Here is a 72089-nt window from a genome sequence, read left to right on the forward strand (position 1 = left end):
TTGAAATTCTTGTTGCCATTTTTTAACAATGGTATGGCAGAAGGTATGTCTAATAGCTCTCTGTATTTTAATTTCTTTGAAAATTGTGTATATGGGAAGCATAATTGGGTGAGTTTCCCCTCTGGTGGTAAGAGGGTGAAACATATATTAGAGCTTATGCACAGTGATGTGTTTGGACCTGTGCCAGTTCCATCACTAGGAATGTCTGTGTACTATGTATCATTTATAGATGACTTCTCAAGGAATACATGGATATATTTCCTTAGGAAGAAATCTGAAGTCTTTGACAGGTTTAAAGAATTTAAGGCTCTGGTGGAAAAACAGATAGAGAATAAGATAAAGGTGTTGAGGATAGATAATGATGGAGATTTTTGCAAGAAGGAATTTGAAGAGTTCTGTAAGAAGTGTAGTATAGCCAGTAGAAGACTACTCCATACACACCTGAGAAAAATGGAGTTGCAGAAAGAATGAACAAGAAATTGATGGAAAGGGAAAGAAACATGTTTAGTGATGTCAGGTTAGGACATGAATTCTGGGCAGAGGCGGTGGAGACTGCATGTTACCTAGTCAACAGATCACCTTCATCAACGTTGGAGGATAAGACTCCACAAGTGGTATGGACTGGTAAGAAACCTTCTCTTTCACATTTGAGGGTATTTGGATGTGATACATATGTACATGTTCCAAAGGAGAAAATAAAAAAGTTGGATAGTAAATATGAAATGTGCATCTTTATTGGTTATAAGGATGGTTTAAAAGGTTATAAGCTTTGGAACCCAGAAACAAGGAAAGTTGTGTACACCTGAGATGTGGTGTTTAGAGAGGTGAAATATGTTATTAAACATGAATTCCTACCAAAGGAACCTAAGAGATAGAGTTTGAGCTAAAGGAGGAAGAATCAAACTCTATAGCAGAAGAGGAATCAGAATATGAAGAGCCACAAACTTTGGTTGTGAGAAGATCAGTTCAAGAAAGAGGGAAAACAGAAAGGTATAGTCCATCTACTTTATGTTCAATTTTTTCTTTATCTATTACTGATGTTGATCCCATAACTGTGAGGGAAGTAGTAGATTTAGAGGATGAAAAACTCTGGAAAGATGCCATGGTTGAGGAAATGGTATCTTTACACAAAAATGAGGCTTGGGATCTGGTGGAGTTGTCAGTTGGAAGGAAACCCATTGACAACAAATGGGTGTTCAAGAAGAAGATGAATTCAGAAGGAAAGGTGGAGAAATATAAAGCTCCTTTGGTAGAAAAAGGTTATTCCTTGGTGCTGGGAATTGATTTTGGTGATATTTTTTCTCCTGTTGCCAAGGTAGCTTCTATTATATTACTTTTATCTATTGCTGCTGCTTTTGATTTTGAGGTAGAATAGATGGATGTGAAGACAACATTTCTTCACGGGGATCTAGAAGAAGAGATCTACATGAAGCAACCTGAAGGCTTTGCGGTGAAGGTTAAGAAAGAACTAGTATGCAAGTTAAAAAAGTCTTTGTATGGGTTAAAACAGTCACCAAGGATGTGGTACCAGAAACTTGATACATTTATACAGGGACTTGGCTTCACCAGAAGCAAAGAAGATCACTTTGTGTATTTTAAATTAACTGGTGATCATGTTATTTATTTGGTCTTGTATATGGATGATATGTTGCTGGTTGGAAATGACAGAGAAATTATCCAAGATTTGAGGATCCAATTGTCCTCCAAATTCGACATGAAAGATCTTGATGCCGTAAACTATATTTTGGGCATGGAAATTAAATGAGATTGGGCAAAGAGGAAGCTCTGGTTAAACCAGAGGAAGTATGTCGAGGCAATACTGCAAAGGTTTATTATGCAAGATAGTAAACCGATGAAGGTTCCTATTCCTGTAGGTGTAAAGTTATTTATTGAATAGTGTCCCAAGACACAAGAAGAGGAAAAGGACATGTCCCATGCAATCAGTAGCCTCATGTATGCAATGATCTATATTAGTTCAGACATTGCACATGCAGTGGGAGTATTGAGAAGGTTTATGTCAAAACCAGGGAAGGAGCATTGGACAATAGTGAAGTGTGTTTTCAGGTATTTGCGTGGCACTAGTGATTGAGGTTTGTGCTACCAAGGAAGACTAGGATTGGATTTTGGACGTACGTGGTTTTGTTAACATAGACTGGGTTAGAGATCTGGATCAGAGAATATCTACACGTGGGTATGTGTTTAACCTATTTGGAGGTGTAGTCTATTGGATGAGTACGAGACAATTTGTAGTGGCACTTTCAACTACAGAGGTAGAATACATGGCATCCACTCATGCAAGCAAGGAAGTAGTTTGGTTACAAAGATTGTGTTCAAGTATGGGGTTAGTACAACAAACTATAAGGATAGACTGTGACAGCCAAAGTGCAATTTTCTTGGCAAAGAACCCTGTTTATCATTCAAAGACAAAGCACATCGATGTTCAGTATCACTTTGTGAGGGATATGGTTGAGGACAAAAAGGTGTTGCTAGTAAAGGTGGACACTTTGAAGAATACTCCAGATGCATTGACAAAGTCCATGAGCACTGAGAATTTATCTTGGTGTAGAGAAGCAATGGGCATTGCAGGGCTAGATCAATGACTAAGCTCTCTTGTGGCCCCTTGTGGAAAGAAAACAACAAGTGGGAGAATGTTGGGTTGTGTTATATTCTTTCCACGACTACCTCACGTGCTGGAGGGGGTGCAGTAGCCTCCACTATACGTTACACCAGGCGTTGTTGAGGGGTTACAGGGGGACGTTAGACCCCATGTACATTGCATGGGGCACTACTGGAGGTCACAGGGCAGACGGTTGCCCCCCTTGTCAAGGGGTATGTAGGGGGGTGATAGGCAACGCCCTGGGAATTTTTTTTTTGGACCCTATATTAGGTGGACGAACTTACCTATGGTTTTTTGCATGGATCTCACACATGGTTTTGGGCATGGAGGTTTTCTGTCCATGGTAATTTGCAGATCTGGTCACAGGAACTATGGTTATGTTCTAATCTAGGGTTAATGGATGCTTTGGCATGTATATATATATGTATTGTAACATTGAAAGGAACATAATGAAAAATCAATCTGGTAGTCTCGGTTTTGGGATCTAGGGGAAATATCTGTTTTATGTTTTATGATATCGCCATTGTTTATTTTCTGTTTTTAGAATTCGTATGCAGGCACTTTTTTGATAGGGTTAAAACCTACAGGTTAGACATGGTTTGGGGACAAACATGAATCTTTGATCCTAAATAAAGATTATATCCTTCCAAATCCAATAAGAATGCCTCAAAGAACCACACAAGGCTTCCTAATGGTATCCTTGTCCTATGATTGGAGATGTTAGTGCGACTAGGTGGTTTTGAACAATAGATATGTGTCCCAAGGCCTTAGAAATGATCTATTGAATAAGGTCATGCCTTTTTTCCTAAATAAATCTTTAAGGAATTCAAAGCCATGAATAATGCTTTGAAGCACCACACATGACCTTTAGAGGGTATCCTTAGCCTATAAGAGAGATGTTGGTGTGCTTAAAAGGTTTTGAGAATAAAATATTGGTCCTAAGGCCTTGATAAGGTCAATGGAAACCTAAGGCTTAGTCAAAGTATAAAGCTTCTATGGAACTAGGGCCAAAAATGATGCCTCAGAGTAGCACACCCAAGTTCTTATGGTTTTTGGTAACTTCTACCACTCAATGCTCATGAATAGTGCCTACATAACTTTTAAATTTTTTACAACAAGGCAATGCATACATGGGTTCTTCATAAATAGAAAAGTAAAACAATGAAAATCACATATTATACAAAGATTTACCTTGGAGTCTAAAACTAGGAAAACCAATGAATTGTTTAGAGCTACTCTTCTGACTTTTCTCATCAATCGACTTCATTATTTACAATATAATATCATGATCTTGTGACATCCAAAAATATCTAATTCAATAAATTTGATTAAACAACCTTAACTCCTTAATTGAAATTAGAAAATCATGAGTTTAACAATCATGCATGAAAAAACCACCAAAAACCAAAATTGTGTGCCTATAATCTCCAAAAATGGATGCAAAAAAACACCCAATTTTTTTTTAAGGGTTGTGGCCTCTTGCAACACCCATATTGCATGCAATGCATAATAAATGCATGTGGGGCTAGCCATGCAAATAATATAGCATATACCCAATAACCTCAAACAATAATTGATGACCTCTTAAGGGGATCTTTGGCCTTCAAGTGGGGATATGGGCATCACCAGGAGATTTTGAGCTATGATATAGGTCTTCAGTTCTTAGATATGATCAAGAGAGGAAACCTAGGCCTTAGGTCCTAAAGGAATTTTTTAGGCATATAAGGCCAACAATGACATGTTTAATGACCATGATAAACATTTCGAGGGTATCCTTGGTCTCTAGATGGGGATAATTGGCATTATGAATATTTAAACATTAAGTATGAGTCTTTAAACCCTAGATATGGTCAAGGAAATAAACCTAATACTTATGTCATAAATCAAGCTTCTAGGCTTCTAGGTCTAGGAATGACAACTTGAACCACCATAAATGATTGCTCGAGAGCATCCTTTACCCCTAGCTAGGTATATGGGTATTGATAGCATTTTCTAGCACTTAATATGGGTCTTGACACCTTGAACGTGATCAAGGCATAAAACATGAACCCTGGGACCTAAAGAATCTTTTAGCCATCTAGAACTAAGAAGAATGACTGGAAATACCACACATGGCCTCCTGAGGTATCCTTGGCCTATTATTGGGGATGTTACTACCTCGAAGTGGCTTTCAGTAGTAAGTATGCATCCCAATCCCCTATAAGCAATATATAGAACAAAGCCATGCATTAGGTCCTAATGAAACCTTTGACAAATTTACGACCATTGAAAATGCAGTGAATCACCACACATGACCATTGGAGGGTACTCTTAGCCTCTAAGCAAGGATGTTAGTGCCTTGACAAGGTTATGAACATTAGTTATGAGTATGAAATCCTTGATATGGCCAAGAGTGGGAACCCAATATTTAGCCAAATTATAAATCTTCTAGGCATCTAGGGCCAAACATAATGCCTCAAATCACCACACTTAAACTCTTTAAGCATCACCTAGGGTTCAAGTTTCATGAATGAAACCTCAAGCTACCATTGATGACCTCTCAAAGGGATCTTTAGCCTTCAAGTAGGGATATGGGTGGAATTAGGAAATTTCAAGCATTGGTTGTGGGCCTTGGGTCCTTGGATATGATTGAGAGATGAAACTCAAGCATTTAATCCTAAAGGATGCGTCAAGCCATATCGTGCCAACAACAACATGATGAACCATCACAAAGGGCATTTCCATGGTATCCTTGGTATTTGGATGGGGATAGTTAAAATTATGAGGTTTTAAACATTAAATATGAGGCTTTGGACCCTATATATGGTTAAGGAAATAAACACAAGAGTTAGGCCCTAAAGGAATCTTTTAGGCATATTGGACCAAGAGTGATAGGCTAAACCACCATAGATGGCCTCTTGAGGGCATCCTTTAGCTTTGAGGTGGTACATTAGTACCATCAACATTTTTTAGCATTGAGTATGCGTCTTGAGGCATTGGACATGGTTAGGGGAGGAAAAATGAACCTCAGTCCCTAAAGAAAGCTTCTATCCATCCAAGACAAATAAGGATGCCTTGTACAATTATGCATGGATTCTTTAGGGTATTCTAGAATATGACAGGAGATGTTGGTGGAACTAGGTGGTTTTGAATGGTAGGTACATGTGCACAAGTTCTAGAAATGATACCCATAGTTAATGCTTAGATGAGATAGTCAACTGTCATGTTTTCAAAATTATCTGAGTCTATGGACCCCAGATATGGTTACGGGATCAAACCAAGATTTAGACCCAAAAGGGATGTTCTAGGCTTCCAGGCATAAGAATGACACCTTGAACCACCACTAATGACCTCTCAAGTGAAACATTTTCGTCTAACTAGGTATATCAGTACTATTAGCACTTATGGGCACTAGCTATGAGTCTCGCAGTCCTAAATATTCTAACAATAATATGCACACACTTTAAAAGACATGTGTGCTCCTACTTAGCAACATGTGCAAATTCTAAAGTTTGCACATGCTCTTGTGTAGGGACATCATGTGTGTTCTAAAGTATGATCATCTCATCCTTAATAATTCACAAGTGATACTAAAATTTTGATTTGGAAAATGTGCATGGTTGTTAAGGGTGCACCAAGGCTATAGGATTAGGAATAGATGCACATTTCTAAGAACACAATGTGTGTTTCTAAGAACACATGCACATTACTATGTGTGCACATTTCTACACATCACATTGCCACTTTTTTGACCATTAGTTTCATTCAAGTATCTATAATGTATTGGCCAATTTTTCTTTTTGTCAAAATCATATTGATTAAAAAAAACCAAAGCTAATTTTCCACTTTCAATCTTTTTACTGTCTCCATAGGGTTCAATTCAACCTCACAACATCAATGTGTTTCTCAAGAGTATGTTGAGCGGTTTTTTGTTTGACAATAACTAACCTAAATTTTCACATCTAACTTGTACAAAGTCTCAAGTCAAACATCCCTCTTTTTGAATGAAAAACTTGAGGAAAGATTTACGCCTAAAAATTTGATTGCTACCTTGATAGATTTAAAATTAAAATGAATCTGAATTGGTTATATATGTAAATAATATTTGATTTGATTTGTATTTATTCATTTTACTTTTATTTATCAACATAGTGAATGTTATATCTAAGACTTTTGTGATCATTGATGATAAATGTCTTTCGGATTAATCACATCATTAGGATTTGGTTGACGTTTCGAACCAACCAATGTGGTTCATCATCAGGACAAGGTGAAAAAATAATACAATCTTCATCAATAAATAGTAAGGATGCATCATTGCCCAAGGTTATCTGTTGGAGATTAGTCAAACTAGTAAAGAAAATATTGAACTCCTAATTACTTCAATAGTATATAACCTCTATTTACATTACACTTTATAATATATAATATTTAGATCTAAACCTTATTAGTTTTTAATATTATTTATAAACTCCCTATTAAGATTTATAGCTTATTCTTACCCCCTTATTAATTTATGGGTATTCTTAACAATATATTATTCCTAAATGCTAATTTATAACTAAATTTATGATATTAATTAATTCATATCCCTTACAGATTATTTTGGAGCCTCTTTTTACCTTATTCATTATTATGTTTGGAACCAAATCTCATAACCTTATAACCTAACCATTATTTAATATTACATAACAGCTATTTTTAACTTATCCTATTTAAATTTATTATTATTTATTATCAACTTGCTTTATTAATTGCTTATTCTTAATCTTTTATTAATTTTCTCTAAATTTAGAATAATAAATAATTTATAAATTTGAAATATTAAATCTATACATATATTATAATTAAATTTAGAATATTAAATAATTTATAATTAGTTTTAAAATATTAAATAATTTATAAATTTAAAATATTAAATTTATTTTTAAATATAAAATATTAAATTTATTTTTAAATATAAAAAATATATATATTTTCTTTATTTGTTTGACTAATTTCTAATCGGTAGTTTTCAACGGCTAACCTTGAGCAATGATGTATCTTTATGCATCCTTTCTATTTATTGATAAAGATTGTATAATTTTTTCACCTGTCGGAATGAACCACATTGATTAATTATCTAGATCAACCAAATCCCAACATAATAAATTTTAACCCAAATATATTTTTTTAATAAATTTGTTAGTGGATCTACCTAGAGCCCATTGCTCATACCACCCTTATGAGCAACACCGACAGGATCGACTCGTTATTCACAGCAAAATGAGCAACACCGACAGGATCGACTCGTTATTCACAGCGAAATGTCTCCCTTGTATAACTTCTTGCTCCTTGCATATTACTATGAAGATGGGCTGTGAAAAGATATATTTAACCTTTTGACACACGTTCCTGAACGTGGAAGTGAAAGTAAAGAAATTGATTGGGAGAAAACTACGAAGAGATTTGTCTTCACGATGCCCTTGTATGCTAATATTTTCATAATATAGTAGGGAGTATAGATAATGAGCTAATTTTTGTCAACCCATTTTGATGGTTTGTAATCCGTGCGTATGTGGGCTGCCTCTCTTAAAAAAGGCGTGCTGTTTTAAAGCATGTGTTATACGTTGATCGAATAAATCTTGTCCAATCTTATGTTGGAGACGATGACCTTTATCTTTTAATAAAATATTATAAAACTCGATCACGAAGGAAAGTGGAGGTGTCCGTGTGCAGATGTACCCAATAGCATGCTCATATTCAAAGCACCCGTTAATGTTTCAGCTCCATTGCTTTGAAATATTTTTGACATTTTTTTATGTTTTTGGAATAGTTTGGTAACATTTTAATAGAAACAAAATAATTCTTTATATAGATTTGTCGTCGTCTTACATCAATCGTTCACATTTCTCTGATATAGATATTCGGTGGAGTTGTTAGGATGGATACGCAGTCATTTGTTTGAGGTCTGACTGATAGGTTTTGCTCTGGAAGAAATATCACCACATCGAGTGCTGCTTGTCATGCTGGGGCTCCAGAGCATCTGACAGGCAGCATATAATTGCTTGGAGATTCGCCTATCAGCCCATACTTTATTCTTTTAATTAATCCACATGTCCCTCGGTGTCGCGGGGAGTTCTTTTTAAACGAAAAGATTCACAATAATCATAATCGGGGAGTTGTTTATCTTGTTTTCAATGGTCATAATCGGCGAGGTGTTAATCTTGTTTTCAATGCTCATACCTTCCTTTTCTAGTTTCACTTTAGCTTTCTTAAGTTACGTTTTCTATAGGCTCATTCCAGCTATCTTTTATATTACAATAAAATTGCTTCCGGTTACGGCTATTCTAACTCTATTTTATTCTAATAAAGTTGATTCTAATTGTTTGCTCGCTGTATGACAAATAATCCCGACTATTCCACCACTTCTTAAGAGTTTCGAAGGGGGCAACATAACTTTCCCACGTGCATAGCAATAATGCAACCTAAAGTGCACGCGATCTATACTGATGGTTTTTTTAGGAAAGAAAGAGTGTAATATATTATGTATGGAGTATAATGATCAGAATACATTGGTAGATAGGAAGTTGCAAAAGAGCAGGATAACGGACAAAAAGTCCTGATAAAGAGGAGAGATCCCTGAAAAACATAACACTGATGATCGTTCATAAAGACAGTCAATCTCTGTAGAAGGGGCCTCATAAACGAAATTTTGCAAATACATACAGTTGAGAACTTAGATCCTCCTTGGGGGATACAGCAAAATACCAAGAAGGCGATTGATCTAAATAGAAATGGGAACAACAAGGTCAAAATAGACAAAAACCATACCTGACACCAGCAAGATGAATTAAGCTTCAGGAAAAGAGAATTCTGTGATAGGGATCACATGCTTGTCTGAAATTACCTTCATGTGCCAAATACCTGGAGCTGAAAGCAGACCATCCTTTGATAAACTGTCAGCCTGCTTGTTCTGTAACCTGTAAATGTGCTGAATGGAACATCCTATCATCCTGTCCCAAAGAAACACAATCTTGTTCATCCAGCCTACCAGTTGAGGATTGCTAATATGGATCTTTCCCAGGACAAAATCAACCATTAATTTGGAGTCCCCAAAAATTGAGACGGACTGAATATTAAAGAAGAGACAGAAAGAGAGAAGCCCAGCTAGAGCCATCGCCTCCGCTTTGCATCCAGATCCTTTTCCACCATTCCACGAAATAAGAAATTGAGAATATTCATCCATGATGATATGGGTTCCGTAGCCACAGGAGTTGTTTTGAGCCGCTCCATCAAAGAAGGCTCTCGGGTAACAGTTATGAAAATGATCATCAAGTTGGGGGGCAATCTTTTTTCCTTGGGAGGCTTCTCAGGTAAGGAATCAAAGAAAAAAGATATGCTTTGGATGATACCCAAGAAAGGGTCTTTACTTTCCTTAAAAAATTTGTTATTTCTCCATCTCCATATGCACCAAAGGGTGATGATAAAAAGCTGCCTCCAGGAATTCTTTTGCCCGCTCCACCAAACAAAAGCTTCTTGTATGGACGAGTGAGAAGCATGGGGGAGACCATATAAAATTTCCAAAGAATGCCAAATCTGCATCGATTTCTGACAGAGAAAGAACATATGACAGTTTGTTTCATCCTCAAAATTGCAAATTGAGTAGAAACCTGGGCCCTGCTAGCCCCTCTTTTTTAGATTTTCCCAAGATAAGTTTTTATCGTGGAAAACCAGCCATGAGAAAAAAAAGGATTTGGAGAGGCATCCAGTTTTCCAGAGGTTAGGAGGAAAAATAGAGATGGAAGTGGCAGTTTTTGAAGCAATCAGATTCAGGAAAATATCTTTTACCCGAACCTGGGATATCCCTTCATATCATTCCATGTTAAGACATCAATATCTGAGGAGCGATATATTCCACAATTTCTCAGGCAAGCTTTTAAAATCCTCCATTGACTTGCTACATTCTCAGTCATACCCATAATGCCATCTTCTTTCCAGATAGGGAAGGGACCGTGCCATTCTACAATGAGCTTGTCCCAAGTAAAATTTAACCTTTCTTGTGGAAAAAAGAAAGGAGAGATTGGGGCAAGCTAATTTCCTCCTGTCCGCTCAAGAAAGGATCAAGTCCTATGAGAATCTTGCTGCCATTTTTGAAACTCCAAATTAGATTGTTTAGAAATAACCCTTCTATCTTACGAAAGCTTTGCCAAATAGCTGAACCGTGAAAGGAACCGATCCTTCCCAACCTGTACCAAAAAGAGATGTCCTTTCTGCCCATATACTTATTTTTTATGGTATCACTCCATGGGCCCTCTCCAAAAATCCCTCTCCATAGGGATTTGAATAGAAGGGCCTTTCCAAAACTCCACAGGTCCAGCAGCCCCCATCCACCAAGATTTTTGGCAAAGAGATGGCAGATAACTTAGAAAAATGATATTGTCTTTTCTCAGGCTTGCCACCCCAGATAAAATTTGTTGAAATCTTGTTCATCTTCTGAATGATGCTTGCTGAGAGAAAGAAAAGATGCGCCCAATAAAACCGGGAGCTGAGTTAGAACAGATTGAGCCAGAATGACTCTTCCTGCCAAAGAAATGCATTTATACTCCTAGACTGAGATCTTTGTTGGGAATAATACTGAGAGGGGGGGGGGGTGAATTAGTATTATCAGATCAATAAAACTTTTTCATTTCCATATTTAGATATGTATACGCTACTTCATTCAAAGGAACCTGCGTGTATACGCAAGTGTGCCTAAAGCAACTAGCATATATCCAAAATACTTATGATTCAGTTAATCCATTAAATGTTGATCTTTAGTTAGTGCATCAGAACTTCATTAACCATATGAACAGTAAGCAGGTGCAGTAAAACAGAACAGATCATCGCACACAAGAAGCACACATGAACACCATGATATAAGGTGGAAACCCAACGTGGGTGAAAACCACCTGCTGCAAGTCATCTCTATCTTCTTTCAATAAGATAATTCATTTTACAATATTTTGTACTAGTGCAGTCAATATGAAAGTCACCAAGAACTGATAGTAGCAGCATCTGTCAATCACCATTCAGATCAGCAACCAAGATTTCCTTCTGTGCTCCTTCTGCCTCTGTTCCTCCTGAAACCAACAACAGCTGTGAACTAGAACCAAAAGCTTCTAAGATAATGCCAACAATGCATTATTAGAAGATTATTTGCTCCCCCTGAACCTGTGCCGGATGGTCTCTGTCAGACCCATATCAGACTCTTCTCATCCAGAGTCTGGCCCACTGATTTTATTCAAACCAACATATACGTGACTGTATCCATAGAAACATGCGTATATACGCAGATACTCCTTATGAAACTCGCGTACAGCCAATTCCAGATCAGCAACCTGTAAATGTCCTATGACAGGGTATGTCTGCAGATAGATATCAACTCATCATCATAAAATCATTCACATTATATCATATGTGTAAAACACCATACCCATCTTATCAACATGATCATCCATGTATTATAACTTGGGAATATCTGCATCAATCAACATATGTAAGTATTGACCTAGCAACATATAGGTAAGACCTCATCATCGTCATGTCTCCAACAATGCAACTCCACGTATCCAACACTATGTATCTAGAGCTCTTGATATCATCAACAACAACAATCCTCATCCATATGAGCACCAAGAATTATAGAAAAACCTGCATCATAACTGTATTATATGATCTTTATGCATATGATGACAGCAGCATATGAGTAACTCATCATCAAGTGAGGAAGATGTGTATTCAAGATTTGTACTTCTCCTTATCCTTATGAAGATCGCCATGTAAGCACCATATATGCATCATCAAAGAATCAACCATAAATCTGATCTGAACATCTACTATGTAACCCCAAGAATCATATGAGATTTTATCATGGACAACTCATAACCACGTCATAGCAAGATATAACATTTAGCCATATAAGCATCATCACCAAGGACTATTAACCATAATGCCAACAATGCATTATTAAAGGCATATGCTCCCCCTCAACCTGTGCCATCTGTTTACTATCATCATCATCAAGTTAGGATCAAAACACCTCTAAACATCTTACAAGAATAAAAAATATTTCCACACATCCTCAGCAGACTGTAACTATTAATCCAATAGAGCAAATAATGGATCGAATCATATCAAACCCTTTTTCTGAGCCTGTCCCTACTGCTTTTCTTCAGACTGACATTTATGCGACTTCCCTTTAAGAAACTTACGTATGAGATTCAGGACAATAAAGTTTTACACATTCAGCTCCCCCTGAGTCTGTTATGTCTATGCTGTGTTGTGTCTCAGTACATTGTGCTGTGCCACATTTTTCTGACTGTATTTCCTTCTTCTTCCATCTTTAAGTGTGATGATGTTTTCTCCTTTTGGTGTGATGTCCGTCCTTTGTTCCTGCATTCCTTTGCTATATGTCCAAGCTTGTTACATGCATAACATCTTACTTATTTCATATTCCTCCTGTAGCAATCAGCAGCTTTGTGACCAAACATATTGCAAGAAAAGCAATATCCATTAAAGTACCTGGAATGTGATGATCTTTCTGTGTGATGATCTTGAACCATACTTCTTCTGCATCTAGCTGCAACATGTCCAAGATTATGACATTCATAACATTCAATATTATTCATCTGAGTAAATGGCCGACTATTACTTCCATAGTTAGGAGAAAAATATTTTCTTTGAAGAATGTCTTTCCTTGATTGTTGATGGGGTTGACCTCTCATCTCTCTTATCTCCTTGTTGATCATTTTAGATTTCTCTTTAGAGTTCCTTACCTCACCTTGTGAACTAGATTCACCTTCAACAGATTCATGAAAAACAAGACCAGTCTTGATAGCAGGAGACCTTTGACTACTAAGAATATCATCCAAGGCTTTAGTGCTATTTTGAAATCGCAACAGTTTATCCTTTTCTTCTAATTTACATTTTAAGTTATTTACCTCAATCTGAAGTTGTTCTTCCTTTTCCAGACATTGCTTCTTCAATATTTCTTCAGACTTTCTTCCTTCTTCCATTTGTTGCCTTAGTTTGAGAATATCCTTTTCTTGTTCTTCATTCAGATCCTACTGCATTTGACGAATTCTAAAGGCACATTCCTGCTGAGATTTTAAGCTGATAACTTCGTTTACCTGTTTTTCAATAGCTTGGAGTAGATCTTTATTCTGCTTCTTTGATTCTTCAAGATCTTCCTTTAGCAAGTGGATCGTTGCTTCAAGACTTTCATAGTAACTGGATCTATCTCTGAGTTTCTTGATGGTTGTGCTTCTTTCACTGACTTCATCTCTTAGTGATGTTACATCATCCTGCAACTTTTGATATTTGTCCTTGAATAACTTCCTTACCTTGTTTCCTTCCTCTAGTTGGGCCTTTACTTTGGTAGATTCTTCTTTGAAGTCACATTCCCTTTTGTTCAATAGATCTTGTTGATCTATGATTTTATCTAAAAGCCTTTTAAATTCTGCCTCTATTTGATATCTTTCTTGTTCACCCATAAGAGCAAATTCAGTTGTTTCGCTATCACTTTCATCTTTTCCAAATGGATAGATAGCCGGAACATCAGAGGATAGCAAATTCATACCTGATAGTTCATCTTCATTCTGAAATGATTCTGAATCTAAAGAGCTTCTTACACCTAATCCCCAATCGATTCTCCCACTGTCATAGTTCTTCTGAGATGTCTTCTTCTTCTTAGGTGCTTTCTTCTTAAGCTTCTTTCCCATAGTTCCACGGATCTCCTTCAAGCGATCAAGCTTCTACCAAAAGGACTTGCTCTGATTCCAATTTTTGGGAATAATACTAAGAGGGGGGTGAATTAGTATTATCAGATCAATAAAACTTTTTCATTTCCATATTTAGATATGTATACGCTACTTCATTCAAAGCAACCCGCGTGTATACGTAATTGTGTCTAAAGCAACTAGCGTATATCCAAAATACTTATGATTCAATTAATCCATTAAATGTTGATCTTTAGTTAGTGCATCAGAACTTCATTAACCATATGAACAGTAAGCAGGTGCAGTAAAACAGAACAGATCATCACACACAAGAAGCACACATGAACACCATGATATAAGGTGGAAACCCAATGTGGGTGAAAACCACCTGCTGCAAGTCATCTCTATCTTCTTTCAATAAGATACTTCATTTTACAATATTTTGTACTGGTGCAGTCCTTTACCAGTACGCAGGCTTCTACCTGCAGAGGGCTACAACCCTCTCTCATTTTCCAGACTCTCCTGGATGGGAGCTACAACCCCCTTAGCTCTTGTACTAGCTGATCCATTTACTAGTACATAGGTGCCTGCCTATTGAATGCTCCAATCTTCACTCTTTCTCCAGCTGCTACCGGAAGGGAGCTACTAACCCCTTTGCTCTTGTACTAGCTGATGTACTAGTACGTAGGCGCTGGCCTACAATCTCTCACCCTCCAGGGACGACATTTCATACATTTTCAGACTGGATACTCCTGAAGCACAACACTATAATCTGAAGGCCACGTTTCATCAAATTTTCATACTGGACCCATAAATATCATTGAAGCACAAAACAATCAATACTAGCATCATCAATCTCTGAATCTCTGAAACACTAAAACCTTGTTAACAACACAGTCACCAAAACACAGAGCAGACAACAAAACTCTGCAACAACAATTAGAACCAATTGTACCATCAAAATTACGCATCAAAGTGCATACGCTACTTGGAAGTGTCAAACCTGCGTGTATACGCAACTTCATCAAGGTGAACCAACGTATATGTCATTAATTACTTCTTCATAACTTCGCTGCACCTCCTGACTTCAGACATAACCAGATCATTACATATACAAGGATAATATATGTGTTAGCACCCAGATCTAGTCCATCAGATCTCATAAATATGAGTCATTATGATCCTGATCCAATATAAGTTCTCATCCATCAATACTGAAGCTAAACACAATCAACCAAACAAGATATGCAGAATACTGACACCTTTAAACTGTCATCAGAACTCTTCAACAACCAGAACCACCTGTAACTTCAAATATCATAGCTCAAAAAGGTATACACTACTACCATGAACTCCACCTGCGTACATACGCGCTTACACCAAAGTCAACCCGCGTACAGATCTATAAATATTCAATCATGACTTACAGCAATGTCAAACTTAAGTTATACCCAGTTCAGATCATTACATGCGTCAGTATACAGATCTAGAATAAACATAATCAATCATATAGAGATAGTTCATTTCAAACCATTTGATCCCGATCTATCCTTAGATCTTGTTCGCCATCCACCGGTGAGATCCCTCCTTAGCTCAGATCAAGAAATGCATCATCAACCCATAACCTGCATACTGGATCTCATACTTCCTCAGCTATTCAAGACTTTAGGATACCATTGCCTAATGATCTTCTTCTCCTTTTATAGTCTCAAGCCTTGCTCAATACCATGGTCCAAAACCATAAAAAACCAATACCATTGACCCAATATTTGGGGTCAACACATCTGACGAGATACTATGGTCCAAAACCATAGGTTCAAATACCAAGGACTAACTACCACAGACCAAAAGTAAGTTCTCCAACATATACGCGCTTTTCCTTACATGAAAGTGCGTGTATACGCATACGCACCTTTGTAATGTCTAACCCAAGTGCATACGCGGCTTGGTCACGATGAACCTGCATGTATATATTTTCTCTTCATTTTTGTAGTCTGATCATCAAATCCTTGCTGCTGAACTGCTGCACTACGATCTGTCATTTGTGTGATTTGCCATTAAGGACAACACTTGTCTCATAATGCCAGCAATCTCCCCCTTTGGACTTGATGGCAAAGCTAACTTGTCACACTTAGAACTATCATTTGATTCCTTTGAGCTTGTCTTGCATCTCATGCATTCAATCACATCTGATATCTCTTCTGAAGATTCATCTAGTTATAACTAAGTGAGATGTTCTTCTATGAGTTGGTTGCCATCAAGTACAACACATGCATCATAATGCCAACAATCTCCCCCTTTGGACTTGATGGCATCAACACCAAATCACTCTCCCCCTTTGACATCAAGGGCAAAGGGCGGATCAAAATATTCACTTTCTGTGATAAACATCCCGCTGACCATACTCACCCTGAGTACCTGCTGAAATCTCCGAATGAGCTCCCCCTTTGTATATGCCAAGGTGTACCAATCTTACCATGCTCCCTCTGAGTACATGCTAAAGCTTTGCTCTTGTTGAATTGTGTTGTTCATGCTCCCCTTGACTGTAAGCAAGGTTCGCAAAAATATTTTCTACAAGAAGGAACATGACTCTATACATCATAAGTGACCAAAGACTCATACATCCATCTCCCAACCAAGTGAGGATATATCAAAAGTTTACACATGATAAAGCAAGAACATTACATCATCCATCCCAGGCATAGTGGGGAAACCAATATAAGCCATTACATGACCTTGACACCATAATAGAGATACCACAAAAGAGATACATGACATAGAGACGAAATATCTAGAACAAGACTTATGAATGTCACCAATAACTGATAGCAGCAACATCTGTCAATCACCATTCAGATTAGCAACCAAGATTTCCTTCTATGCTCCTTCTGCCTCTGTTCTAGCTGAAACCAACAACAGCTGTGAACTAGAGCCAAAAGCTTCTAAGATAATGCCAACAATGCATTATTATAAGATTATCTGCTCCCCCTGAACCTGTTCCGGATGGTCTCCGTCAGACCCATATCAGAATCTTCTCATCCAAAGTCTGGCCCACTGATTTTATTCAAACCAACATATACGCGACTGTATCCACAGAAACATGCATATATACGCGAATACTCCTTATGAAACTCGCGTACAGCCAATCCAGATCAGCAACCTGTAAATGTCCTATGACAGGGTATGTCTGCAGATAGATATCAACTCATCATCATAAAATCATTCACAATATATCATATGTGTAAAACACCATACCCATCTTGTCAACATGATCATCCATGTATTATTACTTGGGAATATCTGCATCAATCAACATATGTAAGTATGGACCTAGCAACATATAGGTAAGATCTCATCATCGTCATGTCTCCAACAATGCAACTCCACGTATTCAACACTATGTATCTAGAGCTCTTGATATCATCAATAACAACAATCCTCATCCATATGAGCACCAAGAATTATAGAAGAACCTGCATCATAACTGTATTATATGATCTTTATGCATATGATGACAAAAACATATGAGTAACTCATCATCAAGTGAGGAAGATGTGTATTCAAGATTTGTACTTCTCCTTATCCTTATGAAGATCGCCATGTAAGCACCATATATGCATCATCAAAGAATCAACCATAAATCTGATCTGAACATCTACTATGTAACCCCAAGAATCATATAAGAATTTATCATCGACAACTCATAACCACGTCATAGCAAGATATAACATTTAGCCATATAAGCATCATCACTAAGGACTATTAACCATAATGCCAACAATGCATTATTAAAGGCATATGCTCCCCCTCAACCTCTGCCATCTGTTTACTATCATCATGATCAAGTTAGGAACCAAACACCTCTAAACATCTTACAAGAATAAAAAATATTTCCACACATCCTCAGCAGACTGTAACTATTAATCCAATAGAGCAAATAATGGACTGAATCATATCAGACCCTTTTTCTGAGCCTGTCCCTACTGCTTTTCTTCAGACTGACATATACGCGACTTCCCTTTAAGAAACTTACGTATGAGATTCAGGACAATGAAGTTTTACACTTTTAGCTCCCCCTAAGTCTGTTATGTCTGTGTTGTGTTGTGTCTCAGTACATTGTGCTGTGCCACATTTATCTGACTGTATTTCCTTCTTCTTCCATATCTTCAAGTGTGATGATGTTTTCTCCTTTTGGTGTGATGTCCGTCCTTTGTTCCTGCATTCCTTTGCTATATGTCCAAGCTTGTTACATGCATAACATCTTACTTGTTTCATATTCCTCCTGTAGCAATCAGCAGCTTTGTGACCAAACATATTGCAAGAAAAGCAATATCCATTAAAGTACATGGAATGTGATGATCTTTCTGTGTGATGATCTTGAACTATTCTTCTTCTCCATCTAGCTGCAACATGTCCAAGATTATGACATTCATAACATTCAATATTATTCATCTGAGTAAATGGACGACTATTTCTTCCACAGTTAGGAGAAAAAGATTTTCTTTGAAGAATCTCTTTCCTTGATTGTTGATGGGGTTGACCTCTCATCTCTCTTATCTCCTTGTTGATCATTTTAGATTTCTCTTTAGAGTTCCTTGCCTCACCTTGTGAACTAGATTCACCTTCAACAGATTCATGAAAACCAAGACCAGTTTTGATAGCAGGAGACCTTTGACTACTAAGAATATCATCCAAGGCTTTAGTACTATCTTGAAATTGCAACAGTTTATCCTTTTCTTCTAATTTACCTTTTAAGTTATTTACCTCAATCTGAAGTTGTTCTTCCTTTTCCAGACATTGCTTCTTCAATATTTCTTCAGACTTTCTTCCTTCTTCCATTTGTTGCCTTAGTTTGAGAATCTCCTTTTCTTGTTCTTCATTCAGATCCTGCTGCATTTGACGAATTCTGAAGGCACATTCCAGCTGAGATTTTAAGCTGATAACTTCGTTTACCTTTTTTTCAATAGCTTGGAGTAGATCTTTATTCTGCTTCTTTGATTCTTCAAGATCTTCCTTTACCGAGTGGATCGTTGCTTCAAGACTTTCATAGTAACTGGATCTATCTCTGAGTTTCTTGATGGTTGTGCTTCTTTCATTGACTTCATCTCTTAGTGATGTTACATCATCCTGCAACTTTTGATATTTGTCCTTGAATAACTTCCTTACCTTATTTCCTTCCTCTAGTTGGGCTTTTAGTTTGGTAGATTCTTCTTTGAAGTCACATTCCCTTTTGTTCAATAGATCTTGTTGATCTCTGATTTTATCTGAAAGCCTTTTAAATTCTGCCTATATTTGATATCTTTCTTGTTTACCCATAAGAGCAAATTCAGTTGTTTCGCTATCACTTTCATCTTTTCCAAATGAATAGATAGCCGGAACATCAGAGGATAGCAAATTCATATCTGATAGTTCATCTTCATTCTGAAATGATTTTGAATCTGAAGAGCTTCTTACACCTAATCCCCAATCAATTCTTCCATTGTCATAGTTCTTCTGAGATGTCTTCTTCTTCTTAGGTGCTTTCTTCTTAAGCTTCTTTCCCATAGTTCCACGGATCTCCTTCAAGCGATCAAGCTTCTACCAAAAGGACTTGCTCTGATTGCAATTTTTGGGAATAATACTAAGAGGGGGGGTGAATCAGTATTATCAGATCAATAAAACTTTTTCATTTCCATATTTAGATATGTATACGCTACTTCATTCAAAGGAACCCGCGTGTATACGCAATTGTGTCTAAAGCAACTAGCGTATATCCGAGATACTTATGATTCAGTTAATCCATTAAATGTTGATCTTTAGTTAGTGCATTAGAACTTCATTAACCATATGAACAGTAAGCAGGTGCAGTAAAACAGAACAGATCATCACACACAAGAAGCACACATGAACACCATGATATAAGGTGGAAACCCAATGTGGGTGAAAACCACCTGCTGCAAGTCATCTCTATCTTCTTTCAATAAGATACTTCATTTTACAATATTTTTTACTGGTGCAGTCCTTTACCAGTACGCAGGCTTCTACCTGCAGAGGGCTACAACCCTCTCTCGTTTTCCAGACTCTCCTGGATGGGAGCTACAACCCCCTTAGCTCTTGTACTATCTGATCCATTTACTAGTACGTAGGTGCCTGCCTACTGAATGCTACAATCTTCACTCGTTCTCCAGCTGCTACCGGAAGGGAGCTACTAACCCCTTTGCTCTTGTACTAGCTGATGTACTAGTACGTAGGCGCTGGCCTACAATCTCCTTTCACCCTGCAAGGACCACATTTCATACATTTTCAGACTGGATACTCCTGAAGCACAACACTATAATCTGAAGGCCACGTTTCATCAAATTTTCATACTGGACCCATAATTATCATTGAAGCACAAAACAATCAATACTAGGATCATCAATCTCTGAATCTCTGAAACACTGAAACCCTATCAAAAACACAGTCACCAGAACACAGAGCAGACAACAGAACTCTGCAACAACAATTAGAACCAAATTTACCATCAAAATTATGCATGAGAGTGCATACGCTACTTGGAAGTGCCAAACCTGCGTGTATACACAACTTCATCAAGGTGAACCAGCGTATATGTCATTAATTACTTCTTCATAACTTCCTTGCACTTCCTGACTTCAGAAATAACTAGATCATTACATATACAAGGATAATATACGTGTTAGCACCCAGATCTAGTCCATTAGATCTCATAAATATGAGTCATTATGATCCTGATCCAATATTAGTTCTCATCCATCAATACTGAAGCTAAACCCAATCAACCAAACAAGATATGAAGAATACTGACACCTTTAAACTGTCATCAGAGCCCTTCAACAACCAGAACCACCTGTAACTTCAAATATCATAGCTCAAAAGGTATACGCTACTACAATGAACTCCACCTGTGTACATACGCGCTTACACCAAAGTCAACCCACGTACATATCTATAAATATTCAATCATGACTTGCAGCAATTTCAAACTTAAGTTATACCCAGTTCAGATCATTGCATGCGTCAGTATACAGATCTAGAATAAAGATAATCAATCATATAGAGATAGTTCATTTCAAACCATTTGATCCCGATCTATCCTTAGATCTTGTTCTCCATCCACTGATGAGATCCCTCCTTAGCTCAGATCAAGAAATGCATCATCAACCCATAACCTGCATACTGGATCTCGTACTTCCTTAGATATTCAAGACTTTAGGATACCATTGCCTAATGATCTTCTTCTCCTTTTATAGTCTTAGGCCTTGCTCAGTACCATGGTCCAAAACCATAACAAACCAATACCATGGACCCAATACTTGGGGTCAACACATCTGACGAGATACTATGGTCCAAAACCATAGGTTAAAATACCAAGGACTAACTACCACGGACCAAAAGTAAGTTCTCCAACATATACGTGCTTCTCCTTGCATGAAAGTGCGTGTATACGCATACGCGCCTTTGTAATGTCTAACCCACGTGCATACGCGGCTTGGTCACGATGAACCTGCATGTATATATTTTCTCTTCATTTTTGTAGTCTGATCATCAAATCCTTGCTGCTGACCTGTTGCACTATGATCTGTCATCTGTGTGATTTGCCATCAAGGACAACACTTGTCTCATATTTCCAACAATCTCCCCCTTTGGACTTGATGGCAAAGCTAACTTGTCACACTTAGAACTATCATCTGAATCTTTGAGCTTGTCCTGCATCTCATGCATTCAATCACATCTGATATCTCTTCTGAAGATTCATCTAGTTATAAGTAAGTGAGATGTTCTTCTGTGAGTTGGTTGCCATCAAGTACAACACATGCATCATAATGCCAACAATCTCCCCCTTTGGACTTGATGGCAACAACACCAAATCACTCTCCCCCTTTGACATCAAGGGCAAAGGGCAGATCAAGATATTCACTTTCTGTGATAAACATCCTGCTGACCATACTCCCCCTGAGTACCTGCTGAAATCTCCGAATGAGCTCCCCCTTTGTATATGCCAAGGTGTACCAATCTTACCATGCTCCCTCTAAGTACATGCTAAAGCTCTGCTCTTGTTGAATTGTGTTGTTCATGCTCCCCTTGACTGTAAGCAAGGTTCACAAAAAGATTTTCTACAAGAAGGAACATGACTCTATACATCATAAGTGACCAAAGACTCATACATCCATCTCCCAACCAAGTGAGGATATATCAAAAGTTTACACATGATAAAGCAAGAACATTACATCATCCATCCCAGGCATAGTGGGGAAACCAATATAGGCCATTACATGACCTTGACACCATAATAGAGATACCACAAAAGAGATACATGACATAGAGACGAAATATCTAGAACAAGACTTATGAATGTCACCAATAACGGATAGCAGCAACATCTGTCAATCACCATTCAGATCAGCAACCAATATTTCCTTTTGTGCTCCTTCTGCCTCTGTTCCACCTGAAACCAACAACAGTTGTGAACTAGAACCAAAAGCTTCTAAGATAACGCCAACAATGCATTATTAGAAGATTATCTGCTCCCCCTGAACCTGTGCCGGATGGTCTCTGTCAAACCCATATCAGACTCTTCTCATCCAGAGTCTGGCCCACTGATTTTATTCAAACCAACATATACATGACTGTATCCCCAGAAACATGCGTATATACGCGAATACTCATGAAACTCGTGTACAGCCAATTCCAGATCGGCAACCTGTAAATGTCCTATGACAGGGTATGTCTGCAGATAGATATCAACTCATGATCATAAAATCATTCAGATTATATCATATGTGTAAAACACCATATCCATCTTATGAACATGATCATCCATGTATTATTACTTGGGAATATCTGCATCAATCAACATATGTAAGTATCGACCTAGCAACATATAGGTAAGACCTCATCATCGTCATGTCTCCAACAATGCAACTCCACGTATCCAGCACTATGTATCTAGAGCTCTTGATGTCATCAATAGCAACAATCCTCATCCATATGAGCACCAATAATTATAGAAAAACCTGCATCATAACTGTATTATATGATCTTTATGCATATGATGACAGCAACATATGAGTAACTCATCATCAAGTGAGGAAGATGTGTATTCAAGATTTGTACTTCTCCTTATCCTTATGAAGATCGCTATGTAAGCACCATATATGCATCATCAAAGAATCAACCATAAATCTGATCTGAACATCTACTATGTAACCCCAAGAATCATATGAGATTTTATCATGGAAAACTCATAACCACGTCATAGCAAGATATAACATTTAGCCATATAAGCATCATCACTAAGGACTATTAACCATAATGCCAACAATGCATTATTAAAGGCATATGCTCCCCCTCAACCTGTGCCATCTGTTTACTATAATCATCATCAAGTTAGGATCAAAACACCTCTAAACATCTTACAAGAATAAAAAATATTTCCACACATCCCCAACAGACTGTAGCTATTAATCCAATAGAGCAAATAATGAACTGAATCATATCAGACCCTTTTTCTGAGCCTGTCCCTACTGCTTTTGTTCATACTGACATATACGCGACTTCCCTTTAAGAAACTTACGTATGAGATTCAGGACACTGAAGTTTTACACTTTCAGCTCCCCCTGAGTCTGTTATGTCTGTGTTGTGTTGTGTCTCAGTACATTGTGCTGTGCCACATTTTTCTGACTGTATTTCCTTCTTCTTCCATATCTTCAAGTGTGATGATGTTTTCTCCTTTTGGTGTGATGTCCGTCCTTTGTTCCTGCATTCCTTTGCTATATGTCCAAGCTTTTTACATGCATAACATCTTACTTGTTTCATATTCCTCCTGTAGCAATCAGCAGCTTTGTGACCAAACATATTGCAAGAAAAGCAATATCCATTAAAGTACCTGGAATGTGATGATCTTTCTGTGTGATGATCTTGAACCATTCTTCTTCTGCATCTAGCTACAACATGTCCAAGATTATGACATTCATAACATTCAATATTATTCGTCTGAGTAAATGGCCAACTATTACTTCCATAGTTAGGAGAAAAATATTTTCCTTGAAGAATCTCTTTCCGTGATTGTTGGTGGGGTTGACCTCTCATCTCTCTTATCTCCTTGTTGATCATTTTAGATTTCTCTTTAGAGTTCCTTGCCTCACCTTGTGAACTAGATTCACCTTCAACAGATTCATGAAAACCAAGACCAGTCTTGATAACAGGACACCTTTGACTACTAAGAATATCATCCAAGGCTTTAGTACTATCTTGAAATCGCAACAGTTTATCCTTTTCTTCTAATTTACCTTTTAAGATATTTACCTCAATCTGAAGTTGTTCTTCCTTTTCCAGACATTGCTTCTTCAAGATTTCTTCAGACTTTCTTCCTTCTTCCATTTGTTGCCTTAGTTTGAGAATCTCCTTTTCTTGTTCTTCATTCAGATCCTGCTGCATTTGACGAATTCTGAAGGCACATTCCAGCTGAGATTTTAAGCTGATAACTTCGTTTACTTGTTTTTCAATAGCTTGGAGTAGATCTTTATTCTGCTTCTTTGATTCTTCAAGATCTTCCTTTAGCGAGTGGATCGTTGCTTCAAGACTTTCATAATAACTGGATCTATCTCTGAGTTTCTTGATGGTTGTGCTTCTTTCATTGACTTCATCTCTTAATGATGTTACATCATCCTGCAACTTTTGATATTTGTCCTTGAATAACTTCCTTACCTTGTTCCTTCCTCTAGTTGGGCCTTTAGTTTGTTAGCTTCTTCTTTGAAGTCACATTCCCTTTTGTTCAATAGATCTTGTTGATCTCTGATTTTATCTGAAGGCCTTTTAAATTCTGCCTCTATTTGATATCTTTCTTGTTCACCCATAAGAGCAAATTCAGTTGTTTCGCTATCACTTTCATCTTTTCCAAATGGATAGATAGCCGGAACATCAGAGGATAGCAAATTCGTACCTGATAATTCATCTTCATTCTGAAATGATTTTAAATTTGAAGAGCTTCTTACACCTAGTCCCCAATCGATTCTTCCATTGTCATAGTTCTTCTGAGATGTCTTCTTCTTCTTAGGTGCTTTCTTCTTAAGCTTCTTTCCCATAGTTCCATGGATCTCCTTCAAGCGATCAAGCTTCTACCAAAAGGACTAGCTCTGATTCCAATTTTTGGGAATAATACTAAGAGGGGGGGGTGAATCAGTATTATCAGATCAATAAAATTTTTTCATTTCCATATTTAGATATGCATACGCTACTTCATTCAAAGGAACCCGCGTGTATACGCAATTGTGTCTAAAGAAACTAGCGTATATCCAAAATACTTATGATTCAATTAATCCATTAAATGTTGATCTTTAGTTAGTGCATTAGAACTTCATTAACCATATGAACAGTAAGCAGGTGCAGTAAAACAGAACAGATCATCACACACAAGAAGCACACATGAACACCATGATATAAGGTGGAAACCCAATGTGGGTGAAAACCACCTGCTGCAAGTCATCTCTATCTTCTTTCAATAAGATACTTCATTTTACAATATTTTTTACTGGTGCAGTCCTTTAACAGTACGCAGGCTTCTACCTGCAGAGGCCTACAACCCTCTCTCATTTTCCAGACTCTCCTGGATGGGATCTACAACCCCCTTAGCTCTTGTACTAGCTGATCCATTTACTAGTATGTAGGTGCCTGCCTACTGAATGCTCCAATCTTCACTCGTTCTCGAGCTGCTACCGGAAGGGAGCTACTAACCCCTTTGCTCTTGTACTAGCTGATGTACTAGTACGTAGGCGCCGGCCTACAATCTCCTTTCACCCTCCAAGGACCACATTTCATACATTTTCAGACTGGATTTTCCTGAAGCACAACACTATAATCTGAAGGCCACGTTTCATCAAATTTTCATATTGGACCCATAAATATCATTGAAGCACAAAACAATCAATACTAGCATCATCAATCTTTGAATCTCTGAAACACTGAAACCCTATCAACAACACAGTCACCAGAACACAGAGTAGAGAACAGAACTCTGCAACAACAATTAGAACCAACTGTACCATCAAAATTATGCATGAGAGTGCATACGCTACTTGGAAGTGCCGAACCTGCGTGTATACGCAACTTCATCAACTTGAACCAGCGTATATGTCATTAATTACTTCTTCATAAGTTTGCTACACTTCCTGAATTCAGACATAACCAGATCATTACATATACAAGGATAATATATGTGTTAGCACCCAGATCTAGTCCATCAGATCTCATAAATATGAGTCATTATGATCCTAATCCAATATTAGTTCTCATCCATCAATACTGAAGCTAAACACAATCAACCAAACAAGATATGCAGAATACTGACACCTTTTAACTGTCATCAGAACCCTTCAACAACCAAAACCACATTTAACTTCAAATATCATAGCTCAAAAGTTATACGCTACTACAATGAACTCCACCTGCGTACATACGTGCTTACACCAAAGTCAACCCGCGTACAGATCTATAAATATTCAATCATGGCTTGCAACAATTTCAAACTTAAGTTATACCCAGTTCAGATCATTACATGCGTCAGTATAGAGATATAGAATAAACATAATCAATCATATAGAGATAGTTCATTCCAAACCATTTGATCCCAATCTATCCTTAGATCTTGTTCTCCATCCACCGGTGAGATCCCTCCTTAGCTCAGATCAAGAAATGCATCATCAACCCATAACCTGCATACTGGATCTCATAATTCCTCAGATATTCAAGACTTTAGGATACCATTGCCTAATGATCTTCTTCTCCTTTTATAGTCTTAGGCCTTGCTCAGTACCATGGTCCAAAACCATAACAAACCAATACCATGGATCCAATACTTGGGGTCAACACATCTTACGAGATACTATGGTCCAAAACCATAGGTTCAAATACCAAGGACTAACTACCACGGACCAAAAGTAAGTTCTCCAACATATACACACTTTTCCTTGCATGAAAGTGCGTGTATACGCATACACGCCTTTGTAACGTCTAACCCACGTGCATACGCGGCTTGGTCACGGTGAACCTGCATGTATATATTTTCTCTTCATTTTTGAAGTCTGATCATCAAATCCTTGATGCTGACCTGTTGCACTATGATCTGTCATCTGTGTGATTTGCCATCAAGGACAACACTTGTCTCATAATGCCAACAATCTCCCCCTTTGGACTTGATGGCAAAGCTAACTTGTCACACTTAGAACTATCATCTGATTCCTTTGAGCTTGTCCTGCATCTCATGCATTCAATCACATCTGATATCTCTTCTGAAGATTCATCTAGTTATAACTAAGTGAGACGTTCTTCTATGAGTTGGTTGCCATCAAGTACAACACATGCATCGTAATGCCAACAATCTCCCCCTTTGGACTTGATGGCAACAACACCAAATCACTCCCCCCCTTTGACATCAAGGGCAATGGGCGGATCAAGATATTCACTTTCTGTGATAAACATCTCGCTGACCATACTCCCCCTGAGTACCTGCTGAAATCTCCGAATGAGCTCCCCCTTTGTATATGCCAAGGTGTACCAATCTTACCATGCTCCCTCTGAGTACAAGCTAAAGCTCTGCTCTTGTTGAATTGTGTTGTTCATGCTCCCCTTGACTGTAAGAAAGGTTAGCAAAAAGATTTTCTACAAGAAGGAACATGACTCTATACATCATAAGTGACCAAAGACTCATACATCCATCTCCCAACCAAGTGAGGATATATCAAAAGTTTACACATGATAAAGCAAGAACATTACATCATCCATCCCAGGCATAGTGGGGAAACCAATATAAGCCATTACATGACCTTGACACCATAATAGAGATACCACAAAAGAGCTACATGACATAGAGACGAAATATCTAGAACAAAACTTATGAATGTCACCAATAACTGATAGCAGCAGCATCTGTCAATCACCATTCATATTAGCAACCAATATTTCCTTATGTGCTCCTTCTACCTCTGTTCCACCTGAAACCAACAACAGCTGTGAACTAGAACCAAAAGCTTCTAAGATAATGCCAACAATGCATTATTAGAAGATTATCTGCTCCCCCTGAACCTGTGCCGGATGGTCTCTGTCAAACCCATATCAGACTCTTCTCATCCAGAGTTTGGCCCACTGATTTTATTCAAACCAACATATACATGACTGTATCCACAGAAACATGCGTATATACAAGAATACTCTTTATGAAACTGGCGTACAGCCAATTCCAGATCAGCAACCTATAAATGTCCTATGACAGGGTATGTCTGCAGATAGATATCAACTCATCATCATAAAATCATTCACATTATATCATATGTGTAAAACACCATACCCATCTTATCAACATGATCATCCATGTATTATTACTTGGGAATATCTGCATCAATCAACATATGTAAGTATCGACCTAGCAACATATAGGTAAGACCTCATCATCGTCATGTCTCCAACAATGAAACTCCACGTATCTAGCACTATGTATCTAGAGCTCTTGATATCATCAATAGCAACAATCCTCATCCATATGAGCACCAAGAATTATAGAAAAACCTGCATCATAACTGTATTATATGATCTTTATGCATATGATGACAGAGACATATGAGTAACTCATCATTAAGTGAGGAAGATGTGTATTCAAGATTTGTACTTCTCCTTATCCTTATGAAGATCGCCATGTAAGCACCATATATGCATCATCAAAGAATCAACCATAAATCTGATCTGATCATCTACTATGTAACCCCAAGAATCATATGAGATTTTATCATGGAAAACTCATAACCACGTCATAGCAAGATATAACATTTAGCCATATAAGCATCATCACTAAGGACTATTAACCATAATGCCAACAATGCATTATTAAAGGCATATGCTCCCCCTCAACCTGTGCCATCTGTTTACTATAATCATCATCAAGTTAGGATCAAAACACCTCTAAACATCTTACAAGAATAAAAAATATTTCCACACATCCTCAACAGACTGTAGCTATTAATCCAATAGAGAAAATAATGAACTGAATCATATCAGACCCTTTTTCTGAGCCTGTCCCTACTGCTTTTATTCAGACTGACATATACGTGACTTCCCTTTAAGAAACTTACGTATGAGATTCAGGACACTGAAGTTTTACACTTTCAGCTCCCCCTGAGTCTGTTATGTCTGTGCTGTGTTGTGTCTCAGTACATTGTGCTGTGCCACATTTTTCTGACTGTATTTCCTTCTTCTTCCATATCTTCAAGTGTGATGATGTTTTCTCCTTTTGGTGTGATGTCCGTCCTTTGTTCCTGCTTTCCTTTGCTATATGTCCAAGCTTGTTACATACATAACATCTTACTTGTTTCATATTCCTCCTGTAGCAATCAGCAGCTTTGTGACCAAACATATTGCAAGAAAAGCAATATCCATTAAAGTACCTGGAATGTGATGATCTTTCTGTGTGATGATCTTGAACCATTCTTCTTCTGCATCTAGCTGCAACATGTCCAAGATTATGACATTCATAACATTCAATATTATTCATCTGAGTAAATGGCCGACTATTACTTCCATAGTTAGGAGAAAAAGATTTTCTTTGAAGAATCTCTTTCCCTGATTGTTGATGTGGTTGACCTCTCATCTCTCTTATCTCCTTGTTGATCATTTTAGATTTCTCTTTAGAGTTCCTTGCCTCACCTTGTGAACTAGATTCACCTTCAACAGATTCATGAAAACCAAGACCAGTCTTGATAGCAGGAGACCTTCGACTACTAAGAATATCATCCAAGGCTTTAGTACTATCTTGAAATCGCAACAATTTATCCTTTTCTTCTAATTTACCTTTTAAGTTATTTACCTCAATCTGAAGTTGTTCTTCCTTTTCCAGACATTGCTTCTTCAAGATTTCTTCAGACTTTCTTCCTTCTTCCATTTGTTACCTTAGTTTGAGAATCTCGTTTTCTTATTCTTCATTCAGATCCTGCTGCATTTGACGAATTTTGAAGGCACATTCCAGCTGAGATTTTAAGCTGATAACTTCATTTACCTTTTTTTCAATAGCTTGGAGTAGATCTTTATTTTGCTTCTTTGATTCTTCAAGATCTTCCTTTAGCGAGTGGATCGTTGCTTCAAGACTTTCATAGTAACTGGATCTATCTCTGAGTTTCTTGATGGTTGTGCTTCTATCATTGACTTCATCTCTTAGTGATGTTATATCATCTTGCAACTTTTGATATTTGTCCTTGAATAACTTCCTTACCTTGTTTCCTTTCTCTAGTTGGGCCTTTAGTTTGGTAGCTTCTTCTTTGAAGTCACATTCCCTTTTGTTCAATAGATCTTGTTGATCTTTGATTTTATCTAAAAGCCTTTTAAATTTTGCCTCTATTTGATATCTTTCTTGTTCACCCATAAGAGCAAATTCAGTTGTTTCGCTATCACTTTCATCTTTTCCAAATGAATAGATAGCCGGAACATCAGAGGATAGCAAATTCATACCTGATAGTTCATCTTCATTCTGAAATGATTTTGAATTTGAAGAGCTTCTTACACCTAATCCCCAATCGATTCTTCCATTGTCATAGTTCTTCTGAGATGTATTCTTCTTCTTAGGTGCTTTCTTCTTAAGCTTCTTTCCCATAGTTCCACGGATCTCCTTCAAGCGATCAAGCTTCTACCAAAAGGACTTGCTTTGATTCCAATTTTTGGGAATAATACTAAGAGGGGGGGGGGGTGAATCAGTATTATCAGATCAATAAAACTTTTTCATTTCCGTATTTAGATATGTATACGCTACTTCATTCAAAGGAACCCGCGTGTATACGCAATTGTGTCTAAAGAAACTAGCGTATATCCCAAATACTTATGATTCAATTAATCCATTAAATGTTGATCTTTAGTTAGTGCATTAGAACTTCATTAACCATATGAACAGTAAGCAGGTGCAGTAAAATAGAACAGATCATCACACACAAGAAGCACACATGAACACCATGATATAAGGTGGAAACCCAATGTGGGTGAAAACCACCTGTTGCAAGTCATCTTTATCTTCTTTCAATAAGATACTTCATTTTACAATATTTTTTACTAGTGCAGTCCTTTAACAGTACGCAGGCTTCTACCTGCAGAGGGCTACAACCCTCTCTCGTTTTCCAGACTCTCTTGGATGGGAGCTACAACCCCCTTAGATCTTGTACTAGCTGATCGATTTACTAGTACGTAGGTGCTTGCCTACTAAATGCTCCAATCTTCACTCGTTCTCCAACTGCTACCGGAAGGGAGCTACTAACCCCTTTGCTCTTGTACTAGCTGATGTACTAGTACATAGGTGCTGGCCTACAATCTCCTTTCACCCTCCAAGGACCACATTTCATACATTTTTAGACTGGATACTCCTGAAGCACAACACTATAATCTGAAGGCCACGTTTCATCAAATTTTCATACTGGACCCATAAATATCATTGAAGCACAAAACAATCAATACTAGCATCATCAATCTCTAAATCTCTGAAACACTAAAACCCTATAAACATCACAGTCACCAGAACACAGAGTAGACAACAGAACTCTGCAACAACAATTAGAACCAACTGTACCATCAAAATTATGCATCAGAGTGCATACGCTACTTGGAAGTGCCGAACCTGCGTGTATACGCAACTTCATCAAGGTGAACCAGCGTATATGTCATTAATTACTTCTTCATAACTTCGCTGCACTTCCTGACTTCAGACATAACCAGATCATTACATATACAAGGATAATATATGTGTTAGCACCCAGATCTAGTCCATCAGATCTCATAAATATGAGTCATTATGATCCTGATCCAATATTAGTTCTCATCCATCAATACTGAAGCTAAACACAATCAACCAAACAAGATATGCAGAATACTGACACCTTTAAACTGTCATCAGAACCCTTCAACAACCAAAACCACCTGTAACCAAATATCATAGCTCAAAAGGTGTACGCTACTACAATGAACTCCACCTGCGTACATACACGCTTACACCAAAGTCAACCCGCGTATAGATCTATAAATATTCAATCATGACTTGCAGCAATTTCAAACTTAAGTTATACCCAGTTTAGATCATTACATGCGTCAGTATACAGATCTAGAATAAACATAATCAATCATATAGAGATATGTTGAAGAGAGATTCCATATAGGCTGGTAGAGTATTTAATTAATGGAAAGACCTGTGAGCAATTTTGAAACCGACGTTTCAGACTAGCTAGGTGAGTCCATCATCAGGGTAATGAGATCTGCATTTTGAGAAGAGGAAGTCAAGAAAATGAGAACCTATTAATAGAAGGATGGATAGATAACTTTGTTTTGGAGAGGTCGGCTTGATTTTCATCAATTTATTAATAAATGGATTAAATAAATTTTAATTTTGTTTTAAATTTTTTATTTATTTTTTTAATAAATTTAAAACTTTATTAAAAATAAAATTTACCTAAATTAATTTGACCTAAATTAAAAATAAAATTAATTTAAACTAAATTTAAAATAAAATCAATTTAATTAATTAATTCATTCATTGATTAATTAAATTAATTTTAAATTTAGTTTAATTAATAAATTTAAAACTATATTAATTAATTAAATTAATTTTAAATTTAGTTTAAATTTTAATTAATTAATTAACAGAATTTAGTTATTAATTTATGCATATATATATATATATATGTGTGTGTGTGTGTGTGTGTGTGTGTGTTAATTTTAATTTATTTAATTTTTGAGCTGTAAATGCTGTCTTAAGGGAGAATTTGTATAAATTAAAGTTACTTTATTTTGTTTAGCAAGGGTTTCCAGGTATTACTTAGTTTAAGACCATCATCCCTATTCATATTATTAGAAGATTTTTCAATTTCTATTGCCTCTTTAATTCTTCTTTTTAAATAGTGGTCTTCCTTGTGGATTAATTTAGCTTGTTCCATGCATATATAGTGAGAGGAGGAACAAGCATGCTCTGCAAGACCTGATTTATCAGACCTATTTCTAGTAATATCACTAATGTGCTCTTTTAATCTTACTCCAAAGGATCTCCCTGTTTCCCCTATATAAACTTTACCGCACGAACAGGGAATTGAATAAACGCCTTTGTGACTTTTTGGGTCAATTGCATCTTTTGCAGATTCAAGCATGTTTTTTATGGTGTTAGGGGGGGTGAAAGCTACCATAATGTTATGCTTAGCGAGAACTTTGGCAATTTTATCAGTGGTTCCTTTGATATAGGGAAGGGATATTCTAGGGTTATCAAATGATTTCTTTTTGTTTTGTTTATTGGTTAAGGAATTTTTAATAATTTTGCTGATGGTGTGATGTTGATAGCCATTGTTTACAAAAACTTCATGGAGATGGATAAGTTCTTCCTCTAGATGTTCTGGGTCGGAGATTCTAGAGGCTCTGGAGGTTAGGGTTTTGATGACACCCATTTTTTGCTTAGGATGGTGGTGGGAGTTTGCATGAAGATACTTGTCAGTGTGCGTTTGCTTCCTGAAGACCTGGTGGCTTAGCTTGCCATCTTTCTTGGTGAGGAGGACATCTAAGAAGGGGAGCTGGTTGTCTTGCTCAATTTCAATGGTGAATTTTATGTGTTGGGAGAGGCTATTTATATGGGATAAGAATTCCTTGAGCCTATCCAAGCCATGGCTCCATTTAGCAAAGATATCATCTACAAAACGCTTCCATTCTTCAGGGGTAAAGGGGAAAGACCTAAGGGCCATTTGCTCAAAGTGTTCCATGTAAAGATTGGCAATCAATGGGGATAATGGGGAACCCATTGCAACACCATGGGTTTGCTCATAAATTTTACCTTTAAAACTGAAGTATGAAGATTTAAGGCAAATGCTTATAAGTTCCACTGTTTCTAAGTCTGTAATGTTCTTTAATACTTCTAAGGCTTCATCTACTGGAATCATGGTGTAGAGAGACACTACGTCAAAGCTAACCATTAGGTCATTGTCATTAAATTCTAGGTTTTTGATCCATTCTATGAAGGAAGAGGAATCTTTGATAGTTCATTTCAAACCATTTGATCCTAATCTATCCTTAGATCTTGTTCTCCATCCACCGGTGAGATCCCTCCTTAGCTCAGATCAAGAAATGCATCATCAACCCATAACCTGCATACTGGATCTCATACTTCCTCAGATATTCAAGACTTTAGGATACCATTGCCTAATGATCTTCTTCTCCTTTTATAGTCTTAGGCCTTGCTCAATACCATGGTCCAAAACCATAACAAACCAATACCATGGACCCAATACTTGGGGTCAACACATCTGATGAGATACTATGGTCCAAAACCATAGGTTCAAATACCAAGGACTAACTACCACGGACCAAAAGTAAGTTCTCCAACATATACGCACTTTTCCTTGCACGAAAGTGCGTGTATACGCATACGCGCCTTTGTAATGTCTAACCCATGTGTATACGTGGCTTGGTCACAATGAACCTGCATGTATATATTTTCTCTTCATTTTTGTAGTCTGATCATCAAATCCTTGCTGCTGACCTGCTGCACTATGATCTGTCATCTGTGTGATTTTCCATCAAGGACAACACTTGTCTCATAATGCCAACAATCTTTTCGTAGTATCTTTCTGTTATCCATTGCCAGTCCATACTAGAGTAACCTGTTGCTTTTATCAGGAAACCTAAATATTTCATTCCCTGATTGATGGACCGCGCCTCAATCCAAAAGAGAGAGGAAATCCATTCAATTAGTTCCAGATTACCATCATTATGGAAGAGAGCAGATTTGGACTCATTTATTTGTAAGCCCGTGGCCTTTTGGAACTTTTGGAGGATATCATATAAGCATAACCAAGTAAGTCTGCAAAGCATCCCAAAAATAAGAATATCATCGACAAATACATTATGCGAAATAAAATTGTCCTTGCAAATCTTCATAGGCTTACATCTATTTTCACTAACAACCTTATTGGTGTGCAGACTTAACGAGTTCATTGCCAGGATAAACAATAAGGGGGATAGCGGGCATCCTTGGCGCATGCCCCTGGCAGCTAGAAAAAAAGGAGAAGGTATCCCATTTATTATAACAACATAGTTAACCTTCTCTATACAGGCCATTACCCAATTTATCATGTTTGCTCTCAGTCCAATCTTTTCCAGAAGGCATCTGATGAAGCCCCAATCGAGGCAATCAAAAGCCTTTCGGAGATCAATTTTGAAAATTGCAACTTCACTTTTTTTGGAGTGCATGGAAAATAAAACCTCCTGTGTTAGCAACATCGTCCATAATGTTTCTTCCTTTCAGAAAAGCATGTTGATCCTTTGTTAAAAACTTTGACAAGGTCCCTTTTAATCTTTCTGCGATAATTTTTTATATGATCTTGTATGAAATGTTGCAAAGAGATATCGGCCTGTAGTCTTGGAAAGATTCCGCCTCCATTTTTTTGGGCATAAGGGCGATATGAGTGGATGATGTAATCTGATGGATGCTGCCCGAAATTCTTGAGCCCTCAACCATCCTTAGCAGATCTTGTTTGATAGCATCAAAAAAGTGAATGAAAAATTCAATTGTCTAGCCATCTGGACCAGGGCACTTATCCTTTTTAAAGGATTTCATGGTTCTCAAGAGCTCTTCCTCAGATATTGGCTAAAAAAGATAATCATTTTGATCCCCATCAAACATTTGAGGAAAAGGATCTATTCCCCACAGAATGTCCTAAAACCTGCAAACAACAGATCTACTGTATTGGTTTTCAAAAAATCTCACGGCCTCACTTAAGATGTCTTGTTGTGAGTATAGAAAGTCTCCCTTTCCATCCTTTATTTTCCATATGGAATTCTTTTCTCTTCTTGAGCTTGCAAATCTATGGAAAAATTTTGAGTTTCTGTCTCCTTCCTTTAGCCAGATTGCCCTGCTATTTAGTCTCCATGATGCCTCTTCCTGTTCCAGGATTTTGCATTTCCTCCTTTGAAGTTCCTTTATACGGCATCTCAAGTTGAAAGGGATACCATGAGCAGCTAAATTTCTCGAGATGCTATCCAATTCCTTCTGGATTTCCTGAAGGGCTGATCTGTTTTGTTTTGTTTTCTTAAACTGCCAATCCTTTACAAAAATTCTTATGGAAGCCAACTTATCTCTGAACGCTAGGAATGGGGGAAAATTCTCTTTTGATGATAATTCCTTCCATTTTCTAATTATGGCATCATTGAAATCAATGTCTTCCAGACATAGCCTATTGAATTTAAAGGGATACCCTTTCGTGAATTCCTTTTCTCTCCACTCTAAGAAAATCGGCCTATGGTCTGATATAAAATCATTTCCTACCGATGTAAAGGGCATGCCTAGTCTTTCAATTATATTTGCATGAAGAATGAAACGATCAAGTATCTTTGCTATATATGCCCCCCCAGTTCTTTCGTTTTCCCAAGTTGGCATCATTTTGGGCAGATTTATGTCAACAGGATTCCTGTGCAGTAGCTCACATCTAATGCGGTCAGCAAGAGGATCTTTTTTCCGACTGTTCCCCCATATTTCATCAGAGTTTAACGTGACATTTAAATCTCCTGCAATCATCAGATAGTCGATGTCAACAATTTCTGATGCAAAAAATTTCTCCCAGTATGTTATCCTATTTTTATAAGGGGCATACATGTTTAAGATGTTTATTGGCCAATCTTTCCCCCTAATAGACGCTGATATGAGAATGTCAGCAAAGCATTTGAAAGCTTTTGCTTTGATCCAATCAGGGTTCCATAATACTGCTAGACCTCCAGAAAGACCATTTGCCTCCAAAGCAACCATATGCCAAGTAGGCAACATTTTTCTGAAATAAGAAATAGATATAGGAGTGTTGTGCATGGTTTCTTGTATTAGAATGATTTTGGGCTGTTTTGCAGAAAAAATATTTTTTAGGGCTAAAAATTTATGATCAGCCCCCAACCCCCTTATATTCATGGATAAAATGAAAGTCATTTAGAAGGCTTTGCGGCCACACTTGCTCTAAGAGGCCTTTCTTCCGTCATATCAATGATTGGCACATCTACTAAAGAGAGATTCTGAATTCCTCTGCCAGTGCCATCAGCCCTTCCTCTGAAGTGCCTACTACCTCAGTTATTTTTCCTTCTCACTGTAATATTTTTAGCAGAATTTGGACTGATTTGAGGGGATGATGGCTTTCCGGGCTTATGGATGGTTAGGGTTCTGAGATCAAGCGATTTCTTACTAAGGAGGTAGTCTAGGTCACTACCAATCGAGTTGGATGGAGAAGAAGCAGGGGACTTTAGAGGGGTCGTCGAAACCATGGGTTCCTTTCCTTTCTGATATTGAGACAGTCCCCTTTTCGATGAAGGCGAGGAGGATGAGATTAGAATGATTTGAGAGTCCACTTTGAAGGTATTGATAGATTTGGGGGCCAGGAGAGGGACCGGGCTATCTTTGATAGCAATAGGATCCGGAGGGGGAGTACAAAATGGGATGGGGATCCTTTTTTCAAGAGAGTTGAAGGGTTTACCCTAGCTTTCAGGTGGGTTGTGATTTTTTTTTGAAAAAGATGATGGATAGATATGGAATTGAGACATAGATTTGTGAGAGGGGGGAGAAAAAAATTGACAGTCATCTACAGGATTAAAAACCCCCTTCAGCTTATCCGATTCTAAAGGGGATGAGCTTATAGAAGGGGATGCCTTTACGGTTTCAGAATAGGGCGACCTTGTCCCCTATTTTTTTTTCCAGATTGATGATTACCATGATATCTTTGATTTTCTAACACAGGCTGTCGTGGGCAATTTTTATGAAGATGACCTGTCTTGTGGCATACGGAGAACTTGAATGGTACTCCCCAAAAATCCAACCTTTGATATATCTTTTGATCCCTCCATGAAATGTCGATATGTTCGGGGAAACCAGCTCTATAGGCTTTCTCAATGAGAACCCATGCTACCGTTTGTCTTTCACCCCCAGACATCTTGGATCTGCCTAAGGAATTTCCTATCTCTGCTAAATATTCCTTTGACCATAACTCTAGGGGGGGCCAAGGAGTTTTACCCAAATTAGATTATTTATGGGAGTGTTCTTCAATGGATTAAAGCCCATGAACCATTTGTGAAGCACCAGGAAACTCCTTCCATGCACCCATGGACGACCCTGAACTGCTTCCAGATCGTTGGCGCTTAGAAAATGAAAGCAATACCATTCCTTCATTAGTTTTGCAATGATGGGTATGTAGCCAATCAAAGGTTTCTGTTGAGATTCTAACCATATTCTCACCCTGGCATAGTCCATCTCAGGGAAATGCCACCGGCCGACCAAGGCATTCTCCTGTAGGCTTTCAATATGGTCAGATAGATAACTGTTATCTAGCATAATCACCACCAGTGGCGGGGCAGATTTGATAGGCTTTATATTATTCTTTAAATAAAATGAGGGTTCATGTTCTATGTGTTCTCTCGAGAGATGGTCACTTCATATACCTGTCTGGGAGGCTTTAGGGTTATGACAACAGTTTTCATCCAGGTCATCCGATTACAGCAGAGGGTTAACAGTCACATCAGCCAACGTGGACTGCCAGTCGTTTGTCAACGTGGTGGAACCCTTTACAGACTCAGCCAGCACCGCTACTTGGATCATGTCCTCCGTGGCTGATACGTCCGACCCCCAGTCCATAAAAATCCACCCCCTGTGTACTAAGCAATCCTTAAAAAGGGATTTTCCAGATCATGAAATAAATCATGCAATAAGTTGACCTGACCACTACTGAGAATACTACCCAGAGCAAATATGAGTCGGAGGAAAAAAGAGGGTCTTGCCTGACGAAAGTACTGATAGTAATAGGTCTCGGGAACTACAAGCCTTCCTTTTCAAAGTGGGAACAATAACCAAAGAAGCCAGCATAATCTACATCCAGCTTGGATAGCCAGACGTAGTCCAACATGGTTGTACCCTTTACAAGACTCCGCTTGTGCAAAAACTTGCAGCTTGGCTTCTGTGGACGATGCAACTGACTCCCAGACAATGCAACTGACTCCACAGAGTACTTTGCAATCCTAAGAAGGGATTTTGTGGATCTCGATAATAAAACCAGCACTAAATTGATCTGACCACCACTAGATTTAAAAGCTTAGAGTGGATGTGATGCAGGGAGGGGAGTAAAAATGCCTGACGAAAGTACTGACAGCAGGTGGGATGGGAATTAAGACAACTTCATTCCAAAGCAGGGAGCAGATACCAAAGAAGCTAGTTAGCCTTCAAGATTTATGAGTAATCCTGAGTCAGCATTGGTCTACAATTATGAATCGCTAGTTTTTAATGACCCAAAAATCTCGATGACCATACCTTGTACTTCATAGGCTAAAGAGTTCAAAATTCTGCTAGAGACCAAGTCCCAAGGAAAGGAAAGAAAATGAGGACCGGGAAGAAGAATTCTGATTCAGGTGAACGGAAAAATTTCCTCGGAAGAACTAGAAGACAGAAACGTTCTAGACAGAAAATTCAATCTCAGTCATGAGAAGACCAAAACTTCCAGAAAGGAAATGTTTCAGGATGAAAAGTCTAGGCACACAATACAACAACAACAAAATTCATACACACACCACCAGGAACCTACCCTGAACCAGATATCTGCACAAGGCTTTGAGATGACAAAAATATTCTTCAAGTTGAAAAGAGATACCCACGACCTTACAGATTCTATAACTCTTGGCATTTGAAAAACTAGGGAGAGAAAGAAACTAAAGCGTTCCCCTCTTTTTTAAACAAATGATATCCTTTAAACTCAGCTCCAGGATGAAGAATTTTCATAAACTATGTGGATGAAGTCACACATAAAATAGAAATTCTTGCTCTGAATAAGCCATCCTATTCTATATATCCATCACTCTCCATAATTGGGAAGAGATATCCATCACACTCCATAAATGGAAAAAAGACAGTTCAACAAAAAACGTCTGAATTACAAAAAGGATGGATGGCGATACTAACCATCATTATGACACAACCACGAAGAGACGAACACCGTCATGGCCAGAAGGACACCTCCAGCCTGAAAGCATTCCCCGCCAGCTTCCCAAAATCCTTTGATAACGTAAACAAGAATGATTGAATCGGAGCTGGTAAAATAGTAAACAGGAGAGTCACTCTAAAGTTAAGATGAGGGATGAAAACTTAGAAGAAGGAACAAACCTCCCTGTGTAGGGGCGCGCAGGGGAAGAAGGATGTCAAAACAGAAAAAGTCAGAATCCAAAGCTTATGTAGTCTGCCACTCGGAGGAAAGTTTTGCTCTCAGATAATGACTTCGAAAGTTGAAAGATGGAGATTCATGCAGAAAAGGAGGCTCTAGAGGGTGGCGGGTGGTAAGCTAATAGAGCCTTGCAGGAAAAACAAAGAGCATGTTCATAGAGAGCCTACTGGAAGGCCGACAAGGTGGAGAAACCTGGTTGGCCACCATGACGGTGCCCCCTCTCGTAGGTTGGTCGCCAATGCAAAGCTCCCTTCATCCTCTAACCGACATCACATTCTTCATCTATACTGATTGTTATGCAACCAACATTCATACCATACACATTATGAACAACTTTTTATACTGAATGGCACTTTAAAGTGAACGCATACATGTCAATCGGAGCGATAACATCACCCAACGCCTTGGTAACATGAAATTCTTTGTTTTTCTCAATTGTAGCAATAAAAACGCTCGACACTTTTATAACATTAAATTTTTTGTTTTACTCCATCGCGGCGATAACAACACCCAATACCTTTATGACATTAAATTCTTTTGTTTTACATACAGGAGATAGCAGAGTAAATATTAGAGTTCAAGGCACAATTATATCATCAAATTATTGTTTGTGTTGGAAAAGGAAAAAGTATTTTAATATTGTTGGAGGGTTGGCAAAGGTAAAGTTATTTTAGTATCAGTAAAAGTTGTGGGTATCAAGGGGAGAGACACTAAGGTAGGTGGGAGAGAAGGAGCCAAGGAGATTGAGTGGAAGAGAGAAGGGGAGAGGGGGAGCAGAGAGAGAAGTGGAGAGAGGGTGGGGGATAGAGAGGGAGGAAGAGAGAGGGAGAGACACTGATGGGAGAGAGGGTGCAGAGATAGAGAGGGATATAGAGATATAAAGAGAGTGAGAGTCAAAGAGAGATAATGAAGGAGGGAGAGAGAGGGAGAGGAGATAGAGACAAAGATAGAAGAACATTTAGTCAAATACATACAAATATGTGAATATAAATATAGAGATGGAGAGTGAGTGGGGGCAGAAAAAGCAAGAGAGAGGAGGGGGATATTAAGATATGAGAGATAGAGAGGGATAGAGAGTGGAAGAAGAGAGAGAGTGAGAGGTGGAGATAGAGAGAGAGAAGGAGACAGGGAGGGATGGAGAAAGTGGAGGGGAATGAAGATAGATCCATATAGAGAGGGATATGTAGAGAGATGGAGAGATAGTGATGAGGGAGAGAGGGAGAGAGACAAGGAGGGAGTGATGGAGAGATAGAGAGAAGTAGGGAGGGAGGGAGATAGAGATAAGTTATAGATATGGTGGGGGAATGACTAGGGAAGAAGAGAGAGATAGAAAGAGAGAGGGAGAGGTGAGGAGAGGGAGGGAGAGACGGGGGAGAGAGGGATAGTGAGGAAGTGAGGGAGTGAGAGACAAAGGAGAGAGGGAGGGAAATAGAGACAAAGATGGAGGGGGGATAAAGAGGGAGAGATAGAGAGACTTATCGAAGGAAGAAAGAGATAGAGGAAAAGAGAAAGGACAGAGGAAGGGAGATAGAGACAAAAGGGCACACATGTTCTATAGGGCATGCAATATCCTACTGTTATCAGACTAGCCTTAAAAGGAAAGAGAGGAAGGTAAGTAGAGAAATTATTGCTATGGATTTTAATCTCAAGAATGCATGTGTATTGTTGAGAATGCATGCACTTTGTTGATAGTGTGTGAATGTTTCTAAGAATGCATGCACATTCCTAGGAACATGTGCACCCTTCCTTTGCCAACCTTAACCCACCTTGCTTACCACTCATTTCTCATCTAAACACCAATCTAGAAAACAAGCACAAAATAGTAGTGGCTATTAACACTTGGTACGAGTTTTTGGGTAATTGGAAAGAATATTTTTATCCACTTGTGTTATTGGAAGTCAAGTTTTTGTCTTATTGTGTAACTAGAAGAATTTTTTTATGTAGTTAGAGGGAAATTTAAGTAATTTGAAGACAATTGTTGTCTTGTGTAGGAATTGGAAAAAAAAATTCGTCTTCTTGTGTAATTGGAATTTTTTTTATCTTCTTGTGAAATTGTGAGACAATTTTTTTCCTTTTTGTAGGATTGGGAGACCATCTTTGTTTTCTTAAATTAATTGGAGGAATTTTTTTGTACTTAGAAGACGCTTTATATGTTTATTTCTAATTGGAAGGCAATTATTTTCTCCTTATAATTATAATACATTCAAACATGGGGAACCATCATAGTGGGAAAAGAAAGTCCTCAAGGAAAAAACAACTCATATAAAAGATAAGTGAAGGAAGAGAAAAGGCCAGGGGAGGGATGGAAAAACATAGACTTTTAGAAAAGGATAATATGACTTCCATCATAATAGATGAACCTATAATGCATATTCCATCATAAAAAAATGTTTTGGAGGAATAGACGACGATGGATTTGCTTGGAGTTCATTTTAGTATGGATGAGATTAGAGAAGCTGATGATGCAAAACTTCTTGTTGAAGAAGTTTCTATGGTGCAACCTCTTGTTCAAAAATGAAAATTTTTAGAAGCTACCCATGAACACATCTAGTCCCCTTTAAGGAATGTAATTCCACAACATACCCCTTCATACATTAGACATTGTGCAATGAAGAAATCCAAAATTCCTTGAGGTGAATGCAAGTGGCATATCATTACTTGAAGGTAAGCTACTTGAAAGAACTATTCATTATAATTTTTTTTAAATTATTAGAGAATAATTTGAATAAAAGTATGACGAAACCAAATGACAATTATTTTTGTCTTTGTTAAAATCTAGGAGTTTGACTATTGTTAGAATTTTAGGAGTTAAAACAATAAAAAATATAGAAACAAGTAATCATATTATTTGAAAACTTGTGGATATTTTTAAAAAAGTCTGGTAAGAAAACACGATCCTAAGACCATATTGCAACCCATCATGTCTTGTCAAAATCAATTGTTAACAAGGTTACAAGAAAATTCCATTAGCTAAAACACATATCCCATCTCATTAAATGCAATGTCAAAACCCTTTGAAAGTATTCTATTACATGAGATATTCTCAACATGGTTGGCCAAACAGATTATTGGGCCTTCATTGGTAGGCTACATCATCCTGATATGAAGTTAATTGAAGTAGTTAAGGGACTAGTACAAACTTTTTGGTATGAGAACACTAGATTTCTTCTAACTAAAAAGATGCAATAAAATTAATAATGGGTTCTAGGTACCATGGACCACACATAAAATACTTCCTTAACATGACAAAGAAATTTTGTATGAGTGGTATATGATTTCACATTCCACACTTAACTTGAGCTAATGATCCTTTAAGAAATCCAAGACTTGGTATGTTAGAATAAACATAACTCATAACACATTGAATATTATTACTATTATGATAGATATATTTATGTTGATGTCATATAGATACTTTATTTGTAGTATCTTATGTACAAGGCCTAATGAGTATACATTTTATCATAAATATTGCTTAGAGGGAATGTGTGTTAGTTGTGGTGGAATGACATTACTGAGAAAGTGGATCCATGTGAGTGTTGGGCATGGAATCCCCCCACAGCATGTTTTGGGGCTCAAAGCTTAAGTTTTGATCAAATGTATTGTAAAACTCCGCGAATTGCGGGTATGGAGCGCGAAGTATAGATTAAGTCATAGGGTTGTCCACCCTAAGTGTTGTAAGGTAATGTAATGTCATGTTGGCCTACCCATGTTCTGCGGACCATGTGATTGTATAAATAGAGTGAGGCTCCAAGTTGTAAAGAGAGAAGCTAAGAAGCAAAGGAGTGAAGATAGAGCATAGCGTAAGAGTCTAAGTGTATTGGGTCATAGTAGTAGGAAGAGGCTCTACAGCTGAGTGCGCAGAGGCCTAGTAGAGTCTACAACTAAGTGTGTGGACCCCTGCAGCTAAGTGCGCAGGGTAGTGTCGAGTCTGTAACCTTGAATGAAGAATAACAAAGAGAAGTTGATTCCAAATTCGATGCATCTGCGTGTGTATTGCATTCTTTACATTTATACTTTTTTGTTTATCGCACGCACTTATATGATTGTTGGATATATTGTTAATTATCACTAGTCTTATGCAGATAAGTTAAGTAATCGGGCAATAACAGGTTAAATAGGAAGGAACTTGGGTATAACACAGATCGTGCCCCGAGTAGGACTGCGTGAAGGCAGTATCAAAGGTTGGGAGGGACTAATAGGTGCGTGTAGCGACTTACGCGCAGGGTCCAACCACGGACCACCAAAGCTCATCAGACATCCCCAGGGTGCGGCAACCTGGTTGTAGCACCCTCCCATACAACTTCGGGTGAGACCTCAGTCCGCGCTCCGCGGACTATTGCCGAAAGGGCCAGTAGTATCGGGATTTTCTTGGCTAAATCACCTCTGAACCTGGGTCAGGCCCATACAAACCAGCAAATGGTTCCGTTGTCGGGACCAGTATCTGCATAAGGGATGTCTGATGTTGTGCCACTAGAATCCGACAAAGAAAGAAATTGAAGGGCGGTTGGACTAGAAGATTCACGAGTTCATGGCGCAGGAAAATAGAAATCCGCGAGTAACTAAGGAACAGTGGTTGGAGTGCTACTTGTATACAGAAATCCACAAAATTTTCTTTGCATCCTTTCCTTGTGAGCTGTATGAGTGGATCACGAAGCTAGCAAATAGTCAAGGAAGGTGTAGGCTCAACAAACCAATCGTGTGGACTCTAGAGTTAGTGCACAGACTAGAAGCGTTAGGAGATAAGATCGCGCAAGCTGTGGACCATTGGCTCGATCGAATTATAGGAAGATTTATCACTGAGTTCGCGGTAAACATGACCGTCAACTACAGTGAGGCAGAGCGATGTTTCCTCAAGGGACTGCGAGGTAAGTATATCAAATCTTTGAACACTTGGATTAAGATTCTATTGTGTGAAAAGCGGTTTATGCGAATAAATTAATGTTTTGGACTATGCAAGGGGTAATATCTACAGAAGCGTAAGTAGTGAAGAATTGGAAACCAGTCCCTTAATTTCCCCCTCACGAGAAAGCGAGGAGGAGCTCACGAAAGTTCCTCTGAGAAGCACGGTCAGCCTGATAAGGCAATGCATTCCGCGTTTACCACCTCCACCCACACCACCACACGTCTCACCCTCCTCACCTCCATCTCCACCCACCCCACCTCCGCCACCACCACAGTTTAGTATGGTGAGTGCGATCAAACTACCAGTATTCAGAGGAGTAGGGAATGAAGACCCGGACCAATTCTGGTTCATGGTAAGAGCAGCATGGAAAGCACAAGGAGTCATGGATGATAATATCAAGAAGGCTACACTAGTGAGCACGTTGTAGGATCGCGCTTTAACATGGTACATCAAGCATTCTAAGGACCATCCAAACGCGGGAATCATAGAAATCCAAAATGTGCTGAACAAGGAATTTAGCAGGCCAAAGTCTGAAACACAATAAATCATCGGGTTTAAGGAGATCACGATGCTCCCGGGTGAGACCCCCTGGGATCTGGACCAAAGACTGAAGGGCATGATTTGAAAAGTCAACATGACATTGACATATGGACAACACCGTGCATGGTTTGTAGAATCATTGACACCGCACTTAAGGACGACACTGTCACAGCAAAAACTTGCCACCCAAGTTGAAGCTTTGGAGATCGCGATGAGATTGCATGAGACCCCTATATAAGACCCTGGTCTGGGAGTCCAACAAATCCATGCACAACTGCAAAATATATGTCTCAAAATGCAGAGTTTGAAATAGGGCAAGACACCTCGGCCAGAGGCGCGCGAGGAGGTATGGTGCATAAAATGCAAAGGTTAGGGGAATGACAAAGACCACTGTCCAGTGTTCGTGAATTACTTGGCAGGAGGAGGGTCGATGCCATTAAGACCTGAGGCACAGGCAGGATCGAGCGCGGTGCCTGCATTATGGTGCACGATCTAATAGATAGGAGGAAAACACACTACGAATAATTGTCATCTATTGCAGAAGTATACGCAGACGTCCCAACAATTGTTTTGTAACTTCTGCAGGTCAGTAGGTCATGATGAGCACACCTGCAGAAGCTACGAACTAATGATGGATTAGACTCCTGCCTACAGTGTGCAGATCGAAACGTGAGCCCTCGACCCAAATGCAGGAATGGCACACACTGGATTTTAGGGGCGCAGTCGAGGTCGAGGTTGAATGGGACTAGGAAGGGGTCGCAGATAGCTAATTTGTTATAATTGCGGAGGGCCAGGGCACTATGCCCGCGATTGTACAAACCTGACAAGGACATCATGTTTGTACTATACTTAGTTTGATCATGAGGCAGAATACTGCCCTACATTGATAATGAGACTGCTCGAAAAAGGGGTACTTCAGCCCCCTCCAACTCAGAATCTACAAATGGTGAGGTCTGAGCCACGTGAAGAAGACCTGAATGTAAACATGAAGCTTAGGAGTGGTATGACCACTGGTGATGATAAAGGTAAGCAGTCAGAATAAAGTGTGTGGGTTCGCAAGGCTCCTACAAAGGAACTCGAATTTGATTTAGAACATGCGAAGGAGACATTCATGGAAGCCAAGAAGAGCTTCACGAAGGCCTCCACTTCAGGTAGTAAGGATAAATTAGAACCAGGGATGGATCCTTCAATGCTCACTACCTTTCTGGAGACATGCATGAAACTGCTACGTGACAGCAAGGCAGTAAAAGGACTACAGGAACTTATCACTAAGTGCGCGGGGTTAGGAGAGCTATGCATGGTCTAGAAACTTGGTAAGCATGCATTGCGCACAGGAAGGGAAATGAGGTTGACTGTGCAAATTGGAAAATATGAAATGGATTAGGTAATCCTGGATCTCGAATTGGATGCGAATGTACTACCAAAACAAACATGGGAACACATGGGCAAACCCGTGCTACAGTGGTCTCCTATTCAGTTACGAATGGTGAACCAATATAAGATCTTGCCCATGGGAAGATTGCAAGGGGTAACAGTAGATATTGAAGGTGCGAGCGCGCAGGCAGATTTTGAAGTGATAGAGATTGTCAATGATAGTAATCCCTATCCCATGCTACTAGGAATAGACTGGGCCACCGATATGAATGGAGTCATAAATCTGAAGAAGCGCAAAATGATCTTTGAAAAAAGTCACTATGTGTAGTAGTACCGCTAGATCCAGCCGAAGGAGCGCGATACACTGAATCGGTGCGCGACGATGATAGTGATGACGATCTCAATTGTATTTACAAGATAACCGTGTGAGAAGAGGATTGGGTGAATCCGACTACAGATGGAAGGATTTTGTGGGAGCGCGAAAGTTCCTGCAGTTCGGATTTAGATGAAGAGATAGAGCGTTGGCAGAATTGGCTGCATGAAGTAATAATGCTTAATTGCAACATGATGGTTAGATCATTGTGTTGCGTGACAACAGAAGCAAGGGATTTGATGACATATGATGGGTTGACAGTGGTGGATGAATTCCTGAACAAATTTGAAAGCGCAGTACCAGAACATCAACGATTCCATGCTCTGAAGTGGGCGCTGCATGCAATGCTCGCACGATGGTGGGGTACGCATCAGGGAAGTTTTGAGGACTGGCGTGGATGCAGAAGGATGATGCGCCTATGCTTTGGAAAACCCCAACTCAGAACGAGAGCCAGTCAGCAGGGGCGGAACAACTTGCACGCCCACCTTTCCTGATGGGTATGGACATATGCTGAACAGCCCGCACAAGCACACACCACTCCCAGAATAGAGAATCGGAACAAATTGCAGTAGTAGGAAAGGTGATGCGCGCTACCAATTATCCATGGAGAAGCATTCGATAGGGTGTGCGAAGTACTGAACAAGGTTCACCAGGCGAGACACACTGATTGGGACCTGCGCGTACCAATGGTTCAATGGGCCTATAGGACCATGTGCAAAACCCTGACCGCGAAAACGATTCCAAAGGTGTGGAACAGAGTAGAGACCATAATTTTTGAAGAGAATACAAAGAGGAGTCCACCCGTAAGAGCTCCTGCAGTTGTGACAGTGCGTGAAGACTAGGACAAAGAAATCACACAGCTATGCGAGGTCAAACACATAAAGATTTAGGAAGCCATTCGGTGAGGGAACCTTAGACTTCGTGAACTTGAAAAAGACTGGGTACGACTGAGGAAGAAAAGCATTTTGATGGACGTCGAGATCAAGAGGCTGGAAAACGAGATCAAGCAAGCATGTCTTGTCGATAAACCAAGGATGACAAGACAAGGTGCGGATGATCATACCACTGGATTAGAAGATTGTCGCCGAGAATTTATGACTCTGTTGCCATGGCTACGACTGCACCTCACCAAATGCAGTAACCAAGGGAGCGCACTACATATGGTAGAACGCATGGCGCCAGTTGTCACAAGGGCAATTGAGGAGTTTTCGTGGACTATATTGGAAGGCGAGTTGAAGTCTCACACAGGTGGTGAGACCATTTGACTAGCCATAGGGAGCACAGTCTCAATGCTCCAAGCAGTTGAAAGAGAGTGCGGGACTATAAAAGAGCCTATTTGGGAGTTGTGCGATAATGGAGGTGCACGCAGAATCACCATGTCACAAGGTTCGTGCCCATGCATGGGGGGCTACACTGCCGTGCAGGTAGGCTAGGAAGTGACCGTTGGTGTCACTGTTCATGACGGGATGTCCGATTTAAGGCAAAAGGGAGCGGGTGGTGGGAATTTAAGACGTGAATTAAGGGCAAGATTTGGGACAATCTACCACCAAAAAAGCCTTGATGGCCTAGAATTGGGGGGAGTGGTTGAGTTTGAATTCAAAAGGTGCTATAAAACTCCCTCGACTAGCCACGGGACAACACTTGTTCACTTGATATTTGAGTAGTTAATCAGAGCACAGAGTGTTGAGCGTTGAGTGATATTCGAGCCCCTAAGTTCGCGAAAGACCACATATGGTTCAGACAAGATGACGGCTACCAGGAGAGGTTTGGGCTTTGCAGAAGGAACCACTGACGAGGCCACGCAGAACCACATGGTAGACGATGTTCCTGAAGATACTGGGGTCGCGCCAAAAATCCTGAAATTGCCTCGAACACCGAGACCCAAGAAAGATAAGCAGGCAGCAGGACGAGTCCGCATGTCCCCAATGAATACGTGGTTTGGTAAGCTCTCAATGGAAGAAAAGGGCAAGGTTGTCACCATTGAGACACATGACGAGGAGGATGACCTACAGGCTCTCATCGATCAGATAGAGGAAGCAAAGGACATGGAAGAGGATATCAAACCGGTGTGCCCTGCAACGAAATTTCCTGAGTACGTCCCTTAGCGAAAGGGGAAAAACAAGATACCAAAGGATCTGGATGCCACAAAGAGCACACTCCAGACCCCGCTCCTCCCTGATGGAATTGTGTTTGAAGGCTCGCACCTGGGCCGTGTGCCCACAATGAAGTTTGAAGATTGGGACCTTGCGGACAGCGAGAAGTTCCCACACTTAGAGACGGAGAGCCTCATGAAGCAGAGCACGGAGGGGCCAGTCACAACATTAGAGCCGTGAAAATGGCTACGCAGTGTGGAGAAGGCCAGATTGCTTCATCTGCTATGGATTCCACACTTTCACCACACGCCCATCACTATTTTTGTCATCAGGCAGCTGCTTTGCTTGGTGCATGATGGGTACTTATGGCTGGAGGAGCCTATTCCCATCACGGCAGATCTCATCCACAGAATTTCTCGGCTTCCCTGTAAGGGAAACGACCTTGCAGCGATAGCAGGAAAAAGCGGCGATTTGGCTCTTGCAGAAGCCATGAAGAAAAAATATAAGCTCGAGAAGAAAAAGAGGGGTTACGCCGTCAGAAGAATCAAAGATAAAGGGGTGCGCGTAGCACCCAACTCCTGGATGGGAATCTAATGAGAAAATGCCGTGGCGATGAAGTACCAGTGCCGGTAGTTGCATTGGCCGAAGAATGCGCAGAGGGGGTCCAATTCAACTGGGCTGATTTCCTCTACGAGGAATTCTTGACCAACTGCAAGGAAGCCCAAGAGCAGGGTAAGACCTTCCACTACATGTGGTTGCTGTTGTCCATTTTACTGGTAGTGGGAGAACTGCCAAAGGACAGTCAGTTCCCAAGCATTGAGTGCGACTTACCAAAGGTCGCAAAGTACGCGTCGCTCCGGGCTACCAAGGATGTGAAGTGGATTTGTGATACGAAGATCTTCTGGGTGCTCATGGAGGCGAGCATCCGAATGTGGATTAATAGAAGGCCGCGCCTATCCCCCACAGTGCACAACAGTTTGTGGAGCTTTGCAGACTTCAAGGAAGACATGCATAATATTTACATCGAGGCGCAAAAGGATCTGGCGCAACAGTGGACCAAGCTCCCCTTCATCGCCACTAATGATGCAACTTTTACAGTGTTAAAATCATGGCCTCCCGAGTGGCGTGCCCTAGATTTGGCGGAGCTGGATTGGACAGTAGCATAGAAAAGAAAGGATGAGGCCAAGTTGCACATCACGCAGTTGGCCGAGAAGAGGCACAATGAAAAAGCGGCAGCAGAGGTAAGGGTAGTCCGCGAGGCAGCAAAGGCAGCCGCGGAGTAGGCAAAGGCCATTGATGTAGCAGCAGCAGCGCAGAAAACAAGGGCCACAATAACACAGGAAGAGGAGGGCCAGGAATTGTCTACAAGACAAGAGGCAGAGGACACAGACCTTGCAGAAGAAGGCGTGGACCCAGGCACAACTTCCACCCAACTTAAAAGGCCACGCATCACACAGAGATCGGGGCAATGGAAAAAGGTCAAGGCCTCGAAATTGGCCATCGACGTGATCACGTTAATGGAAGGTGACCTCTACGACATCGACGACATGGTTCTTGAGATCACCAAGGAAGCACTCCAAGAAGCCATGTCGAAGTAGCAGACTGTGTTGGGGGCCCTAAGGGCGCAGCTATAGGAACTACAGGTGCGAACCACACAAGAAGGAACCGTAGCCACCTACGGCGCAACAGGCACATCAGCAGCTGAGCAGCTACTATGTGCAAATATGGCCAACACCATAGTGCTATCAGAAGGGGTGCTAGCAGCAGAGAATGAGATCGACAGAGCCACGGTTGGCAGGATCAAGGGACTTGGCCTTAATTTGGCTGCCCTTCTGCGTGACACACTATACCAATTGCAAGATGGAATAATCCCAGAGCTCCGCAACAAGGAGGGTCGTGCGATTCAAGTGATGAGTGAGCAAAAGATCAACATTGAACAACTCAGCCTGCACCGTGACAAACTGGTGTCACAAGACCATCAATTAGTGCAAACAGTTGATGAAGCGTGTTGGCAAGTCCTAGAGTTGTCCATCGCCGTAGACCTACCAATAGAAATGCAGATCCACTGTTTGACAAGTGGAGTCTGAAACGCACGCGAGGAAACAACACGTGTGCAGCTGGAGCTGAATCTCTAGATTGCCGAGCTGCGGCTGAAGGTGCAACCTTCCACTCCCCCGGAAGTTAGAGAGTAGTGCATTAGTGCTATCCAAATAGGGTTGGAAGAAATTGGACGGGTAGTATAGGACTATACCGATATGTTGGACCAAGCCTTTGGAGTCCTCACATCCTTGTAGGAGGACCCCAACATACAGTGCCTGGAAACAGAGGTGCGCGAGCTTCAGGAGCACTACAACAATGTAAGGGGAATTGCGCAGACCATCGTCCTCATTCAACGGCTCGCAAAGATGCAACAAGCAAGGGCACTGAAAGAGCAGATGGATGTCGCAAGATAGAAAGAGGCACTTCTTAAAGCGCGTGTCCAGCCATGGATTGATGAGGCCTTCACCATTACAGAAGATATCGAGGGCAAGCTCGCATAGATGCAGGGGCTCTCAGAGTGACTCGAGGACGAGTCACGATGATTGTGTTGGGGGCCTGTTGGGCATGGAATCTCCCCACAACATGTTTTGGGGCTCAAAACCCAAGTTTTGGTCAAATGTATTGTAAAACTCAGCGAATTGTGGGCGCAGAGCGCAAAGTATAGATTAAGTCATAGGGTTGTCCGCCCTAAGTGTTGTAAGGTAATGTAATGTCATGTCAGCCTACCCATGGTCCGTGGACCATGGGATTGTATAAATAGAGCGAGGCTCTAAGTTGTAAAGAGTAAGCTAAGAAGCGAAGGAGCGAAGATAGAGCATAGAGTAAGATTCTAAGTGTATTGGGTCGTAGTAGTAGGAAGAGGCTCTGCAGCTGAGTGCGTAGAGGCCTAGTAGAGTCCGCAGCTGAGTGCGTGGACCCCTGCAGCTGAGTGCGCAGGGCAGTGTCGAGTCTGTAACCTTGAACGAAGAATAATAAAGAGAAGTTGATTCCAAATTCGGTGCATCTGCTTGTGTATTGCATTCTTTACATTTATACTGTTTTGTTTATCGCGCACACTTATATGATTGCTGGATATACTGTTAATTATCACTAGTCTTACACAGATAAGTTAAGTAATCGGGTAATAACAGGTTAAATATCAAGGAGCTTGGGTATAACACGGATCACGCCCCAAGTAGGGCTGCACGAAGGCAGCATCACAGGTTGTGAGGGACTAATAGGTGCGCGTAGCGACTTGCATGCAGGGTCCAACCACGGACCGCTAGAAGCTCATCAAACATCCCCAGGGTGTGAGAACCTAGTTCTAGCACCCTCCCGTACTACTTCGTGTGAGACCTCAGTCTACGCTCTGCGGACTGTTGCCAAAAGGGCCAGTAGTACTGCGATTTGCTTGGCGAAATCACCTATGAACCTGGGTCACACCCATACAAGCCAATAGTGAGAGATGAGTGTCACTTGGGGAGGAAGGAGGCTAAATTTCAACAATTCAAATTTCACATACAATTTTCAGTGAGGGAGTAAATGAAAAGAGATACAATTGGTCACTTCCCAAGTTAGTTATGAGTGCATAAAAAGTATTTTTTGTTGTTGATCAAATTGGAGTTTGATGCTAGAATTTAAACATTGTAACAATATGTATTGATTGTTTTTCTACTAGGAAAAAGTATGTGAAATAACAATGAATACTTTGAAAAACTCCAACAATATGTGCAACATTTCCATGTGGCTCGATGGAAGGATGAGCATTTTTTATTATGTAGAGATACATTTCTCATTGGTACTATATTATCAGTGGTGTAATTTGTAAAGAATTACACCCTTCAACCACAAATTGAGATTCAAAACAAATATTATCACTCATAGAAGGTCAACATAATGGTCCATATCACATATAGGCATGGGTCAGATAGTAGTGACGAAAACATGGTTATATTTGAGTGTGAGTTAGATTATGTACATCACTACTCTTAGTTGTTCTACAATCACTTAAAGGAGAATAATATATCTAGATTGATCAACTTTAGATTTGGTCATATGGTTGTGCTAGCCAATGAAAAAATGCACATGTAATTCAATGGTTGTGTATGTTGCATAAGAAAAACAAGATACCACATATTTTGAACTATTTTGAGGCTCGACACATAAAAGAGGAGCATGATGGAGAAACCACATGCATTAAAATTGCATTATGCAGGGGAGAAATGATTTCACTACTACTTTCTTCATTTGAGATGCAAAATACATTGTTCACTAGTGTTCTTCAATTATATCGTAGTGCACAAACACATGATAATACCAATCAACTAAGAAATTGAATCGTCATGCTCATCAAGCAAGGTTTCATCCAGAAAAAACCCTCGTAGTTAACCACAACACCAACGAGATCCTCTATCCATTCTCCCAGGTAAGGTTTCACCCATAATGGAATCTTTCCCTTCTGTTCTCCATCGTATTCCTCTTTGGGTTTCTATAAATTCAACTCTGCCCTCAATGTTGGTATGTTGAATCCCTTCTCTTTTCCACCTTAAAGAAGATTAGATTCAACATTCTTTGAGATGATGGTTCACGAGCCATAAATGTTTCCCAAGCATTCCATTAATGCCAATGGAACTGCACAAATTCAGTGATCTAGCACCAGCAAGCAAACAACCTCTTTGACCTCTGTGTAAGAAATGCATATGTTGAATTTGACCTCTATGCAAGACATGCAGATGTTGATGCAGGAATGGGTTTCTGCCATTCTGGGAAGCTGCAACACTGGTATCCAATGTAATGATTATGTTTCCGATTATGTTAAGCTAACATTAAGCTCCAAGGTTGGCTTCTCTATCACTTTGAATGTCCACAAAGATATTATTTTGGTGCACAATAGGTTTTTTTCTGCCAAGCTCTCTAATAAGTGGTCTAATCAGCAACAGAGTTTGTCGCATTTGATAGAGATTTTCGACTGCCATGATGTGGAGATATATATGGAGATGTTGAGTTTGATGTATTTTAAGGGCATTATTTTGATGGTTGGATTTTAGAAAAGGGATCATGGAGGGTCATTCTCATCCTCCTTGTAAGTATAGGCTTTGACAAAATTAATTGGGGGAATGCATGCCCAGAAAATTTAGATGAAGAAACATGATGATTTGTGGTTTGACATAGTATAATAGTAGCTAAATCATGTGCCCTTAATACAATGCATATTATAATGTACAAAATTGATTCATTTTTGTTTTTCATTGTATTGTATTGCATTCTCTAGGTTTTTGCAAAATTGTTTATATCTAGATGGAAAAATCTCAGACTTTACCTCGAGGCGCCCTTTTTTTGTTTCTTTGTATGTGTTTGAAACTTCACATGTCTTAGAGCTCATGAGATTAGAGCTAGCCTTTTTACCATATGACAAATGAATTCCCGTGAGTCTCTAGAGTGTCTTTTCAAATGTATATTTTTTTGTTAGTGTTCTTTCTTTCTATTTTTATTTGCATCTTATATGTAAATCCACACTTGAGATGAAAATCGATCAATTTTGCAAGGAATTTGTTGTTGAAGGAAGTGTAACTAGGTTCGGTCTTCATAAATGTACTTTTGATATTTGTACTTTTTCAAGAAAAGAAATATTATTTTTATAATATATGAAAATGAGTTTCTTGCTCATTGTAGTAGGTCTAGCACATGTCAAAGTGCTATAGGTGAGTCAAATAGTCAAGAGAAAATATTGAAGGCCTTAAGGGCATGTTACACTATGTATAAATATATATTAAAGTCAAAGGGAAACCTCCAAGCAAATTCAAGTCTACTCCTAGGAAATGGAACCTTCAACAAGCTCCTTCAAGCATGCTACAACACCATGGAAACTATCCGAAGTCTGCTCAACAAGTCAGCCACCAAACTTCCCTCAAAGTCGGCCTACAATTAAGAAGACAAGTCAGCCTAAATGCAGTCAGTCAAGTCGGCTTAAATGGAGGGACAATCCTCTATTTATAGAGGTTGTCCACTCCAAAGACAACGCATCAATTGTGCTCTGAAATCCGCAAGAGAAAGAGAACAAGAAGGTCGAAGGAAGCCAAGGTAAAGGGGCTACTAGGGCAGCGAAGAGAAGAGGAGGAACAACGAAGAGTAAGGGACTGTTTCTAGGGTATACACAGTCACACGTGCGAGGGAATGAAGGACAATCTGCGGCTATAACAGTAGTAAGATCACAGTTGGATATTTCTGTTTGTTTGGGGCTAAAACTAGGCCCATAAAGGCCTCCTACTCCAGCGTGGAAGAAGGACATCAAGCGAAGTAAGAAAGAAGGAGACCGAAGTATAAAGGACTATTTCTAGGGCTAGAAATAGTCACACATGCGAGGTGCAGTAAGGGTATGTCTGAGCCATAACAACAGCTAGTGAACAGTTCATTGTTTGGATGAGAGATCAAGCCTACAAGGACTCCCAAGCCTAGTGAAGGAGCCTATCTCTCTAAGGTAAAAGGACTCTAATTGGAAGACAAAGTGCTAGAAGACAAAGTGTTGGAAGAAGTGTCGAGGTATATGGTGCAGAAATGAGTAAAGACTTGACTTATTCTTGGAGGATCTCTTAGTTGGGGGTCTAGGGTTTGGCATTGATCAATAGAAGCTTCAATAAGAGAAATCCACTAAAGGGTTTTCCTCTCAAGCATAGAGAGGTTTTGGCCCTGGCAGAGAGCCAACATCGTGTGTTCTTGTTTTTATGTTTTGGTAGAAGTTTGATGAAGTACATACATATGCACTAATAAGAAGAAGAAGAAGCATAAGCTAATAAGAAAAGTAAAAAGACTCCACAAATGTTTATCAAGTAACGAAGAATCCCACTACACTACTTTTCCCTAGGTTCTTCAACATTTTTCATGCATCTCTTAGTTTTCTTAGGTTTCATGATTGCTTTATGGGTGCCATTTCTTTAACATTTCCATGTTGTTTTCTATTTTTGTGCATCTGCAGTTCTTTTTTTTCGCCACTATATAAGCATCTCTTGGGAGTAAGAACAACGAGCTAATTGATTGAAATTGTGTGTCTGGATTAAAGAAATTGCAGCTTTACCTTTCTTCCTTGGGTCTAAATCATTCAGTACGAGATTGATGAGGAAGCATTTAAATTTCATTTTTGGTACCAAGAAAGACAAGGTCAATTGTCATTTCTAACTTAAGATTGGAGCCTTTAATCATGGGGATTGGTGTTCAAGGTTGCATACAAGACCAACCATTAGCCCTACTACCTTGCTTTCAAATATGTACCAGAGACCTGATATGGTAACTCCTATAATGGATCTCCAAGTTCACGGAATGGATCCTCGAAAGATTCAAGGGCCTTTTGAGGTACATGCACTTATTAGGTATTAATTACCACATTTAAATAGTCATTGTGCCATGTCATGTTGAATGACGACAAATTTATTGTTCTTTTCGAATGCAAGGGATTTGTAATAGGTTGAAATAGGTCATGATATTTCTCATTTCTTCCATGTTTATACCTCGTTATGGATGGTCTTTGACTTATGTGGATCCAATTTTCTATTTGTTCCAAGATTTTATTAGTTCTATGTGTAGCCACAAAGCCCTCATCACCAATATTTGTCAGTTCTATAATATACCATGTATCTTTTATGTATTTACTTACATATATTTATTTGATGTTATGATTTGTGTATGTTTTCACTCCTGTAACTTGTTTTCAAGGTGTTCTATTGCACTACCAAGTTTGTCTCCATTACGTGCTCCATTTTTAATTTTTTGCAATTTCTTATTAGTGCATTCTATCATTCCCATATGTATTTGTATTGAATTTGAATGATGATTTTGATTTGTTTTGATGCAAAGGGTTTGTTACAAGTGGAACTAGATTATTGATATCTTCCCTTTTTATATTTGATTATGGATGCAAACCTGGTTCCTTTCTTTAATGTTTTTATTTTTTTTAATATCTATTTCAGTTTTTTTGCTTGCTTATAAGATTTTTATGAGTTTAGTGTGTAATCACAAAAGCCTCATAAGCTATTTTTATGAGTTTATTGTTTAATCACAAAAATATCATAAGTTATATTTGTCTGCTCCTGAATATGCCATCATCTTCTGAGTATTTACTATGATTTTTGTATGTTGGAAGTCACCCATTGTTTTTAGAATGTCTTCTTATGCTACTAATTTTCTCTTCATCATATTGATTCATTTCTCGACAAGGAGTTGATCTTTGTAAGTATGGAGTGTCGTAAATTTTTTCTCTATGCTACTATTTTTTTCTCCATTGTCTTGCTATGTTTTGAACATTTATAATTTGTTTAAGTGCTTTCTATTATTTGCAAATCATATTCTTGAGATTTTGTGCAGTTTCTTTATCTTGTTATACTTGGAAAGAAGGAAGTTTAAATAGCTTTCTAAAATCCACATGAATTTTCCAGCATTGAGAAAGTTCAATGCAATATTGACCGTAAGTTTGTAACTATTTCGTTTTCTGTTACCTTGTTTTTTGTCACATTCATGACAACTCTATTTTATTAAGCCCTAATTTTTAATAATTTTTTACTATTTCTGATGTTTGATGCTTGAAGGAGTCTCTAGATAGCATCAACCACATGAAATTTTGGTATGTTGAACCCAACAAGAAAAAATAAACAAAATCGTTGATGTATTATACCCAGAGGAAAGCTACCAAACCCATCATTCAAGAAATGAACAGAAATGTGTTGCCTCTTCATTGTGCCTCTATTTTTATTTTTACCCTTTTTGGATATAAGAGGTGTCAAATTTAAATCCTTGTATTTGTTTTGGCTCATGAATAATGTGAAGAAAAGTGATGGCAAAACCAGCAGTGGGGAGAGTCCCCACCATAAGTTTCCTACTGTTGAACAAAGGAGTGTTGGAATATGTCAGCTGGTTTTAATCATTAACCTCTTCCATTTAATAAATTGTCAAATTTCATGGTAGCCATTGCCCATAGTCCAACCTACAAATGTCCCAATGATTCGATAGACTCAGGAGTTTCCATGAAAGTTCCCCATGGAAATTTCGTTGCTAATGATATGTTGTTCAATGTGAGGCCCAACGACATTTTTGATCTACAAGAACAATGGGAAACATACAAAGTCCAACATTTGTCCATTATTTTTCTAGATGTTATTGCATTAGGCCTATTCAAGATAGGGAATAAAACTCTGCGCATTGGAATATTTGAGGAAAGAGGCATTCATGGCATACCATATGCCATTAGATTTGGAGTTGACATGCTTTTTAAACAAGATTTTAACAAACATGGACATGAAATTCTTGTCTAACTCATCTGATTTTCATTTTAGTGTTTTGTTTGATACATAATCCTTTCCTGCAGCTGAAATAGAATGTACTCTTAAGATGGGGGGTGTTTCCCTTATCCATCCCCAACTCTAAAAATAAAATCCTCCATCCCCAAATACTATAACCTCAGGGATTGCCCAACTTCAAAATTGTATATCTCAAAATATTTAGTACTTATGCCCATGGGCTTGGGCTTGACACTATTATTGCATTTAGAAAGGTACACCAAACAATGAGTAGCCCAAAGAAAGTGATACCTAGGAAAACCAATATGTGCCTTATGTCAGATGAGAAAAGGACTACCATGAAAAAATTAAAACATATTCTGTTGGAACAACCTAGAGCTTCATGGATTGAACCCAAGGAAAACTTGATCAATATTTAGTACCTGCCAAAAATTCTAGGTTATCCCACTAATCGAGTTAATTACGTATATGTTGATGTCGATGCCAATAGTTACAAATCAATCATTTGGGCTTGGTTCCAATCGAATTACCCCAAGCAAAGGCACAAGTTTGAAATCTTTGTCATTGAAGTAGATGGGTTAATAAGGGTGGATTATTTAAATAATCTAGATGTAAAATTTCTTCCCTGTGCAGCTTGGATTAGGAATGAAAGTTTAAGATTAAGCTTAAAATCAGTTAATGGAGGACAGATTCAACCCAAAACTATATACCCACTTAGCCTCCACAAGTTATCAATGGTTAGGGGATTATACTTTGCAGATTGGTTTATGAAAACTCTCACTGAAGAGGACAATGTTGTTGTGAAAATGGATGTGGGTGGTGTTGAATTTCAGTTGTTTCCTAAGATGCTCAATACTAGAGCCATTTACCTTATTGATGACTTGTTCCTCGAGTGCCACTACAAGTCCCCACATAAGAAGTATAAGGACAACAGGAGAGCATATTGGGAATGTTTGTCTCTCTACATCGTGGTTAGAGAAGAGGGCGTTCTGGCTCATAAAGCGTCGAGGGTGATCAGATTTGGTCCTATTTAATATTTTAATTAAATAAACTAAGCACATCATAGACATTATAGTGCTCAAGCGAGATATAATAGTAGTATTTTTTAAAGCCATCTCTAGCATTTGACTAGAATAGGGTGGATTCTCAAATAGTTTTCTATATTTATAAATAAATGACTAGGAAATGATGGCTTCCTCACTATGTGGGTCATGGTCATGGTTTCTATAGTCTATTATCACCGGATATTGAATATGCATGATTATGATATATGTTTATATGACTTTATAATTCTCTCCAAATTTCACATGCTTTGCATTGAATCTATCTCTATGGAATGGTAAAATGATTCACTTATTGATGTTTTTGTAATTGATTAGGAATTAAGCGTGCATGTTCTGTCAATATGCTTTGTGTTTTCTAAAATCTAATCATCTCTTTCAATTCAAAAAATACTATATTGAGATGTCTACCGGTCAATAAAATTCATTCATTGTTCGCATTTTAAATTCTATCATATCATGTTCTCTTTTTTGTGAAAATCACTACACAAAGCATCACATAAAGTGAGAGGTGTATTTCTGCATTCATTATCGGAGATGACGTCTTCTACTTTGGCTTTACTTTATGTTCCTATAGTTAGAATGTAGCATTATTAACAAATATTGTGTGAGGAGTAATATTCTATATCCAAATTATGTGTGAATAATAATTCTATTTTAAATATTAAATAAGTGTATTTTAAATTTTTATGATATAGGCATCTATGTATTTTATTAAATATTATAAAAAGAGAAAACAAATAAAGGGCAAGGATACATTATTCTTACAGTAAAATATTTGATTCGATGATATTCATAAATCTCTTTAACTATAATAATCTCCCATTGAGATATTTGGGTATATCTCGCTAAGTATTTTAGATATTCTTCCTTTTGGGAAAGAGGTTTTTTTGAAATGCAGAGAGCTATGAACCCCAGGTTTTAAACTTTATTTTCATATTAATTGTTTTTGTATGGTTCTGTTGGAGCTAGGATTCTGAATGGGAAAAGATGTTACCCACCAGAGACTTTGACTGGAAGAAAACAACAGAGCCTGTTATGAAATAATATACTGAGACTACTAATGGTTCTTCCGTAGAACCTAAAGAAAGTACTTTTTTTTAGCATCATCAAGGATGCTACTCTGGATTTTGGATCATGCCAATCCAAGGAGATTTTACATCATCTAGAGAGTGTGCTTATAAAACCTTTGTAGGTCAAAAGTCGTCGGCATATTTGTTATGCATAATCTATGACTACAGACAAAAGTATCTTCCCTAGGCCTGATGGACTGACCTAGAACAACATAAAAACAAAGGCACTAATGGTTTCCTTAAAGTAAATAGATAACAGGATGAAGCCTACCCAGAATCTGTCATATGCTTCTCTCCTTCTTTGGCTTGAATGCTCCAATCCTAGCTCCAATCACTATTATTAGAACCTACATAGTTAAATAACACAATCCAACGATCTATGGAATCTATGTAGCATCATCTAATCACTTTATTCAATAGATCAACATGATATTGAAACAAATGAAACCAAAACATCATATATAGGAAAACAAATAACTCTTTGCATCAACAAAAATGGAGTGAGTTACAACCAAAAATAGTTGTTGATCATGTAAAATAGCTCCTCCAAGTTGACTTGTCCTTTCCTTGTCACAAATTGCACCTCTAATCACCCTAATGCATGGAAATATATCTCTCACATGAGCAGCATAAGGGTAGAACCACTCTCCAAAATCCAACCCCTTGCCTATAGATGGTGGTAAATATATAGGTGAAGGAGGTAGTTCATGAATTCTTATCCTTTTACCAATAAGGGCTTGAGATCCACTATTGATGGGAGGATTAGATCAAGGGATAAGGGATGAAAACTCCAAGGTACGATAGGATATGATTTGAGACTTTTATCTAAGGTAAATGGTTACAACAGATTCTGGAAGCTTCTGAAAGAAGAGGCTCCAGGATTCTCTCTCTTTTCCCAAATTTCTAGAACCAACGAAGGTGCATAGTGGAGCAACTTGTAGGTGATCAACGCAATCCATAGTGGACTAACCTGGTTGTCAATGTTGTGCAATAGGAGGCCAGGGAGCGTTGGTCCTTAAAATGACTGAAACGAGGTGTTTTCAGGTAGAAACTTTGGGATTAAAATGAGCCATGCTTATGGATTTTTGCAAGGATGACGAGAAGGAGGTCAAAGTATGTTGATTGATCTAGTTGAAGACATATTGAAAATATGTGACAAAATGACCTATAACATATTTCCCGCTAAAGCGCAAAGTCAAAAGTGATAGTTGATGACTAAAGTGCTTTACCTTGTGACAAGTCAGGATCAAGAACAATCGACGAGATCATCTTCTATTATAATACATTTACATCATGTCATATCTGCTGAAGGAGGCATTCCCATCCTCAACACATAAGCTAACATTACATGTACAATCATCAAAAGACACATCCACAAATGACTGATGGTGGACCCATGATTGGATGAATGCCTGTATGATCATAGCCATCATACATTTTGATCTTGTATTACTCCTGGAATCGCAACCCAGATGGATGAAACTAGATCTAGGGTCTTCTATCTCGTTCACATGACCAACCAATGTACAAGTCTAACCATGTGAATCAATGAGCTGGAGTCAAACATGATAGAAACCATATGATCACTGGCCAATGATGTAAGTCATTAACAGATGCAAGAGAAACCACTGATGATGTTAATGGCTCTCAAGGTACTCTAATACAATCCATATGGTGTGAATAAATGAGTTGATGTCAAACACCACACATAATATTTCGATCGAAGGCCAATGATGTAAAAATGTTGCCGAGAGTGAGGAAACTTTCCATTGATGTATGCAAGAACCAAGGTACCAAGGGGTGTTTCTAAGTCAACTTCCTGGATAATGAGCTGATGTTGACAAGAAGCGACCCTTCGTAGGAGGGCCTTGATGTATCCCCCATCAACGATATGAAATAGGTATGATGATTTGAGTCAAAATTATGTTGATGCAGACTAGATGAGGAAAGGAGGACATGAAATGAAGGCTTAAGAGTATTGTAGCAGATATTAATTGAATTAATTCTCTTGAACACAATGACAAAACTGAATGGAGTTAGCAACATTTACCCAAAACAAAAAATGGAGGTTTTGAAATGGTGTGATAAACCAAAACACAAGCATATTTCCAAATGTAATAGCCACGAAGATGAAGTGGAAGAGTGTCATATTTAAGAGCGAATCACTACCATTAACAAAATAGAATTCCCTATTTCCCCAAATTTCCCAACCATACTGATCAGTACCTCTTTATTTTTTAACAAGCTTGAGGAGGATAACATATGCTTGATATGTAAGTCCATCCTTCAGATGAATCACTCTAAAACTATTTAATGAACCTAGAGAAGGAGTAGTTCGGTCTCGTCATGAACGACGAGTCCATCACTATTTGATGTTTTAATGAGTCCAATGAAGGACTCGACATATTTTTCATGTTTAGAGAGTTTGAAAAAGAGGCGGAGAAGAAAAATTGAGATGTTCCTTATCATAAATAGTCCCACAGGTGTGGAAAGGAAAAAAATAATACTCAAGAGAACATCTTAGCTGTGTTTGACTAAGGTATTCATTTTTCGTTGCTAGTCTATCTCAGTCTGGAAAAGGGTTAAACTTATACCGAGTAGACATATTTTCATTTACTTTAACGAGTTCGAAAAGACAAGTGCTAGCTAATCTATTCATGTTTAGGGAGTTTGAAAAGAGATGAAAGAGGACTCCTCCTGGAGGACCGAGTGGTATAAAGGGTAGCAATTGGCTCCAATCATAATGGAACTTATCAAAAGACACAAAGATCAAGAGGTTGGCTAATAATACCACTTATCGCAACAGTTCCTCAGGAAAGAGTAAAACAACCAAGTGAAACCATACGAGCGGCCAAGAAGATGGTGACAATGGAATGAGAAACTAAGGCTCATCTAGTAGAAACAGGATGATAAAGAATGACAATCACGAGATATAGGATGAGAATGGTAATGGTTTCATTTTTTACACAAGCTTGAAACATGGGAAAATATGCTTGAAATTACTTGAAGACGACTTCATTTTTTCATAAGCTTGAAATATGAGAAAAACTATGCTTGAGAGTGGTTTCATTTTTACACAAGCTTGAAACAGATAAAAACTATGCTTGAAATAAGTTTTGCATTCCCCAAGCATAATGACTTAATTCAAGCCACATGCCCTCCAAGCTTCATTTCATTCACTTTAGTAGACTACCAGTTACTAAAACATGGATGGAATGAAGCTTAATTTACGAGACCAAGTGAAAAACTCTACTAGGAGGTTACAAGATCTAATTAAAGAGTCGATTTAGAAGGGGATTTGTTTCATTTTTTAATGGGCTTGACACAGGAAAAGAACTATGCTCATGACAACTTGTTTCATTTTTTAACGATCTTGACATGTCAAGAAAAGTAACTCTACTCGAAGAACCTTCATTCATTTTTTAATGAGCTTGACACAAGACAAGGAACTCTACTCCATGACCCTTGTTTCATTTTTTAATGAGCTTGACACAAGAAAGAGAATAATGCTTTAGCATCAGATCATGGCCTCCAAGAGACCATGGATTCCAAGAGGTACTCATCAAATGGAAGACAAATACTCTGGAAGGGATACATATCAAAGGACCAATGGAAAGATCAAGCCCCAACGCCCTCAATAATTGATTCACCATATCACCTACTAGATCTAGGTTGAAGGAAGTTGAGCATACAGTGAAAGGCTCATCTTCATTAGTAGGTATGTGAATGAGATAGGTTGCCACATAACTAACCCGTCGTAGCAAAGATACCACTTGCATATAAGGACCATTTAGGGAATCTTGTTTATTGGGAGTCAAATTAGGACCAACGAACGAAAGTTCGTCAATAGCCACGATTCTTCCTTCATGTGGGAAACACATCACACGAAAGATTGAAGAGACAAGAGCTCCCATGACATAAACATAGTCATGCCAAAGGATTAAATTAAAATCCAAAGGGCCTTGGACCATCACATTGATATAGACAATATTTCATCCCAAAGTAATAGGAAACTTAGGAAGGATCCCTAATGATTGATTGGTTCCTCTGTTAAAAGCCAACGGATTTTGGGTAATGGGAACAAGCTATAGAGAACCTAAATCTTTCCAAGTAGTTGAGGACAAAATACTAATAGATACGCCTTTTTCTATGATTGTGCTAGGTATGACCACATTATAAGTGTGTACTATGATTTGGAAGGGCACGTAAGGAGGAACATAATATCCTGCTAGTCGACTCCATTCAAAGGAAGTGACCATGCTACCTGGAGGGGGTGTCATGGGAACGGGAGACCTGCCACCTTGTGCTATGGGAATGGAAAAACTTTTCTCCAGTGCTGTGGGAACGAGAGGATTTCCCCCCTATGTCGTGGGAACGAGAGAACTGTCACCCAGTTCATTGGAACCTAAAGAAATGAGAAGAACCTAAGCAATATGAACTTCACTCTCTATGGGAAAGGTATAATCAACTTAAGGTGGAATTGAGTCAACCATTTTCTCAACCAATGGTTAGTCGGGAATAGACTCATGGGATTCACATTCAGAGAGAGTGATACTGACTGGATTTGGATTCTAATCAATCACTTCATCAACTAGGGGAGGATTGGGAGAAAGATTCAATAACCATCTGGAAGATGAGGCTGAGAAGCTGTAAGGTTTTCCAACACTTTTGAGGCTTCATCTATACAAAGAAAACGTTGAATAGGGTGATTCCCTTCACGTAAATTATAGGTAAATTTGACTTTACCCTTTTTCCCATGGACCTTACTATCACTAGTCGACGGTTTATCACCAACATGATCTCCAGAAGCTGACGAAAAAGATTGATGTGAGCTTGTGGACCACACTTCTAAGACCTTGTGAATACTAGGACAATCTTTAAGAAGGTGAAAACCCTTACAAAGAATGCAAGGGAATTTAACTTTGCGGGGATGATGGGAAGGTTTCTAAATATCAGTTGCATTAGTAACAATGGTTCCTCGCTTGGCCCCGTGCTTATTTTTCTTTTTCTTAATCTAATATTCTTCTTATTATCCTCCTGGTTACTAACATGAGGCTTTCACCATAGGAAGAGGAAGAACACCGAATAGGTGAAGAAGGTAACGGGTCAATGTTAGGATCAACTTGTTTAGGTGGAGGACTACTTGGTTGAGGAGCAGTTTGGACATTTGGAACCAGAGAGGTCGAAAATAACCAAACTGGGAAACCAATGGTAAATCTGGGAAGGGACAACATTGCAATATAAGGAGTACTAATATTTCCAAAAGAAGGAAAAGGACCAGGATTCCCGTTAGAGGGGTTTCCTTGATTGGTGGACTCGGGAACTATTGCCATTAGTCTCAACCTAAGATCTACCAAGGATATTTTCCATGAAGAGGATGTTATTTGGCGTCAATTAATTGATTTTATAAATTAAAGACACAAAAATAAAATAAAAGGGTAACTAGGAAAAAGGGTTTACCAAGTAACGTGAACTGCAATATACACCTTGGAGAACCAAGGACTTGACGTACGTGCATGTAATCTCCCCAAATTTTGTGTTTGGTGTATCATGGTATACAAGGCAACTGACTAGGTTACCTATGGTGGACTTCCAAAATATACTCGATGGTACATGGAAGCGCAATTCTTAGTAGTGTTTTCTAATGCGTAATCGTTAGATGAGAGCGTTCACATATACTTTTCATGCGTGGAGTGCCATCCGATATACTCGAAGGTACATGGACAACGATCTTATACACTTACGTACATGGAATGGGGTATCACCCCTAAATTGTAATGTTGACAAAGAATGACAACAACTACATTTAAAGATGTCAAAACACGTCTCTAGCCTAAACCTCTATGTTTCGCATTAAGTTTCAAATGCTCTTTAGGTTAATTGAGATGAATTTTAAAGTTTATCTTGAATTATGTTTCGATTTCAAGGCTCAAAACTCGATGTCACTTAAGCACACCTATGATGCAATTAACATGACAAAAATAACTTTTTTCATTTTCGATGAAAGTTATCTAGTGTAGGGAAGAGGTGTGAATAATGATGCAACAATCAAATATGTAGCAAACAAGAGCTTCCTAATTAGATCTTTCAATCTCACTATTTGAAGTCAATCCAAAGCATTAAAATATGTCAAACCATGCAATGTAATCTATGCATGATTCCCCTGAAAACTATGCAAATTTGATCTGTGCACAATTTCCTTTCTTGTTGTGAAAATGAGAATTCTAACTACGTAAATGTGATTTATGCAAGAGAATTCTTCAAAACAAACACTAGAGGGTTCCCATGATATCAAACTTAATTTGAGATTGCATGAATAGAGGATTCAAACTGAAACTGGGTGAAAATTCCAAAAATAAAAAAAGATGACACCCAAAGGCAATTAACACTCATACACAATTCAGCCTCCCCAACGATCAAGGGGGGGGGTTTGCAAAAATGAAAGAAAATACATGCAATTTCACACTAGGGAATTCCAATTTCACACACAAAACCCTAGATGAAAATGCAAAGAGATTTTTCTTCTTATTTCCACTTAATTTTCAAATAAGATGAAAACTAAGACGCATGTATAATGATTGATTAAAACAAAATTTTCAGAATGATGACTCAAACATAAATTCATCGAAGCACTCAATGAATAAACAAAATCAGTTTGCAAACAACCTAATGATAAGAACAATGGAAAATCTACACAAATCCTTACCAAAGGCACTAAAAAATGAAAGAAAACCAAATGGAGGCTTCAGAGAGACCACAAGAGACTGAAAGACTCAAGGAAGAGTAGCTCGACAAAGGATGATCAAAGAGAAAATCAAGGCAAAAAAAAATTGTGCATGAACAGGGGCCAACGCAGGTGCAAAGGAGGCACCAATTATTTGCAATGGGGGTACAAAGAAGGCTTAGGTGGGGTGCAATTCTCTGTATCTAGACCAGAGAGTGCATTGGTGAAGGGATGCAAGGTTCCGACACAAAAATTACAGTTGAGAATCAATTAAGGGTATTCCTAGGTCTGTTCTTGACTAAATAAAAAAATAAATGTATGAAGAAGAGGTAAAGCAAGAACAATGGAATACATTGTTCCCTAGTGGAGTTGCCAATTTGTTATGCAGAATCTATGACTGCAGATAGAAGTATCTTCCCTAGGCCTAGATGATTGACCTAGAACAAAAAAAGACAAAGGCACTATTATTTTCCTTGAAGTAAATAGAGAACAGGATGAAGCATACCTGGAATCTTCTGTACGCTTCACTCCTTCTTTGGCTTGAATGCTCCAATCCTAGCTATAGTCACTATTATTAGAACCTACACAGTGAGATAACATAAGCCAATGATCTACGGAATATATGTAGCATCATCTAATCACTTTATTTAATAGATCAACATGGTATTGAAACATATGAAACCATAACATCATATATAGGAAAACAAAGAACTCTTTGCATTAATAGAAATGGAGTGAGGTACAACCAAAAATAGGTATTGGTCCTGAAAAAGAGCTCCTCCAAGTTGACTTGTCCTCTCCTTGTCACAAAGTGCACCTATAATCACCTTACTGCATGGAAATATATCTCTCACATCCACAGCATAAGGGTAGAATCACTCTCCAAAAGCCAACCCCTTGCCTATGGATGACAGTAAATATATATTGAAGGAGGTAGTTCATGAATTATTATCTTTCTACCAATTAGGGCTTGAGATCCACTCTTGATGGGAGGATGAGATCAATGGATAAGGGATGAAAACTCCAAGGTAGGATATGATAGGATTCAAGACTTTTATCTGAGGTAAATGATTACAACAAATCCTTGGAGCTTTTGGAAGAAGAGGCTTCAGGATTATCTCTCTCTTTCCCAAATTCAGGAACCAACACAAGTGCATAGTGGAGCAACCTATAGGTGATCAACACAGTCGATAATGGAGCAACTTGGTTATCAACACTATCCAGTAGGAGGCCAGGGAGTGTTGGTCCTTAAAATGACTGAAACACTGTATTTTCAGACAGAAACTTTGGGATTAGAATGAGTCATGCTTAGGGATTTATGGAAGGATGATGAGAAGGAGGTCAAAGGATGTTGATTGATCCAGTTGAAGGCCTATTGAACATATGTGACAAAATATCCTATAACAATATTGTTGAAGTTAAACCCTATGTACAGAAAGTATTGATATTCCCAGTTAACATGAATTTGTGCAAAGGAGGCTTTATATTTCCTTTTACTAATATGTGAGCATGAGAAATTGCTCAGTTGGTTTTTTGTGAAGTAGTTTTTAGTATTTACACATATTTGATTTGGAATTTACAGGGTGTCTCCCATAAATTGCATCATCTTTGGCCAAACTTATGTCCTTCAGGGTACGTTTCCAACCCCATAATGACAAATCTCCCAGAAAGACTAGGGGCTTGAAGCCCCAACTAATGGGCCACTACAGAATTTATTCCATCACAACCTATCAGTACCTGCAAGTATAAACACATTTTGAATGGTTAAGACCAACATGACAACATAGAAGGTAGATTTAATGATCGAACTTGAATGAGAAGAACCCTGTGGTTTTGTCACAAATACAAAATGACATCAAGTTCTTTTGCATGATAAAACCCACTGTAGAGGTTTTCATCTGATAGAAAACAATGCATATGGGTTACTAAAATTACCTTTGTTTAGAAAGGGGGATTCAATTAAGCATTGTATTTACATGCAAGTTTTATTACATTTAATGGGGATTAGAAGTTTGGATTTCAGATCCAACCTTCACTCATAAGTGCTCTGTCTTCCAGTTTTACTATAGTTAAAGAAGAATTTGTAGATTGTTGAATGGAAACAACTTTGGCATTGAAACTTTCAAGTGGTTTATGCAGAATTCCTTCCACTTGCTAAAATCTCTCCATGATGCATATTTTTCTTTAGAAATTTGGAAGACTAAAAAGTGTAAGTTGAATTTATGAAACATGTTCATTAAAATGGAATGAAAATTGCTCCAAATCTCTGATTGTTTAGAGTTGACTAATTTTCATCTTTGTGGAAAATGTGGATCTTTGTGATTTACTTATATTTCAAACAAATGCTTTGAATGATGGATATGAACATCCCTAAAATATTGAACGCGTTTTGAATAACACTTCTCTAAATATTGAAAAAAATTCTTCATTGGGCCAAAAGGATCATTCTCCATAAAGAATTCTACAGGTAGAGAACCCCTACATTACATGAATTATCACTTCTAAATTAGAAATTCATTGATGACTCAAAAAAATTCACCTACGTAATAAACATAGATTTTGGAAATGATGGTCTACAATAAAACCTAACAAAATAAAAAAATGCGAGCATATTTCTTTTGCTAATAACCAGAATACATTCTTAAAAATAAATATTTATAATGAAACCACATTTATTATTTAAACGAAAACATCATAATCAACCCAACACTAGATATTGCAAATAAAGTTTCATTTTAGTTTTTCTCTATATCTTGAATGTTCAAAAATAAATGTTTGAAAAGTTCAAACTTGACAAGTCATGAGTCAAGACTACCCATTAACATCAACAAACAAAGTAAGATTGTGAAAAAAGTCCTCAACATATTAAACCTTTGACAAACGTTTCTGAACATATAAGTAAGTGAAAGTCATGAAATTCATTTGGGAAAACCATGAAGACATTTTCTGCACAAGGCTTGTATGCTAAAATTATCATCATAGTAGGGAGTATAAATAACTATTTTGTAATTTTGGTCAACACATTTAAATGATTTTAATCCATGAGCATGTGGGCTACTTTAAACCAAAAAAAAAATGTGCTGTTTTAGGCCATGTGTTATACTTTCTCCAATGATAAAACTGACTAGATTTTATCTTTTAAATAATAAAAAAATATATCATCAATATACGGAATCGCTAGATTTTATCTTTTAAATAATAAAAAAATATATCATCAATATACGGAATCGCATTGTACTTGAATATGGATGCAGGCCAGCCTGTACTTTCAGTTGCTCACCAAACATAGTAGTAATATAAAACTTAAACAAGAGACCAAAGTTTGTCCGACAGTACCAGCGATGTATCTGTACATAGTGCCGCACATAAGCGGGTTATTAATCTTCATGGATACCTATATCACAATTCTTTATAAATTTGTCGATCTCCTTACATCATTGTTGACAGTTTTCTGATATGAATATTCGCTGCAGTGCGTTATCATAGATGGATACGTGGGCTTTGCTCGCAATATGTGGAGGAAGCATCACCACATCGAATGCTGCTTGTGCTGGAGTTCCAGATCATCTGATACGCAGCATATAATTTTGCCTGGAGATTCCCCTACCACCATATACTTTACTCTTTTTAATTAATGCACATGTCCATGTCTCTTGGTGTGGCCAAAGAAGAGGAGAGTGGTTTTCAAAAGAAAGGAATCACAATAATCCTATGTACGCAACCCATGTGCGTTTTGACAAGGTTTCGTATGTATTCATTCACCCATCGCTCTTTATAATCCATCCTTCCTTTCTGATCTCCATCGATTTCAGGGGTTTCATTGGCAGCGAATAAGAACACAAAGACAAGAATGGCTCCATTCGCTCTTGTAAGGGCACTGCGAAAGAGCGATGCAAAGAGAGTCCACCCATTTCTTAATATTGCAGATCAAGAGAACTGTGTGGGAGCCCTCGAGTCTGCTGGTCGTTTAACAAATCCTTCCGCCCAATGGTTTGCTGCCTGTATGGATGCCATTCTCTCCGCATATTCCAACATTCATTCTCTCGCTAATTCTAATTCCAACTCCAAGTCGGTTAACGACGCC

The 72089-nt window shown here is 38.5% G+C and overlaps 1 protein-coding gene across 1 annotated transcript; it reads right to left on the reverse strand.

Annotated features, from left to right (window-relative positions):
- Nucleotides 1-36040: 36040 nt before the first annotated feature.
- On the reverse strand, nt 36041-37144 carry LOC149186391 (uncharacterized). Its single transcript, XM_089409326.1, has one exon. The coding sequence runs from the start codon at nt 37142-37144 to the stop codon at nt 36041-36043; it is 1104 nt and encodes a 367-aa protein (XP_089265452.1).
- Between the last annotated feature and the right edge of the window lie 34945 nt (nt 37145-72089).

Source organism: Pinus tabuliformis, chromosome 3_1 (genome assembly GCF_031772625.1).
Source record: "Pinus tabuliformis cultivar Carrire ecotype Pingquan chromosome 3_1, CPIR1, whole genome shotgun sequence".
In the NCBI taxonomy this organism is placed as follows: domain Eukaryota; kingdom Viridiplantae; phylum Streptophyta; class Pinopsida; order Pinales; family Pinaceae; genus Pinus; species Pinus tabuliformis.

Excerpts from the sequence above, each read along its gene's own strand:
- LOC149186391 (XM_089409326.1), bottom strand. The coding sequence starts at position 37,144 with ATGTTGCCTACTTGGCATATGGTTGCTTTGGAGGCAAATGGTCTTTCT.